At 44.0% G+C, this 72,089-nt stretch overlaps 2 protein-coding genes and 2 long non-coding RNA genes across 14 annotated transcripts; 2 read left to right on the top strand and 2 right to left on the bottom strand.

The window, feature by feature from the left end:
• Positions 1-14,018: 14,018 nt before the first annotated feature.
• On the top strand, positions 14,019-16,275 carry LOC127312343 (cytochrome P450 704C1). Its single transcript, XM_051342880.2, has 4 exons — positions 14,019-14,849; positions 14,998-15,333; positions 15,427-15,630; positions 15,741-16,275. The coding sequence occupies exons 1-4, from the start codon at positions 14,055-14,057 to the stop codon at positions 15,957-15,959; spliced, it is 1,554 nt and encodes a 517-aa protein (XP_051198840.1). The 5' UTR covers positions 14,019-14,054; the 3' UTR covers positions 15,960-16,275.
• Positions 16,276-34,804: 18,529 nt separating this feature from the next.
• On the bottom strand, positions 34,805-36,980 carry LOC139833487 (uncharacterized). Of its 4 annotated transcripts, none has more exons than XR_011749327.1 (5): positions 36,768-36,980; positions 36,531-36,667; positions 35,632-35,734; positions 35,426-35,516; positions 34,805-35,164 (listed from the first exon to the last, which is right to left on the bottom strand). It is a non-coding gene; the product is annotated as an uncharacterized lncRNA (long non-coding RNA). The 4 variants fall into 4 exon arrangements; XR_011749326.1 differs by having other exon boundaries at positions 34,805-35,167; positions 35,439-35,516; XR_011749325.1 differs by having other exon boundaries at positions 35,439-35,516.
• A 50-nt stretch (positions 36,981-37,030) lies between these two features.
• LOC127314358 (uncharacterized) lies at positions 37,031-43,107 on the bottom strand. 8 transcript variants are annotated; one of them, XR_011748926.1, is made up of 11 exons: positions 42,825-43,107; positions 42,549-42,707; positions 42,412-42,476; positions 42,126-42,287; positions 41,887-41,990; positions 41,303-41,409; positions 39,865-40,884; positions 39,696-39,786; positions 39,284-39,374; positions 38,578-38,632; positions 37,923-38,377 (listed from the first exon to the last, which is right to left on the bottom strand). It is a non-coding gene; the product is annotated as an uncharacterized lncRNA (long non-coding RNA). The 8 variants fall into 8 exon arrangements; XR_011748919.1 differs by lacking the exons at positions 37,923-38,377; positions 38,578-38,632; positions 39,284-39,374; positions 39,696-39,786 and adding exons at positions 37,031-37,298; positions 37,368-37,618 and having other exon boundaries at positions 40,812-40,884; positions 42,825-43,100; XR_011748921.1 differs by lacking the exons at positions 37,923-38,377; positions 38,578-38,632; positions 39,284-39,374; positions 39,696-39,786 and adding exons at positions 37,031-37,298; positions 37,368-37,618 and having other exon boundaries at positions 40,812-40,884; positions 41,324-41,409; positions 42,825-43,100.
• A 6,380-nt stretch (positions 43,108-49,487) lies between these two features.
• LOC127312344 (UDP-glycosyltransferase 73C4) lies at positions 49,488-51,158 on the top strand. The gene has a single exon (XM_051342881.2). It carries the CDS (start codon positions 49,510-49,512, stop codon positions 50,968-50,970), a length of 1,461 nt encoding a protein of 486 aa, XP_051198841.1. The 5' UTR covers positions 49,488-49,509; the 3' UTR covers positions 50,971-51,158.
• Positions 51,159-72,089: the final 20,931 nt, after the last annotated feature.

Below are 72,089 nucleotides of genomic sequence, written 5' to 3'. Positions count from 1 at the left end.
TTGGCCATTTTTGTGTTTCTTTGATTTCTCTCAATTGAGATGGTATGATCATGGGTTAGGGTTTAAGAGCAAGTGATCCACACATAAACACTCATCATGGAAATTGCACACAAGAATATACACACTATGCATAAAACTATATGTGGCACTGTATGCATAATAAAAGTTTTTGTTTGTTGCAAATTTTGAGTATTTGAATTTCTCCTCTCTTTATTTCTTTATTGTTGAAAACTTGGGATGTTACAAATCCTTCCCCCTTACAAAAGATCTCGTCCCGAGATCTTAAAGAAAACTAGGTACTAAAGAGATTTGGGTACTCAGTCTTCATGAAGTCTTCTCTCTCCCAAGTGGCTTCTTCTTCGGTGTGGTTACTCCATTGAATCTTCAGAAACTTGATACTCCTAGTGCGGGTGGTTCTGAAAGCTTCTTCTAGGATGCGAATTGGCACTTCGCGATAGGTCAAGTCTGAGTTGATGTCCACAGATCTGTGATCGATGTTCTTGAACACCTCGGTCTTCTCCGGCACTTCCAAGCATTTGCGAAGTAGTGAGATGTGAAACACATTGTGCACAACTGACATTTCTTCCGGTAATTCCAGTTTATAAGACACTTCTCCTCGGCGACTCAGGACTTTGAAGGGTCCGACATATCGGGGTGCAAGCTTTCCCCTAAGCTGGAATCTCTGCATTCCTTTAAGGGGGGATACTTTGAGATACACAAAGTCTCCGATCTCGAAGGTCATCTCTCAGCGTCTCTTGTCAGTGTAGCTCTTCTGTCTTGATTGGGCAGTCTTGAGGTACTCGCGAATCTTGTGCACCTTCTCTTCGGCTTCTCGGAGAATATCTGGTCCAAACACTTGGCTCTCTCCGACTTCTGACCAATTCAGAGGGGTACGGCACTTCCTTCCGTACAATGCTTCAAAGGGGGCCATTTGCAAGCTGGCTTGATAACTGTTGTTGTACGAAAATTCTGCGTACGGTAGACAGTCTTCCCATTTGGATCCATACTCTAGCACACAGGCTCTCAACATATCTTCAAGTATCTGATTGACTCTTTCAGCCTGTCCATCCGTCTGCGGGTGATAGGCGGTGCTTAAATTCAGACGGGTTCCTAGTCCTTCATGTACTTTCTGCCAGAATCTTGAGGTGAATTGAGATCCTCTATCAGACACGATCGACTTCGGGGTTCCGTGCAGGCTGACTATCCGTGAGATATACAACTCAGCTAGCTTTGGCCCTTGGTAGGTGGTCTTGACGGGGATGAAATGAGCGACCTTGGTCAATCTATCGACCACTACCCAGATAGAATCATTTCCTTTACTAGATTTGGGCAATCCGGTGATGAAGTCCATTCCTACCGAATCCCACTTCCATTCGGGAATCTGCAGGGGCTGTAGCAGTCCTGCGGGTCGTTGATGCTCGGCCTTGACTCTTTGACAGATATCACACTTGGCGATGTAGCTTCCGATTTCTCTCTTCATTCCATGCCACCAAAACTGTTCCTTCAAGTCTTGGTACATCTTGGTACCTCCGGGGTGAATGGAATAAAGGGTGTCATGGGCTTCCTTCAGAATAACTTGCTTCAACTCTGAATCTGACGGTACACATAGGCGTTCGTTGTACCAAAGCACTCCTTCTTCATCTTCAGTGAATCCTGGTGCCTTTCCTGCAGCTATTTGGCTCTTGATTCTGTCAATACTAGCATTTCCCTTCTGGGCTTCTTCGATCTGACTAATCAAGGTAGGTTGGAGTTCAATGCTGGCGAGAAATCCTTCGCTAACTAGCTCCATTCTAAACTGCTCAAATTCTTGATGCAAACTAGGTTGCTCTTCTGCGATCATGGAGTTCAACTGACACGGCAGTCTACTCAAAGCATCGGCTACCACATTGGCCTTGCCGGGGTGATAGTGAATTTCCATATCATAATCCTTGATTAACTCTAACCATCTTCTTTGCCTCATACTCAACTCCTTCTGGGTGAAGATATACTTCAAGCTCTTCTGATCCGAATAGATCTCGCATCGATTACCCATGAGGTAATGACGCCAAACTTTCAAAGCTAACACCACTGCTGCAAGTTCTAAGTCATGGGTCAGATAATTCTGCTCATGCTGCTTCAGTTGCCTAGACAGATATGAGATCACTTTGCCTTCTTGCATCAGCACACATCCAAGACCAATCTTGGAGGCGTCACAGTACACGTCAAAAGGCTTGGCGATGTCCGGCATGATCAATATTGGGGCTGTGGTTAACTTGGTATTGAGCTTCTGGAAGCTCTCTTCACATTTGTCAGTCCATTCAAACTTCTTGTCCTTCTTCAACAGTTGAGTCATTGGTCTTGCTATGCTTGAGAATCCCTCAACAAATCTGCGGTAGTATCCGGCTAATCCGAGAAAAGCACGTACTTCAGTCTGAGTGGTTGGGGCTGTCCATTCTGCAACAGTCTTGATCTTGGCGGGATCAACGGCAATTCCTCCTGCTGACAAGATGTGTCCCAGGAATCCTACTTCCTTTAACCAAAACTCACACTTGCTGAACTTGGCATACAACTTGTGCTGTCGAAGGGTTTCTAGGATGATCTCCAGGTGTTGCTCATGTTCCTCCTCGGACTTGGAGTAGATTAGGATGTCATCGATGAAAACAACGACAAACTTGTCCAGGAAGTTCATGAAGATCTTATTCATGAGGTTCATGAAGTAAGTGGGGGCATTGGTCAATCCAAATGACATGACGTTGTACTCATACAACCCATATCTGGTGGTGAATGCAGTCTTCGGGATATCCGTTGCACGGATCTTCAGCTGATGATAACCTGTCCTAAGATCAATCTTAGAGAACACGGTGGCACCGGTCAACTGGTCAAACAGGTCTTCTATCTTTGGCAAAGGATATTTGTTCTTGATGGTGACATCATTCAGTTTGCGGTAATCCGTACATAAACGGTTGGCACAATCCTTCTTGTCCACAAACAAAACTGGCGATCTCCAGGGTGATGCACTTGGTTGAATCAAACCTTTGGCTAGCATATCATCCAGTTGCTTCTTCAGTTTCACTAACTCTGCCGGGTTCATGATGTAAGCTCTCTGGGCTATGGGTCCTGTTCCAGGGATTAACTCAATGATAAACTCGATATCCCGATCTGGGGGCATACCGGGTAGATCATCAGGAAACATATCAGGGTATCTACAGACGACCCTGATCTGATCCAAGGTGGGCTTGGCTAAACTCTGATTGCAGGTAAACTTTCTGGGCAGTCGTTCAGATATGTGTTCTACTAACACTCCGGTGCTACTAGTCATGGTGATGGCCTTCTTGGCACAATCAATCAGTCCATGATGTTTGGACATCCAGTCCATACCCAGTACTACTTCCAAACCTTTGGCTCCCAGAACAATCAAATTTGCATAAAACTCTATTTCATGAATTCTGATGGGTACATCTTTGCAAATTTTTCTAGCTTTTGTAGTTGAACCAGGTATTTGAACTATCATGACATGCTTCAAACTGATGGGTTGAATCTTACTAGTGCATGCAAAATCTTCCGTAACAAACGAATGCGATGCTCCAGAATCAAACAACACTCTTGCAGGTACTGAATTAACATAGAACATACCCAGCACGACATCGGGCGCTTCCTGGGCTTCTTCCGCACTCATGTGAAAGAGGCGGCCGCTGCGGTTGTTGGGGTTGTTGAGGGTGAACTTCTTGCCGTTGGTGACACGGCGTTGCTGCTGAGCAGGTGCAGCGGTGTTGGCGGAGATCTTGGCAAGTCTCTTGGGGCACTCATTGGAATAGTGTCCCACTATGCCACACTCATAGCAAGTGATGGTGGCCTTGTCCTTGGTAGCGACAGGAACGGCGTTGCTCCCAGTCCTCGGAGCAGTGTTGGTGTTGTTGTTGTTGGCGGGGGCTCTCATCGGAGCGCGGTTGAAGTGGTTGGTGTTTGCATGGTGGGGGTTGTTGTTGTTGTGGTGGCCTCCTGGCCTCGGGTGTCCTCCACTCCGGTTCTGAAAACCCGGACGTGACATCTGCATCTGGGGCTTGTTGCTTCTTGGGGCAAACCCTCCGCTTGAGCTGGGACGATACCTCGGGGTATTGCTGGGCCCACTTTGGTGCATCATGCGGCGCTTGCGGTTTTTGTTGGCCTGGTTCAGCTTGCCCTCCATCTGGATGGCGGAGTCAACAAGGGCTTCGAGGTCAGCAAAAGGGATGTTGACCAACACGGTCTGCATCTCATCGTGTAGTCCGTTCAAGAACCTCTCCTTCCTCTTCTCGGTGGTATCAGTCTCATCAGGGGCGTACCTTGACAAGGTAAGGAACTTGTCGCGGTACTCCACCACAGTCATTCTGCCATGTTTGAGTTCACGGAACTCGTCCCTCATCTTCTTGATTAGACCCGGGGGCACGTGGTACTTGCTGAACTTGAGCTTGAAGTCTGCCCAAGTCATCATTTGCCCCGCATTCCATGCGCGGGCACTAGTCCACCAGGCACGTGCAGGTCCTGCCAAGTAGTGCGTGGCAAACAGCACCTTGTCATTATCTTCCACTCCAGCAACTTCAAGATTGTTCTCCATTGTCTGGAGCCAATCGTCCGCATCAAGGGGTTCCTCCGTCTTGCTAAACACCGGTGGGTTGGTGTTCTGGAAGTTCTTCAGCTTGGAGCCCGGATGATCATGGTTTCCGTGGCCTTGGTTGTTCTGAGCAAGCTGTTGCAGAGCAACGATGTTGGCTTGCCTTTCAGCGCGTTCAGCCTCTCTGTCTTCCATCATAATCTGCAGCATTTGCATCAGTGCATCCTGATTGGTGCTGCGAGTTGGAGGGGCCATCTGAACATGGAGATAGATCATGAGATGAGAGGGAAATTTCTATGGCTTGTTTTGGGTGAAGTTCAAAGTTTAAAACTTGAGTTCTTGACATGTTGAAATTAAACACACTTTTATTTCATTCATGATGCAAACAGTACAAGCTAACACATCGGAGGGTTTGAAGAACCCTTTCACCAAGCTACGATACATTGGGACCGATACAACTCACACCTACGCAAGGTGCACAAGTGACTACTCTCCATCAACATTTATCGGGGCGGTGTCATCCTCATTGGGGTAGAAGGCCAGATCATCATCCTCCTCCTCATAGTCGTTGTCGTTGCTCACGTAGGAGTAGCCATCCCCTTGGATGTCTTCCCCTTCTCCTTCTCCCTCGAGGGCCTGGAGCTGGTCCTCCTGGGTCTTGATGGTCTCCTTCAGAGTGGCGATCTTTTCGCGGAGGCGAGAGAGGGTGTAGTCCTTCTTCGCGTTTTCACGGCGAAGAGTCCTGCGCTCCTTGGCGATGACTTTGATGGTCTCATCCTTCTGGGCCATCTGGAGGTAGGCGAAGTTGGCGAGGGCGCGGGAGTTGTCGAGCTGGATGTAGGCCTCACACAGCATGTAGTCGGTGTGATCCACATGGTGCTTCAACTCAGGGTGAAGCGCCAGATCCATCGGTGCCCCCATGGAGTCATGCCTTGCCATGTGGAAGTAGCGGGTTCCTCGGATTCGGGGCAGCTCCAGCCCACACAGACGGGCCAGTGCTTCCTTCATGGCACGAGCGAGTCCATCCGCCCAGTTGTTCTCCCGGAGGGAGAACTGGATCCTGCCAGTCATGGGTGGCTCAAGCTTCCCGCGTAGGTCAGCGATGATGACCCACTGCATCTGTCCTCCGGGCTGGTCGGCGACCTCACCCCCGAAGAACTCCGGGAAAGGGCGCCCGAGGAACATGGATAGCTCCGTCAGGTCCTGCTCGAACACTAGGCCTCCCCCATTGCCTAGCTGGTAAAACTCCGTCTGAGTGAACTGCTCCATCTGTAGAGACATGGATGAGTAAGTTAGAAGTGCAAGTGTTCAAATTTTAAATTTACTTGTAACAAAGAACATGAACTCATTATTTTGCAAAAGATCCTCAAAGGTAAGAATATGAATATGTTTTCATAATTATTTCTTTTATTAGTTTTGAATCTAAGTGTTTCAAACGTCCATTCTAAACTAGGGGCTTCTAAGGTCAAACAATGGCTCTGATACCAACTTGTCAACACCCGGATTTTTAAGTCCAGATGCCTATTATGTCGTATATCGCAATCCCAGGAAGATTGTTGTTGCGAGACATAACAGTTGAATACCATAGAGTCATCATTTATTACAACACATAAATGTCTTACATCCATAGATCACATGATCCAATATTACACAAATAGTTGATCTAATGATCAACGAACATAAAGCGGAAGCGAAGTAGTAGGCGGAACTATCTATTCCACAGGCCAACGCTTGACGTTAGAAGCATCCTAGTTCTGGTAGATGTCATGCTAACCGTCATCCTCATAGTGTTGCTCCTCTTCATAGTCTGTCATTGGAATAGCCAGGGACACAGCCATGAGTACTTAAGTACTCGCAAACTAATACTAATGTAAGTACTTATCAATTTTAAGGGTTGCTAAGCTCTAGGTTTATTTGCATAAAGCCAAGTTTAGTTCATAAACATTTAGTAAAGATGCTTGAATTGCTAGACTAACTCAAGTGGGAGCATTAGTGTCATTCCCACAACATCAGTTGTGTTTTCAAAATTCAAGTCACCATTCAATTCACCATTCCTTTTTAAGACAAGTTCTGACAACGGAACAGTATGGCCTTTCCAATCGTCCGTAACCGTGGACACGGCTATTCGAATAGGTTTAACACTCTGCAGAGGTTGTACTCTTGTGCCACAACTTTTGATTACATCCGTCGGGGATAACCCCGAATCATCGTAACTCAGTACGCAGACCATCAACCATAACCTTTCACTTATATAACCTAGTATAGGCACCTCTCCCCATGAGCTTGGCCTCCCGGTGAAAACCAACTGTCAACCCGGGAACTGCACAGGGCTTGGGTCGTACATTCACCTCATATTCACATCATTTCACCTTTACGGAGGCAGCCTCGGCATAACCCCTATGATGCTTGTTAGAGGGAACCCATACTAAACTACACAAGTTTCTAGTTAAGCCCTACCCATAATCAGGTATTGTGGGGGTACTTGTATAATTGGAAGGGTATCGCATCCGAACCCAATCATCAGTTTTCATCAAAATTCACCAAGTCAATTCATGTCATATTCACCTTCAAAATCTTTCAACATCATTTCATTTCATATGTTCCCATCTAGAGTAGTCAATTTTATTCATTTAGCAATAGCAACTAATCATGAGGGGTGCTATCTAGCTTTGTTTGCTCTAGGCTAAATTTGATGCTCTTGTTCTATTCTAGCCCAAGTGAATCATGAATCAAAAATTAAGCTTTGAAATATAATGCCAAAATAAATTGCAAGATAAAAGCATAGGATAGGTTCATGAAACATAAGTAATATGTAGTGGTGCCTTTCTCTTGTGGAGCTTTGCATTAGGGTGGCTTGCAAGAGTGTTAGTTTGCCTTGAGCAGGGTAGTTGTCAAAGTTTTCCTCTTCCTCCTGTGAGTAGCCCTCCTCCTCTTGATATTCCTCGTTACTAGCGTCTATACACGAATACGAGGTATACGATCACCACACAAACTTAAGTGCTAAGCTAAACACACCAAAGATTCACACAAGCCTATGCTAGCATCACATCTTATTAGCATGATGATTTACTTTGTTTTATTGTAAAGAAAAATAATTTCCTCTCATTATAATTATTTATTAGTATAGCTCTTTAATGCTTTGGAGGAAATAATTTCCTCTCATTGAATCTTATTAAGATTTAATCTCTTCAAATAATAATAAGGTATGAATATTGGTTGACCAAGGTCAACACTTCATATCTATTATTTGAGAGTAGAATTTAAATGAGGTGCTACACCTCATGCATTTTAATACTAGCATGATAATGATTTAATATCTCTAAGTAACAAAGCATGAGGCTTATTAGACCAAGGTCATTACCTCTCTTTGAGTTTACTTAGGATCACAATTTAAATGAGAGAGTAGCTCTCATACTATTTAACTAATTAATTTGGGGTGATTTAAATGCACTAGAAATGGCCACATAGCCATTATATTGCTCTATTCCATGATCATACAAAACAACTATGTTATATTTTTGCAGAAACAATTAGAGTATACCAAATGTGATTTATGAGAGTTGGAATCAACTCAAAATCATTTGTAGATAATTTTTAATATTTATTTGAAGTTAGAAAAGGCCCTGCCTTGTCATTTTTATCATTTGAATTTAATTACGAATTTGGAAATGAGACCAGTGGCATTGTTCAGATAATTTCATGGGCTTTGAAAATATATAAAATTTATCAAATTTGGTTCAATGGATTTTGTTTTATTTATATTTGAAAAAGCATCAGTAAGTGAATTTGAATTAAACAGAAAAATGGAATTTCAAATCAATGGGCTTGGCGGGAAGGATAAGTGGGCTACACAGACAAAAACGAGATGGGCCGGCCCAGCAGTGTGACTCGCACACGCGGGCCGCCTGACAGGGTGGGCTCCACCCGTCAGTGGCGTTTAAACGCTGAATCGGTATGACTAACGTGGGGCGTCAGATCAGATGGGAGATCGACGGCTCACAGCTGTCGTCTTCTCCGGCGAGAAGGCGAGGTTCTGGCGGCGAGCCTATGGGGTCAGAGGGCTTACCGGCGTTCCCGCGGGTCAATGCGAGGTGCGCGGCGACGTTGGCGAGGGTGTTGAAGCTCCTGGTAGCAGTGGCGAGGCTTGGGGAGGCGTGAATCGACGGCGGCAAGCTCCGGGTACTGGCGGAGATGATCTTGCAATTGCGGCGACTCCGGCGATGATCGGACGAGCTACTGGTGCGAGGAGGAGCGGTGAAGGGAGTGGAGTGAGGTGGTGTGAATGGTTGGGTGCGGGAGGTGCTCTATTTATAGAGCCATGGTGATGTCGTGGTTGCTGTGAGAGGTCGTCGACGTCGTGGCATCTCCGGTGCTTGAAGGGGCAAGGAGCGTACAGCAATCGAGTGGCGACGGCATGGCGATGCTCTAGGAGTAGCTGGCGCAGCGAGAGGACGATGGGATCACTCGTGCGCATGCTCATCATGCCACGGTACCCGCGGCGTTTCTCCGACGAGGACGACGGCGACAAGGCGGCCGCAGGCTATCGAGCGTGTCTACGCGGTAGAGGCGAGGGTAGTGGTGCTCGACGCAGGCGTAGGGATGCAGGGGGAGGACGAGGGCGACGGGTCGCGTGGAGCTTTGGCGCGCCCAGTGCATGCTCACCGCGTGCCTGGCGTGCACTGGCATCGTGCTGGGCGTGCCTCGCCTGGCCAATGCCGTGCATGCTCGCGCTCTAGCCGTGCATGGTTGTGATCATCACGCGCATGGGCATCTCCAGGACATGATCAGCACGAGAGGGGAGGGCCAGAGAGGATTGGTGCGTGTGTGTGTGCATGGGCACGGCATGGAGCTGGTTCTGTCATTTTCTCACTTTAAACGACGATGGCAAGGACGGGGCTTGATGCAGGGGATGCAGAAGAACCTCATCATCACAAGTTAAAGTTGGTTTAGGCTAAAATCCAGTGTGTAATTGAGTGTAACACAATTCTGGAATCATGCCTGCCAGGTGTTCGGTAGAATGGCCGCATGAACATTTTCTTCGAATTTTGGAATTCTTTTTGGTGGATCTTGATCATATAATTAAAGAGACAGAATGGTGGTGTTGGTGGTCAATTTGATGACAGTTTGCAAAATTTCAAAATGGGGATCATCTTCTCTTTGTTTCAATGTCACATCTTGTCAACTCTGTTCTGGTCAATCTGGTCAAAGTCAGCATTGGTGGTCAACAGAAAAGTTGTTCACTTTTACATGGTCTTGGATGAGGTGGCAAGTGTTGACCAAGTTTGGTTTAAGAAAAGTCAAAACCAGGGGTGCAAAGTGGTGAAGATATTATAAAGTGGTCATATGACCATTATCATATGTAAGTTGGCATATGCAAATTTCATTGATTTGGTTCTGGTTTCTTTGATGCATTTATGTTTGTTTTTGATATATAAGTGTTTTACAAACAATAGATCAAGCAATGGTGGCCTTTGTTGATGTTTTGAGTAATTGGCCTTATGTGTATGTGAGGGTATTTGGCCATTTTTGTGTTTCTTTGATTTCTCTCAATTGAGATGGTATGATCATGGGTTAGGGTTTAAGAGCAAGTGATCCACACGTAAACACTCATCATGGCAATTGCACACAAGAATATACACACTATGCATAAAACTATATGTGGCACTATATGCATAATAAAAGTTTTTGTTTGTTGCAAATTTTGAGTATTTGAATTTCTCCTCTCTTTATTTCTTTATTGTTGAAAACTTGGGATGTTACAAAGCCGCAGCCCGTCCCCAACGCCGCGCCGCCCTGCGTCCAAGCCGCCACCCATCCCAACGTCGCCCCTCCCATCCCCAGCTCCCCGTCGCCCGTCCCCATCGCTGCCCGTTCTCAATGTCAACGCGCCCATGTCCGTCGCCGCCCGTCCCAAACGTCGCCGCCGTGCCCCCATGCCGCCTCCCCCTCTCCGCGCTGCAGCCCGTCCGCCATACAGGTTTGCCCGTACGGGTTGGGGTATTCAGCTGACAGAAAATGAAAGGAAGTGCCATCAACAAAGATTCGTGAAAAAAGAATGGGGGCAAGCCTCCATAATTAAATAATCTGATCCTCTCTCATAGTAGTATCAACTATCAAGTGTCATTTTCAAGAAACCAGGTCTTGTGCTTATCTTAGTGCTCCTTCTGGCTATTCTAGCCCATCTCGGTCTAGAGTTACATACAAGTTTTAACATAGTCATTGTGATTTCCTAACGGGATTTATAGCAAGAGAAGTATATGTTCTTCCTTGCATGGTCTGCATTTTTAGAACTTCTATTGTTTATGTCTTTTTTTAACTTGTTAGTGCATGGGCTGGATTAAAACTCATGCATGCTGCACAAGTGCCGAATAGCTACTTACAGTTGATTGCAACACAATCTAATGCTTGACTGGTTTTCTAGCTTTCTTCCCCAAAATTGCATGCTGTCTAATCAAGTATGTCTTTTGTTCAATTGGTAGCGACTTCATCAGTTTGTGTGCTTTTGTTAGAGACCAAGCCCAATGTGTATGCTACAACCATTGCAATAAGGGCATGGTGCTGCTTCCGTGTGTATGATATGATTTTTTACTGTTATATTTGATTTTCTTTCAGTCTAGACTCATTTTTATGCTTTAGGTCTTCGGACTTCACCTGAAAAGAGCCGCAAGAAATCAACTCAGAATTAGGTGTTTGGCTTAGTAGATGGTAAAAGAGAGTAACAATGTAGCAGGCATATTAAAAGTATTAGCAAGCATATTTGACCGATATTGTTGATAAAACTTTGCTGAAACCATGCTATTCCAGCTACATTATTTCTATAACAAAGGACGATTCTTATTTTTTTGTACAATGTCCAATGGAGAGGATCAGTGGTAAGAGTCAGTTACCTATGTTCAAGAACTCAAGCATCTAGGATGATCTGAACGTTGTACAATGGAGGGGATCAGTGGTAAGAGTCAGTTACATATGTATCTTAAGTCTGCATAACACATAGTCCTCCATTTCTTTCCGTTTCGGTAGGTACGATTGGTTGGTCTTGTTAGTGTGATTTTGTCAGATAAGCTGCAATTTAGTTAAGAGTATTTCTCTATTATTTTCCACTCAGTATATCACATAGAATGCATACACTTGCCAATGCATTTGATTATAATCATTCTGGTATTTTACAGGTCAAGTGATGCCAGAGGAGATGATTCCAGTCAAAATAATAAAAGATGATGCCCCATTTCCTTTAGCATGGTTTGAAGTTTGAACTTCCTCACTAGATTGCGTGTTATGATTTGTTTATTTTGCAACATCTGTTGTTACACTGATAGAATTATTATCCAGTACAAGCCGCATGGAACATCAGAGTGGGTTTGGATCTAATTTTCGGATATCAATGTCCAACTATATTGAAGATATGCTACCATGGTTAACCCACTTTTCTTCTATGTTTATTAAAATGCAATGTAGTCAACCTGAAGCTGTTATACTATGTATAAGCCGCTTAGCATTTACTTCTATGTGTAATCTCTTCATAACTTCTACGCTAATTCGCTTCAGAAGATATCTTCTATCAGCTGCAAGCACTCGAAGAGTAGTTTTTCCTTTGCACTATTTAACTTTTGTACTCCAAGAGTAGAAGTCGATGATTGTTGTTTTTCATATGTTTTAGCCCATGTGTGGAATCAAATGACTTAACCCCGGTCACTGGTGCAAAAGATATAACATTGCGGTGTTCTTATTACCAATGTACCAGGCATATTAAAAGTATTAGCAGGCATATTTGACCGATATTGTTGATGAAACTTTGCTCAAACCATGCTATTCCAGCTATATTATTTCTATAACAAAGGAAGATTCTTCTTTTTTTTTGTACAATGTCCAATGGATGGGATCAGTGGTAAGAGTCAGTTACCTATGTTGAAGAACTCAAGCATCGACGATGATATGAACGTTGTACAATGGAGGGTTCAGTGGTAAGAGCCAGTTACATATGGAGGGGGTCACTTGGCAAGACGCAGTACGATCTGCTCCCCAAACTGATCACCAACCTCTAGGTTGCTCAAATGTGATCAACTATGATGTTGTTTATACTTGATAGATCAGAAGTGGAGCATGCATCTGGTAATGATTATTATATCCCATTATAGTTGATTCATGTCATTTCCAGTTATTGATGTTATTTTCAGAAAAAAAAATCTGACAACTTGAAAATCAATCGTGGTGGTTTCTTTCATGAGGAGAGTTGCATTTTATGCAGATCCTTATTTAATTATTTATTAATAACAATGCCACTGAATGAAAATTGAAAATGTGTAGTTATCTTTGTTGATTGTCTTAGGAGTTGCTAGCATTTATAGTGATTATTGAGCAAGTTTCTTGCCCGGTGACACGGTTGTTTGAGAGAAGACACAGTTTGGCTTATGCATTAACATGTTCTGAAATTATTGTTGTAATGAGAAGACTATTCATATGAGATTATGAAACTATCATTGCAACGAACATTCTATTCATGTGAGTTTACGTGTTGCCATTCTGAAAGGTTTAAACATAGTTCTGAATATAAACACCCTGTTGCCATGCATAGGTTGGGTGTTCTTTGATAGTTTGATTTTTCGCATTCTGGTTTGTGTCTAGAGCGTGCGTTGCACGTGCATACTTACTAGTTAGTTCTGGGGGCCGGGCCCAAGGTGCGAAAGACATGACATATAAAGGCAAGGCTTAATAGTAGAGATTTTGCATCTACAAGTACTACTTCTGAGGGCCTAAATGCAAAAGACGTGATACGACAGATCCAAAGTTAATATTGCATCCGTCTCAAGGTTTATCAAAATTACACGTATCTGGACACTAAATAGTAATAGATATATCTAAATTTTAATAAAATCTTTAACATATTTATGGGACGGATGGATGAGGGTCCAAAGTAAAACAAAATCAACGTATGATGTACGGATCTTAGTTATGCAGAAGTTAGGTGTAATGCTTAAAACTTTTAAGTAATAAAGTGTTCTTTATCGAAAAAATGACGTACGGATCCAGCCTTAACAGTAAAGATTTTGCATCTACACATAATATTATTTCCGAGGGAATAAAGTGTAAAAGATACAACGTACGGCCGATCCAAGCTTAGAGCATCTCTAGCATCCCCTCCATCTCCGCGTTCAATTTTGGCTGGATTCCGGCGATTCCAGCGAATTTTGGCTGACTCCATCCCCTCCATCTACACGTAATATTATTTTCGAGGGAATAAAGTGCAAAAGATACAACGTACGGCCGATCTAAGCTTAACAGTAAAGAACATTAATAAAGCTGCATTCCCTTAAGAAACAGACAAAGGTCAAGTGTTCGTTAAAGAATGCAACTATGCAAGGTGCTTTCCTCAAATCAAATGCGCCACGTTAACATCCGATTCTATTCTTCACCGTTCTCAATCCCACACGGCCCACCCCGCCTCGTCGCATCGAGACACCGGCCGGTTCTGTTCACGGTCACGGCCATGCATTCATCGCTGAGCGAGCCCAGGCTGCTCGCGCTGCCGCTCCTCCTCCTAGCTCTCTACCTCGCCCGCCGCGCCGTGTTCGGTAAGAGGCGGAAGTACCCGCCCGTGGCCGGCACCATGATCCACCAGCTGCTCAACTTGGAGCGCCTGGTGGACTACCAGACGGAGCTCTCCCACAGGTACCGTACCTTCCGCATGCTCACCCCGAGCCGCAACAAAGTCTACACCGTGGACCCGGCGAACGTCGAGTACATCCTCCGCACCAACTTCTCCAACTACGGCAAGGGCACGATGCACCACGACGTGCTGGAGGACCTCCTCGGCGACGGGATCTTCAACGTGGATGGCGACATGTGGCGTCACCAGCGCAAGGTGGCCAGCTTCGAGTTCTCCACCCGGGTGCTCCGCGAGTACAGCACCGGCGTGTTCCGCGACACGGCCGCGGAGCTCGCGGGCATCGTGGCCGCCGCCGGCGCCGCCGGGGAGAGGGCGGTGGACATGCAGGATCTGTTCATGCGGTCGACGCTGGACTCGATCTTCAAGATCGGGTTCGGGGTCAGCCTGGGCGGGCTGTCCGGGTCCAGCCAGGAGGGCGCGGCGTTCGCCAGGGCCTTCGACGACGCCAGCGAGCAGGTGCTGTACCGGTTCTTCGACCTGCTCTGGAAGGTCAAGCGGCTCCTCAACGTCTCCTCGGAGGCGGCCATGAAGCGGTCGGTGCGCACCATCAACGACTTCGTGTACGCGGTCATCGACAAGAAGATGGAGCACATGGGTAGAGATCAACACGAATTCGTAAGATTTCCGTCTTGCAACGCATTTGGTAGCTAGCAAGGAACAGGAACCACACGGGCACTTGGCAGTACGGTAACACCGAATCTGTTCCGCCAAGTGTGACATTTCTCAATTGGAAAGCACCATGACTAGCTTGTTGATTTGGCAGGCCAAGAAGGAGGACATCCTGTCAAGATTCCTGCTGGAGAGGGAGAAGGACCCGGGCTGCTTCGACAACAAGTACCTGAGGGACATCATACTGAACTTCGTCATCGCCGGCCGCGACACGTCGGCTGGGACGCTGTCGTGGTTCCTCTACGTGATGTGCAGCAACCAGCACATCCAGGAGAAGATCGCCCGAGAGGTGCGCGAGGCCACCACCGGCGACAGGGACGTGGGCGTCCAAGAGTTCACGGTGTGCCTCACCGAGGGCGCCATTAACGGCATGCACTACCTACACGCCGCACTGACAGAGATCCTCCGGCTCTACCCTGCGGTGCCTATAGTGAGTTGATCGGATCAGTCAGTTCGGAGCATTTCCCTTGGCACCGTACGTCAAGATCAAGGAAATGATTCCTTCTTGGTGGTTTTGCTGCAGGATGTCAAGTACTGCTTCTCGGACGACACGTTGCCGGACGGGTACGCGGTGAAGAAAGGTGACATGGTGAGCTACCAGCCGTACCCGATGGGCAGGATGAAGTTCCTGTGGGGCGACGACGCCGAGGAGTTCAGGCCGGAAAGGTGGCTCGACCACGATGGCGTCTTCGTCCCTGAGAGTCCATTCAAGTTCACGGCTTTCCAGGTGTGAAATCCCTACTCCATTGTATCACCAATCTGAACAACATCGAAAGGCCCTCCCATATCACGTACCTGACGTATATTTTTGGCCTCTTGTTCGATATGTATATATAGGCGGGTCCTCGAATGTGCCTGGGAAAGGAGTTTGCCTACAGGCAGATGAAGATATTTGCAGCCGTTCTTCTCTATCGGTTCAGGTTTGAGATGTGGGAGCGCCACTCCACCGTGAGGTACAGGCCCATGCTCACGCTCAAAATAGATGGCCCGCTCTATGTCCGTGCACTTCCACGGCGTGCTCTGATGTCGAGAAATTCAGAAAATTCAACTTTGTGAGGTGTAGCTATTAGCTATTTGTTTCAGTTTCCCCAGTTAACAATTTCTTTAATTAGTGAAACAAGCCTGTGGCTTGGGCTCAGTGTGTTAGTGTAGTCAGTTGTTTTTGATCTGATCATGGGATGGCACAATGCTCAAACGATCATGGCGACGAAGTAGGGTAGCAGGCGAGGAACATTGGGATGGCAGCGTTCACGTCTCGGCCACGGCCTGAATTTTCGGTTTCAGTTGAGATTTCTCCATGTACATGTATTACCTTTTAATTCTTTTTCTTGCCTTTAAGTCCTTGGGCTTCTTTCTTGAAGCATTTTCTCCTTTTCCCTGTTTTGTTTATTCTCTCTTTCTGCTTTCCTTTTTTTTTCTGATGGTTATATTTGAAGTTGCCTTTTTTCCATGATTTCTGGATGTGTTACACATGCGCTAAGTTCTTCATCTATAGTTGTGACATGTTACATGGGTAAAAGTTTGTGTCAGTTTTTTTTCTATTTTTTTGTTCTCCTAGAATTTGTGGTTTGTTTCTCACGTGTTTAGACATTTTTCCATATGGTCTAAAATGGTGTTCCTCTTGTACTTGAGGGCTGCTCCGGTGCTCCCCCCTAAAGGAGTTGAAGGATCATAGTTAGGCTTTTTTTCATGTGTTGGGTCCACCGAAACCCATTTCCCGCCCATGTATACACGCTCGTATTGATACAATATGTATATGTCACGTAAGAAAAAAAAGATCACGCGAGCAAGATCTTTATAGGACCTTTCTATTCGGCACACGCACATGACCGTATATACGTACAAAAACGAGATACAACAGACGCGGGCCATACGGGCCAATACAGGGTTGTACGGACGGTGGATCTGCATTTAAATTGCGATCGTACCCGACTTATGAACAGGTATGAAAAGATCTCCACCGTTATTCTGTTTGACGCGCTCAGAATTTTTCCAGGGGAGGAGCACCGGAGCAGAAGTGCTTGTACTTGCTACTTGTTCCATGTAGTTTATCTTGTTGTTCAAATTTTGTTTGACTAACAACAAGAGTCTGTTGCGTTGAATTTGGTTTGATTAATTCTAAATTTACTATTCCACCTATAGTGGTGTTTTGTTCCACATGCACGTAAGTCATATTTCGCTATTAGTCGTGATTTGTTCAGCTCATGTGTTGAAACTTTGTTCTCATATTGATGTGGGCATTACCCTTCGAGTACCCGACATTGCTATACGATTATGAAGATGGACCAGCACAAGGACTCGACAAGCTGGACCTACACGTAATATCAACTTGGATTACAAGAAAGAAGATTCCAATGCGTATTCTACTAGAAACCCTAGCCTGATTGGATATATAAAGCCAGGTAGGGGCACCCCTTAGATCATATTCAGAAACAGAAAACACACACGTGATACGCCTAGACATCGCGACCCGCAGATTAGAACTAGACTAGATACAACAAATGCGCCAACGGTGGCCCCCTGTACACATATATTCATATAGTGGATTGCTAGCAGGACGTAGCGATCCTCCACCGCGGGGACGTGAACCTGGGTACGTCGTGCCTAATCTCTCTCCCGGAATCTCTATCGTTACCTTCCATCAACCATAAGCCCCTCATGGTAGGCATTGTCGAGGAGCCGCCTCGTCAATTGGCGTCGTCTGTGGGAAGCGCGACGACTGGATTTCGTGATCCGGGCGAGATTCATCATCAACAACAACTGATCGACTGCATGGTCACCAACAACGGCCGTCGTTTCATGGACGCCCCAGCCAACATTGTCGGTCCATGGCAGCGCGACACATCTATATCTTGAGAACCTGCGTCGGCTTCGTCGGCATCCCGGGATTCCCAACAGGCTTCTTCAAGATCAGGCGCTATATATCCATGTACATCGATGATGTTGTGCGCGGAACACGACAAGAGAATCACGCGCGGGCATCACCGCGCAACCAGATGCCACGAAGCAGCACACTCGACTATCAACTGATGAGAGCCATGTTCCCGAGACACAACTCAACAATTGCAGCACGGTTGAAGAGATGATTGTGACCAAGACTGCCGAAGCGTCGTGCAGCATGAGCACCACCGTGAGCATGCACGTAGCCACATCAACACGTGTATGCGCTAAGAATACATGGACTGGAAGACAAAAACCAATATCGCAAGCACTGATATGATATGTGAAGAACCGGATCAACTTTCTGCAGGAGCGATGCCTCAGATGAAAAAATATGTCCGTCGTCAACAATTCATTACCTACAAGATCAGACTGCATACTGGTGGTTCGGAGGCATTACGTGTGGATACTTCTCGACCATCCGTCCACACCGGACAATGATCGTCCGCCGCATCGATCTAGTCCACAGCGCAGCTCCTACTGGCCCAACGCAGCTCGACTCCATCAAGAACCTTGCGACATTCATGGTCGTTTTCGTCAAAACCGAGTCACTAGATCGGTTCATCTAAGATGTGCGTGCGGCTATCGACAGTTTGGTTCCATGTGTGTCGTGGCAACGAAAGATTGCATCTCGACAAGTCTAGCAGATGGATCAGTAGGCGATACCTAATATGTCTATTTTCATAATCAACTGGAGTACGTAGTATCTAATTGCCTGTAGACAGTAATATTTTGTGCATTGATGCTTTTGCGAGGAACCCAAAATTTAAGTCATAGTTAAATCAATCCTACAAGGAAGGACGAAGACCAAAGTACTACGGAATCAAATTGCCTGCATATACGTGCTAATGCAACCTCGCGCCAAGCGGTTTGAAGGACCAGGTCATGCTATTAGAGCATATGTTGCGGTTGCTCATTCTTGCCGCCACACTCGATGCCGCTGGCGATGGCGACAGACACACTCAGCGACGCACCACGACTCAGTCCAAAGGTTTAATCGACTGCGCCATGGCTAATTATTCCGACCTTCAACCGACAACACGACATCTTCATCCGACACTAGAACCATCATCAGCTCCAACTACTCTGTCTGGTTGACCGCACCCGCAGTCGCGCACTCATCGCACTGGGGGCTCGCCTGTCGCGGACACGACATCGCGGACTCGATATACTCGATTGCTCACCAGTCGCGGATCCGCCATATCAACTACATCTTCTTCATCGGTCACGCTGGCCAGGCGCCGCGCGGCTACATCAACTATTTCTGGCCGTGCGACTACTTCAACTGCGCCCGCCACATCAACTATTTCTAGCCGTGCAACTACTTCTACTGCGTCCTCTTCATCGACTACTTCCGGCCAGGCGTTGCACAACTACATCGACTATGTCCGATGTACGACCCGCTTTCACGTCAGCTCCGCCGCAGACGATAAAAAAAAGCTAAGTGTTCCTCTTGCAAGAGTCAATTATTATTTATTTTCGCCACACCCGACACTCGGGGAGGCGTCATTACATCATTATCTCAAAATACACTCGATTACTCGGTGGATTTATCTTTTTCGGCTTTAGATATCTCTTCCCCGGCTCAGCGGATTTATTTTTCTTCGACTTAATAGACTTATCTTCTTCGTGTTATCATTGGTTTCATCTAATATAATACTACCCGATGCACTCTCGGGTCAATGGCTTCATCATCTATGGTTATCAATAGATTTATCTTCTATAACTATATAAATATTGACTCGATGCACTCCCGGATCACTGGCTTCATCATCTATGGCTATCAATGGATTTATCTTCTATGGGTATATAAATATTGACCCGATGCACTTCTGGGAGCACTGGAATTACTTAGGAGCTTCTGGAAGATTTTTGACTATTACGTTTACTCCCTTCAGGAGCGCTGGAATTTAAGAAAACATGAAGACTCCTTATACTATCAATGATTTCATCATAGCCTCAGGGAACATGCGAGTGCTGCAATCGATGATAATCAAAGGACCCTTGAAAAATACGACAAAGTACAAATCGTTTTCGTCAAAGCCTCAGGGAACATGTGATGCGTGCAGTTGACACGTCCGTTGGGAACCCCAAGAGGAAGGTGTGATGCGCACAGCGGCAAGTTTCCCTCAGTAAGAAACCAAGGTTTAATCGAACCAGTAGGAGTCAAGAAGCACGTTGAAGGTTGATGGCGGCGGGATGTAGTGCGGCGCAACACCAGAGATTCCGGCGCCAACGTGGAACCTGCACAACACAACCAAACTACTTTGCCCCAACGAAACAGTGAGGTTGTCAATCTCACCGGCTTGCTGTAACAAAGGATTAGATGTATAGTGTGGATGATGATTGTTTGCAGAAAACAGTAGAACAGTATTGCAGTAGATTGTATTTCAGTATAGAGAATTGGACCGGGGTCCACAGTTCACTAGAGGTGTCTCTCCCATAAGATAAACAGCATGTTGGGTGAACAAATTACAGTTGGGCAATTGACAAATAAAGAGGGCATGACCATGCACATACATATTATGATGAGTATTGTGAGATTTAATTAGGCATTACGACAAAGTACATAGACCGCTATCCAGCATGCATCTATGCCTAAAAAGTCCACCTTCAGGTTATCATCCGAACCCCCTCCAGTATTAAGTTGCTAACAACAGATAATTGCATTAAGTATTGCGCGTAATGTAATCAGTAACTATATCCTTGAACATAGCACTAATGTTTTATCCCTAGTGGCAACAACACATCCATAATCTTAGAGATTTCTGTCACTTCCCCAGATTCACGGAGACATGAACCCACTATCGAGCATAAATACTCCCTCTTGGAGTTACAAGCATCTACTTGGCCAGAGCATCTACTAGTAACAGAGAGCATGCAAGATCATAAACAACACATAGACATAACTTTGATAATCAACATAACAAGTATTCTCTATTCATCGGATCCCAACAAACGCAACATATAGAATTACAGATAGATGATCTTGATCATGTTATGCAGCTCACAAGATCCGACAATGAAGCACAATGGGGAGAAGACAACCATCTAGCTACTGCTATGGACCCATAGTCCAGGGGTAGACTACTCACACATCACTCCGGAGGCGACCATGGCGGCGTAGAGTCCTCCGGGAGATGAATCCCCTCTCCGGCAGGGTGCCGGAGGCGATCTCCTGAATCCCCCGAGATGGGATTGGCGGCGGCGGCGTCTCAGTAAGGTTTTCCGTATCGTGGCTCTCGGTACTGGGGGTTTCGCGACAGAGGCTTTCAGTAGGCGGAAGGGCAGGTCAGGAGGTGGCACGAGGGGCCCACACCATAGGGCCGCGCGGCCAGGGCAGGGGCCGCGCCGCCCTAGGGTTTGGCTGCCTCGTGGCCCCACTTCGTCTCCTCTTCGGTCTTCTGGAAGCTTCATGGCAAAATAGGACCCTGGGCGTTGATTTCGTCCAATTCCGAGAATATTTCGTTACTAGGATTTCTGAAACCAAAAACAGCAGACAAAGAAGCGGCACTTCGGCATCTTGTTAATAGGTTAGTTCCAGAAAATGCACGAATATGACATAAAGTGTACATAAAACATGTAGATAACATCAATAATGTGGCATGGAACATAAGAAATTATCGATACGTCGGAGATGTATCAGCATCCCCAAGCTTAGTTCTGCTCGTCCCGAGCAGGTAAAACGATAACAAAGATAATTTCTGGAGTGACATGCCATCATAACCTTGATCATACTATTTGTAAAGCATATGTAGTGAATGCAGCGATCAAAACAATGTATATGACATGAGTAAACAAGTGAATCATATAGCAAAGACTTTTCATGAATGGTACTTCAAGACAAGCATCAATAAGTCTTGCATAAGAGTTAACTCATAAAGCAATAATTCATAGTAAAAGCATTGAAGCAACACAAAGGAAGATTAAGTTTCAGCGGTTGCTTTCAACTTGTAACATGTATATCTCATGGATATTGTCAACATAGAGTAATATAATAAGTGCAATATGCAAGTATGTAGGAATCAATGCACAGTTCACACAAGTGTTTGCTTCTTGAGGTGGAGAGAAATAGGTGAACTGACTCAACAATGAAAGTAAAAGAATGGTCCTCCATAGAGGAAAAGCATAGATTGCTATATTTGTGCTAGAGCTTTGATTTTGAAAACATGAAACAATTTTGTCAACGGTAGTAATAAAGCATATGTATCATGTAAATTATATCTTACAAGTTGCAAGCCTCATGCATAGTATACTAATAGTGCCCGCACCTTGTCCTAATTAGCTTGGACTACCGGATCATCGCAATGCACATGTTTTAACCAAGTGTCACAAAGGGGTACCTCTATGCCGCCTGTACAAAGGTCTAAGGAGAAAGCTCACATTGGATTTCTCGCTATTGATTATTCTCAAGTTAGACATCCATACCGGGACAACATAGACAACAGATAATGGACTCCTCTTTTATGCATAAGCATGTAACAACAATTAATAATTTTCTCATATGAGATTGAGGATATATGTCCAAAACTGAAACTTCCACCATGGATCATGGCTTTAGTTAGCGGCCCAATGTTCTTCTCTAACAATATGCATGCTTAACCATAAGGTGGTAGATCTCTCTTACTTCAGACAAGACGAACATGCATAGCAACTCACATGAAATTCAACAAAGAATAGTTGATGGCGTCCCCAGTGAACATGGTTATCGCACAGCAAGCAACTTAATAAGAGATAAAGTGCATAAGTACATATTCAATACCACAATAGTTTTTAAGGCTATTTTGTCCCATGAGCTATATATTGCAAAGGCGAATGATGGAAATTTAAAGGTAGCACTCAAGCAATTTACTTTGGAATGGCGGAGAAATACCATGTAATAGGTAGGTATGGTGGACACAAATGGCATAGTGGTTGGCTCAAGGATTTTGGATGCATGAGAAGTATTCCCTCTCGATACAAGGTTTAGGCTAGCAAGGTTATTTGAAACAAACACAAGGATGAACGGCGCAACAAAACTCACATAAAAGACATATTGTAAACATTATAAGACTCTACACCGTCTTCCTTGTTGTTCAAGCTCAATACTAGAAATTATCTAGACCTTAGAGAGACCAAATATGCAAACCAAATTTTAGCATGCTCTATGTATTTCTTCATTAATGGGTGCAAAGTATATGATGCAAGAGCTTAAACATGAGCACAACAATTGCCAAGTATCACATTATCCAAGACATTATAGCAATTACTACATGTATCATTTTCCAATTCCAACCATATAACAATTTAACGAAGAAGAAACTTCGCCATGAATACTATGAGTAGAAACTAAGGACATACTTGTCCATATGCTACAGCGGAGCGTGTCTCTCTCCCATACAGTGAATGCTAGGATCCATTTTATTCAAACAAAAAACAAAAACAAACCGACGCTCCAAGAAAAGCACATAAGATGTGATGGAATAAAAATATAGTTTCAGGGGAGGAACCTGATAATGTTGTCGATGAAGAAGGGGATGCCTTGGGCATCCCCAAGCTTAGACGCTTGAGTCTTCTTAGAATATGCAGGGGTGAACCACCGGGGCATCCCCAAGCTTAGAGCTTTCACTCTCCTTGATCATATTGCATCATACTCCTCTCTTGATCCTTGAAAACTTCCTCCACACCAAACTTAGAACAACTCATTAGAGGGTTAGTGCACAATAAAAATTAACATGTTCAGAGGTGACATAATCATTCTTAACACTTCTGGACATTGCATAAAGCTACTGGACATTAATGGATCAAAAAAATTCATCCAACATAGCAAAAGAGGCAATGCGAAATAAAAGGCAGAATCTGTCAAAACAGAACAGTTCGTATTGACGAATTTTAAAATGGCACCAGACTTGCTCAAATGAAAATGCTCAAATTGAATGAAAGTTGCGTACATATCTGAGGATCACTCACGTAAATTAGAATAATTTTCTGAGTTACCTACAGAGAATTTTGCCCAGATTCGTGACAGCAAAGAAATCTGTTTCTGCGCAGTAATCCAAATCTAGTATGAACTTTACTATCAACGACTTTACTTGGCACAACAAAACACTAAACTAAGATAAGGAGAGGTTGCTACAGTAGTAAACAACTTCCAAGACACAAAATAAAAACCAAGTACTGTAGTAAAAACCATGGTTTGTCTCCCATAAGCGCTTTTCTTTAACGCCTTTCAGCTAGGCGCAGAAAGTGTGTATCAAGTGTTATCAAAGGGTGGTACTTCTACAGCGGGGTGTGGATTTTTCTCAACCAAGCATAGTATATTGGATACATAAGTTTTAGCGTCTCCCTTTTCATTAGTCTTGGGCTTGCTACTCTCATCAAACAAATTTTCGGGAACAAGCCAAGCATAGTTATTTTCTAGTGCATCATTCATAGCTAGGAGTTTACATGGTATTGGTGCTTTGATCTCCCCTCCATCATCAATGTTATTAGTGTATCTTATTCTATCCATGTCCATCTTTTCAAGGAGACTAACAAAATTAGTATGAGAACCAAGCATATTAAATTTAGCAAAGACCTTTCTAGCTTCTCTTGCTAGACCACCAAATTCTCTAAGAAGGGTTTCTAAAACAAAATCTTTCTTTTCCCCCTCTTCCATATCACCAAGTGTAAGGAACATGTGTTGGATTATAGGATTGAGATTAACAAATTTAGTTTCCAACAGGCGAACTAAATGCGCAGCAGCAATTTCATAAGTAGGAGCAAGGTCTGCCAAGTGTCTATCTTCAAAATCTTCAATGGTACTAACATGATTGAAAAATTCTTCTATATTATTTCTCCCAACTATAGACCCACGTCCTACCGGTATGTCTTTTGTGGTAAAATTAAAAGGAAACATGATGAATCAAGTAAAGTAAATGCAAGTAACTTAATTTTTTTTTGTGTTTTTGATATAGCAAACGAGATAGCAAATAAAGTAAAACTAGCAACTAATTTTTTTGTATTTTGATTTAGTGCAGCAAACAAAGTAGTAAATAAAATTAAGCAAGACAAAAACAAAGTAAAGAGATTGGGATGTGGAGACTCCCCTTGCAGCGTGTCTTGATCTCCTCGGCAACGGCGCCAGAAATTTGCTTGATGCGTGCAGTTGACACGTCCGTTGGGAACCCCAAGAGGAAGGTGTGATGCGCACAGCGGCAAGTTTCCCTCAGTAAGAAACCAAGGTTTAATCGAACCAGTAGGAGTCAAGAAGCACGTTGAAGGTTGATGGCGGCGGGATGTAGTGCGGCGCAACACCAGAGATTCCGGCGCCAACGTGGAACCTGCACAACACAACCAAAGTACTTTGCCCCAACGAAACAGTGAGGTTGTCAATCTCACCGGCTTGCTGTAACAAAGGATTAGATGTATAGTGTGGATGATGATTGTTTGCAGAAAACAGTAGAACAGTATTGCAGTAGATTGTATTTCAGTATAGAGAATTGGACCGGGGTCCACAGTTCACTAGAGGTGTCTCTCCCATAAGATAAACAGCATGTTGGGTGAACAAATTACAGTTGGGCAATTGACAAATAAAGAGGGCATGACCATGCACATACATATTATGATGAGTATTGTGAGATTTAATTGGGCATTACGACAAAGTACATAGACCGCTATCCAGCATGCATCTATGCCTAAAAAGTCCACCTTCAGGTTATCATCCGAACCCCCTCCAGTATTAAGTTGCTAACAACAGACAATTGCATTAAGTATTGCGCGTAATGTAATCAGTAACTATATCCTTGAACATAGCACTAATGTTTTATCCCTAGTGGCAACAGCTCATCCATAATCTTAGAGATTTCTGTCACTTCCCAGTTCACGGAGACATGAACCCACTATCGAGCATAAATACTCCCTCTTGGAGTTACAAGCATCTACTTGGCCAGAGCATCTACTAGTAACGGAGAGCATGCAAGATCATAAACAACACATAGACATAGCTTTGATAATCAACATAACAAGTATTCTCTATTCATCGGATCCCAACAAACGCAACATATAGAATTACAGATAGATGATCTTGATCATGTTATGCAGCTCACAAGATCCGACAATGAAGCACAATGGGGAGAAGACAACCATCTAGCTACTGCTATGGACCCATAGTCCAGGGGTAGACTACTCACACATCACTCCGGAGGCGACCATGGCGGCGTAGAGTCCTCCGGGAGATGAATCCCCTCTCCGGCAGGGTGCCGGAGGCGATCTCCTGAATCCCCCGAGATGGGATTGGCGGCGGCGGCGTCTCAGTAAGGTTTTCCGTATCGTGGCTCTCGATGCGGGGGTTTCGCGACGGAGGCTTTAAGTAGGCGGAAGGGCAGGTCAGGGGAGGCGGCACGAGGGGCCCACACCATAGGGCCGCGCGGCCGGGCAGGGGGCCGCGCCGCCCTAGGGTTTGGCTGCCTCGTGGCCCCACTTCGTCTCCTCTTCGGTCTTCTGGAAGCTTCGTGGCAAAATAGGACCCTGGGCGTTGATTTCGTCCAATTCCGAGAATATTTCGTTACTAGGATTTCTGAAACCAAAAACAGCAGAAAACAGCAACTGGCACTTCGGCATCTTGTTAATAGGTTAGTTCCAGAAAATGCACGAATATGACATAAAGTGTACATAAAACATGTAGATAACATCAATAATGTGGCATGGAACATAAGAAATTATCGATACGTCGGAGACGTATCAGCATCCCCAAGCTTAGTTCGCTCGTCCCGAGCGTGTAAAACGATAACAAAGATAATTTCTGGAGTGACATGCCATCATAACCTTGATCATACTATTTGTAAAGCATATGTAGTGAATGCAGCGATCAAAACAATGTATATGACATGAGTAAACAAGTGAATCATATAGCAAAGACTTTTCATGAATGGTACTTCAAGACAAGCATCAATAAGTCTTGCATAAGAGTTAACTCATAAAGCAATAATTCATAGTAAAAGCATTGAAGCAACACAAAGGAAGATTAAGTTTCAGCGGTTGCTTTCAACTTGTAACATGTATATCTCATGGATATTGTCAACATAGAGTAATATAATAAGTGCAATATGCAAGTATGTAGGAATCAATGCACAGTTCACACAAGTGTTTGCTTCTTGAGGTGGAGAGAAATAGGTGAACTGACTCAACAATGAAAGTAAAAGAATGGTCCTCCATAGAGGAAAAGCATCGATTGCTATATTTGTGCTAGAGCTTTGATTTTGAAAACATGAAATAATTTTGTCAACGGTAGTAATAAAGCATATGTATCATGTAAATTATATCTTACAAGTTGCAAGCCTCATGCATAGTATACTAATAGTGCCCGCACCTTGTCCTAATTAGCTTGGACTACCGGATCATCGCAATGCACATGTTTTAACCAAGTGTCACAAAGGGGTACCTCTATGCCGCCTGTACAAAGGTCTAAGGAGAAAGCTCGCATTGGATTTCTCGCTATTGATTATTCTCAACTTAGACATCCATACCGGGACAACATAGACAACAGATAATGGACTCCTCTTTTATGCATAAGCATGTAACAACAATTAATAATTTTCTCATATGAGATTGAGGATATATGTCCAAAACTGAAACTTCCACCATGGATCATGGCTTTCGTTAGCGGCCCAATGTTCTTCTCTAACAATATGCATGCTTAACCATAAGGTGGTAGATCTCTCTTAATTCAGACAAGACGAACATGCATAGCAACTCACATGAAATTCAACAAAGAATAGTTGATGGCGTCCCCAGTGAACATGGTTATCGCACAGCAAGCAACTTAATAAGAGATAAAGTGCATAAGTACATATTCAATACCACAATAGTTTTTAAGGCTATTTTGTCCCATGAGCTATATATTGCAAAGGCGAATGATGGAAATTTAAAGGTAGCACTCAAGCAATTTACTTTGGAATGGCGGAGAAATACCATGTAGTAGGTAGGTATGGTGGACACAAATGGCATAGTGGTTGGCTCAAGGATTTTGGATGCATGAGAAGTATTCCCTCTCGATACAAGGTTTAGGCTAGCAAGGTTATTTGAAACAAACACAAGGATGAACGGCGCAACAAAACTCACATAAAAGACATATTGTAAACATTATAAGACTCTACACCGTCTTCCTTGTTGTTCAAACTCAATACTAGAAATTATCTAGACCTTAGAGAGACCAAATATGCAAACCAAATTTTAGCATGCTCTATGTATTTCTTCATTAATGGGTGCAAAGTATATGATGCAAGAGCTTAAACATGAGCACAACAATTGCCAAGTATCACATTATCCAAGACATTATAGCAATTACTACATGTATCATTTTCCAATTCCAACCATATAACAATTTAACGAAGAAGAAACTTCGCCATGAATACTATGAGTAGAAACTAAGGACATACTTGTCCATATGCTACAGCGGAGCGTGTCTCTCTCCCATACAGTGAATGCTAGGATCCATTTTATTCAAACAAAAAACAAAAACAAACCGACGCTCCAAGAAAAGCACATAAGATGTGATGGAATAAAAATATAGTTTCAGGGGAGGAACCTGATAATGCTGTCGATGAAGAAGGGGATGCCTTGGGCATCCCCAAGCTTAGACGCTTGAGTCTTCTTAGAATATGCAGGGGTGAACCACCGGGGCATCCCCAAGCTTAGAGCTTTCACTCTCCTTGATCATATTGCATCATACTCCTCTCTTGATCCTTGAAAACTTCCTCCACACCAAACTTAGAACAACTCATTAGAGGGTTAGTGCACAATAAAAATTAACATGTTCAGAGGTGACATAATCATTCTTAACACTTCTGGACATTTCATAAAGCTACTGGACATTAATGGATCAAAGAAATTCATCCAACATAGCAAAAGAGGCAATGCGAAATAAAAGGCAGAATCTGTCAAAACAGAATAGTTCGTATTGACGAATTTTAAAATGGCACCAGACTTGCTCAAATGAAAATTCTCAAATTGAATGAAAGTTGCGTACATATCTGAGGATCACTCACGTAAATTGGCATAATTTTCTGAGTTACCTACAGAGAATTTTGCCCAGATTCGTGACAGCAAAGAAATCTGTTTCTGTGCAGTAATCCAAATCTAGTATGAACTTTACTATCAACGACTTTACTTGGCACAACAAAACACTAAACTAAGATAAGGAGAGGTTGCTACAGTAGTAAACAACTTCCAAGACACAAAATAAAAACCAAGTACTGTAGTAAAAACCATGGGTTGTCTCCCATAAGCGCTTTTCTTTAACGCCTTTCAGCTAGGCGCAGAAAGTGTGTATCAAGTGTTATCAAAGGGTGGTACTTCTACAGCGGGGTGTGGATTTTTCTCAACCAAGCATAGTATATTGGATACATAAGTTTTAGCATCTCCCTTTTCATTAGTCTTGGGCTTGCTACTCTCATCAAACAAATTTTTGGGAACAAGCCAAGCATAGTTATTTTCTAGTGCATCATTCATAGCTAGGAGTTTACATGGTATTGGTGCTTTGATCTCCCCTCCATCATCAATGTTATTAGTGTATCTTATTCTATCCATGTCCATCTTTTCAAAGAGACTAATAAAATTAGTATGAGAACCAAGCATATTAAATTTAGCAAAGACCTTTCTAGCTTCTCTTGCTAGACCACCAAATTCTCTAAGAAGGGTTTCTAAAACAAAATCTTTCTTTTCCCCCTCTTCCATATCACCAAGTGTAAGGAACATGTGTTGGATTATAGGATTGAGATTAACAAATTTAGTTTCCAACAGGCGAACTAAATGCGCAGCAGCAATTTCATAAGTAGGAGCAAGGTCTACCAAGTGTCTATCTTCAAAATCTTCAATGGTACTAACATGATTGAAAAATTCTTCTATATTATTTCTCCCAACTATAGACCCACGTCCTACCGGTATGTCTTTTGTGGTAAAATTAAAAGGAAACATGATGAATCAAGTAAAGTAAATGCAAGTAACTTAAATCTTTTTTTTGTGTTTTTGATATAGCAAACGAGATAGCAAATAAAGTAAAACTAGCAACTAATTTTTTTGTATTTTGATTTAGTGCAGCAAACAAAGTAGTAAATAAAACTAAGCAAGACAAAAACAAAGTAAAGAGATTGGGATGTGGAGACTCCCCTTGCAGCGTGTCTTGATCTCCCCGGCAACGGCGCCAGAAATTTGCTTGATGCGTGCAGTTGACACGTCCGTTGGGAACCCCAAGAGGAAGGTGTGATGCGCACAGCGGCAAGTTTCCCTCAGTAAGAAACCAAGGTTTAATCGAACCAGTAGGAGTCAAGAAGCACGTTGAAGGTTGATGGCGGCGGGATGTAGTGCGGCGCAACACCAGAGATTCCGGCGCCAACGTGGAACCTGCACAACACAACCAAAGTACTTTGCCCCAACGAAACAGTGAGGTTGTCAATCTCACCGGCTTGCTGTAACAAAGGATTAGATGTATAGTGTGGATGATGATTGTTTGCAGAAAACAGTAGAACAGTATTGCAGTAGATTGTATTTCAGTATAGAGAATTGGACCGGGGTCCACAGTTCACTAGAGGTGTCTCTCCCATAAGATAAACAGCATGTTGGGTGAACAAATTACAGTTGGGCAATTGACAAATAAAGAGGGCATGACCATGCACATACATATTATGATGAGTATTGTGAGATTTAATTGGGCATTACGACAAAGTACATAGACCGCTATCCAGCATGCATCTATGCCTAAAAAGTCCACCTTCAGGTTATCATCCGAACCCCCTCCAGTATTAAGTTGCTAACAACAGACAATTGCATTAAGTATTGCGCGTAATGTAATCAGTAACTATATCCTTGAACATAGCACTAATGTTTTATCCCTAGTGGCAACAGCACATCCGTAATCTTAGAGATTTCTGTCACTTCCCCAGATTCACGGAGACATGAACCCACTATCGAGCATAAATACTCCCTCTTGGAGTTACAAGCATCTACTTGGCCAGAGCATCTACTAGTAACGGAGAGCATGCAAGATCATAAACAACACATAGACATAGCTTTGATAATCAACATAACAAGTATTCTCTATTCATCGGATCCCAACAAACGCAACATATAGAATTACAGATAGATGATCTTGATCATGTTATGCAGCTCACAAGATCCGACAATGAAGCACAATGGGGAGAAGACAACCATCTAGCTACTGCTATGGACCCATAGTCCAGGGGTAGACTACTCACACATCACTCCGGAGGCGACCATGGCGGCGTAGAGTCCTCCGGGAGATGAATCCCCTCTCCGGCAGGGTGCCGGAGGCGATCTCCTGAATCCCCCGAGATGGGATTGGCGGCGGCGGCGTCTCAGTAAGGTTTTCCGTATCATGGCTCTCGGTACTGGGGGTTTCGCGATGGAGGCTTTAAGTAGGCGGAAGGGCAGGTCAGGAGGCGGCACGAGGGGCCCACACCATAGGGCCGCGCGGCCAGGGCAGGGGCCGCGCCGCCCCAGGGTTTGGCTGCCTCGTGGCCCCACTTCGTCTCCTCTTCGGTCTTCTGGAAGCTTCGTGGCAAAATAGGACCCTGGGCGTTGATTTAGTCCAATTCCGAGAATATTTCGTTACTAGGATTTCTGAAACCAAAAACAGCAGAAAACAGCAACTGGCACTTCGGTATCTTGTTAATAGGTTAGTTCCAGAAAATGCACGAATATGACATAAAGTGTACATAAAACATGTAGATAACATCAATAATGTGGCATGGAACATAAGAAATTATCGATACGTCGGAGACGTATCAACATTCGAGCTCTGCAGATGGCGAAAACGATACAAACCAAGAAAGGCCCACACCGGTAAATCAAACATAGAGTACCAAGAGCTACGAAGTCCATATTGCACTTGGTTCCCCCAATTCACTCGGGGGCTACTGCCGACGTAATTCAGAAATAAATACGGCTCAGTAAGATGCAATGAGTCCGTCGTGCACATGGTTCCCTCGTTGACTCGGGGGATGCTGCCAACATAATTGAAAACACATGCGTACGACTCAGCAAGATATGTTGCGATTACTACGGGTCCATCGGGCCTGCAACATGAACTGATCACTCACAACTTGTTGATGACCGCTATACAAACAAATACATGGCTCAGTAAGATGCAATGAATCCGTCGGTCCTGTAGTGCACCATATGTTCGGGTGTTTTCACCGCCAATTTACAAAAATACATGACTCAGTAAGATGCAATGAGTCCGTTGGGCCTGCAGCGCACCCTACGTTCGGGTAATGCCGCGGACCAATCATCGACTCCTCCATAATATCATCAAAATCATCGATTCCTCCGGGACATCATCAAAATCATCGACTCCTCCGAGACATCATCAAAATCATCAGCTCCTCTGTGACATCATAAAAATCATCAACTCCTCTGTGACATCATCAAAATCATCGACAACATCAAAAGCATCCAAATGCTCTCGGAACTCGAATAAATCTACGAGATTCAACTCAGCATTTTACACCCTATACATGACTACTGCATAGTCATCTAAAGGCTCGGAGGCTACTCCCATCGGGAGCGCTGGCCGCGCACCCGATAAAAAGATGGAAGCCTTGTCGATAAAAAAGAACGGACCCGAAGGTTCTAACAATTCAGCTTTTCAGCTTCTCTCCAAGCTTGCACCTTTTTGAAGACCCGATAAATTTAAAAGTATCGGATTATGGAATAATTCAAAGACGCCGACATCAACATCAAGCTCTTCGAGTAGTACAACTTACTGAGTCTACGCGCGGTTGCAAGCACCCGCCCATAGATTCGGGGGCTACTCCCATCGGGAGCGCTGGCCGCGCACCCGATAAAGAACAACTTCGACTCTACATCAAGCACAAGATTCAACAGATGATCAAGACATTCTGACGATGACAACTTTAGTCCCTACCCAAAGCTTCACTTCGGCCAGACACTCGGGGGCTAGTGATGTGGGCATTACCCTTCGGGTACCCGACATTGCAATACCCGGTGCAGATTATGAAGATGGACCAGCACAAGGACTCGATAAACTGGACCCACACGTAATATCAACTTGGATTACAAGAAAGAAGACTCCAATACGTTTTCTACTAGGACTCTTGTAAACCCTAGTCTGGTTGCATATATAAAGCCAGGCAGGGGCACCCCTTAGATCATATTCAGAAACAGAAAACACACACACGATACGCCTAGACATCGCCCGGTCGATTAGAACTAGACTAGATACAACAACGCCGCCAACAGCGGGCCCCTGTACACATATATTCATATAGTGGATTGCTAGCAGGACGTGGCGATCCTCCACCGCAGGGACGTGAACTTGGGTGCGTCATGCCTACTCTCGCTCCCGGAATCTCCATCGTCGTCTTCCGTCAACCCTAAGCCCCTCATGGTGTGCATTGCCGAGGAGCCGCCTCGTCACATGTACTAGATATTTGTTCCACGTGCTATTAAATTATGATCCGTATTTGTTCTATTTTCCAGATGTTAAATGTTCTTTGTGCACTATTTTTTAGCTCCAACTGGTCCAAAGTTTGTTCTTCTCAAAGTCACGATTTCCTCCGTATGCGCTAAAAAATTGTTTCACTTAGCATAAAAGTTAGTTCCTTTCTTAGCCATGATTTGTTCCGCATGTGCTGAACTTATGTTCTAATTATTATAATTTCTACTCCATTAGTACTGATATATTATCCCACGAGCACTAATATTTTGCACCATTTTACTTGCTATTTTGTTTCACCACGGTCAGTATTACTTGTATGAACACGTATATTTGATTCCATGCTTTTCCTAAGCTTATACTCGTACTTATTTTTTTAAGTCAATCTCTAGCTTCACTGTCGACTGGTCACACGAATGCCACACTCTCCATATGCAATATATGTTTCATGAAGTTTATATACATCTACAATAGATCTACGTATGCCAGTTAGTGTGCACCTTAATTATTTTAATGTGAGGATGGCTGGTAATAGCCGATCAATCAAAGAAAAAAAACATTTTTTTACCACACAGGGGCTGTACCAGCACAAAGGCAGTACACAACCTACTCAAAAAGAACCCCAACTTTTGCACTTCCTCTTTTCATATCGAACATCAGCATGGACATCCGTACACATCACTATCTGGAATAAGACACATATTGTTTCTTGACATTTTGGAATAGATTGTTGCCTCCTACGCTATAAGGAATAACTCTATGTTTCTGGTCATATAAGTGCACACTTTTTATCTATTTTCCTAGACACGGTACAATTTCATTGGTTGCAGCTTTGTAGAGAATTGTATACCCTGGGATGGACTTCATAATTCAGTAATGGTAGTGAATTGGTGCTTTGGCTACTATGTAACTCTCCTGAAGTGCTTATCCCTACTGCCACTTCGCTGCCGTTCATAAACCTGACCTAGAGAGTAGTTTTTTTTTTGCTTTAGATAGAGGTCATAGCCATCCGAGTGCAGTTTTATTTAGTTGTTTTAACAGAGATCAACATCGGTTTGTTACTATCAACCTTACCTGTTGCCATCCAGATAAGCACATGTCAACCTTTGTATGTTATGTTTCGCAAAAAAAACCCTTTGTATGTTATGGATGCTTGGTTCTCCTACTGATCTTTAATTAACACTAGATGACCCGGTGCGCCCCGGCGCACAGGCAAATGCAAGACACTACTGTAACCATATGTTTTATGCTATTCATTTTTGTTTAGTTGTCCAATAATTCAATAGGTCTTTGAGAGTCCTTAAGCCTATATAGGCAATCTTTTCTAAAGAAAATAAAAATATAAGTTTCAATTCTGTTTAGTTTTCCAACAATTCAGTATGTTTTTGAGAGCCCTTGAGCTTGTATAAGCAATTCTTTTAAAAGAAAATAAAAACTTCCAAGGAACTGTCTACAGATACCACATGTACATACCAGAAGCATCATTTGTTGCATTCAACCATTTGTTCATAGCAAAGAGAAATAAATGTGTATAAATATCATGTTACTTTTTATGTGCCATCAACACATACAGTAAGTACAATTAAAGTAGCATCATTTCTTTCAGTAAGAATACACCAGATCCTTAATAAGAAGTAAAGAACAAATGCGCGCAGGCTAGACCAAGTGGTCTGGATCATACTTGCATACTGTCTACTGGCTACAACATCTAATGTGGAGACGTTCAAAATAAGACATCTATATGGTGACAGTCATTGCAGAGCCTTGTACACACGCAATTGGGGAAAAGCCTTATACGCTCAATACTATGACGCTGCATCTACATACAAATATTCAGAAACTTTGACATGTTCAGAAAAGGCCGGACCCAGGGCAGAATTGAAGCCATCTGCTACAAATGAACAAAACCAAAGTTCATCATGAGATCCAAAGCAATAAAATATTCACATACGATGAGCTTATAGAAAATCATGGTAGAATCAGTAAGTGAATACATGTTGATAATCAGCAAACAATAAAACACAAAGGCACATATAGAAAAATAACTCATATATAGCAGAGGCTAATCAGTAAGTGAAATAGGTGATCAGGAAGTCAACAGTAGCAGTATTCATCATACAGACAAGAAGATAGAATCAAAAGCTAGCACCTTAGTTACATACATAAAGATATCACTCATTCTAGGCACGAGTGGTGCCCCATTCTATGTCAAGGAGCTCCTTTTGATCCATATTCGCAGCCTGTCCCAACGTAAAGGCGACCTTGTGGAAGTCAGAAGAGACCTTGTGGAAGTCAAAAGAGGAACTGCTACCGAAGCTACTGTAACTTCTTTCTCTTTTTTTCCTGCTTTTTTACCTCTTAGGCAGCCTGCTGCAGATAGGCAGCTCGATTCACTATCATGAATAACTTATTCACTCTCCAACCGCTGGAAGACTGGTCTCTTCTCTCATACCTGCATCTTTTGAGTTTATCAAAAATTAACCAGATACAAGAAAAAATGGAGAAAAGGAAATGTTAATTCCGTAGGATAGGAAACTTGACCTAAGTAGGCTCACGAACATTTTCTGTGAGCTATATAGCCAGTATGATTGTAAGCTACAGGAAGCCAGGAACAAAACTAAGCTACCTCATTCTCTCCTCTGTTGTGTTTCCTTGTTAGCTACGAACAAACATCATTCTTAGATTGTGAAGGCATCACACTATCTTAATGCAATTCGAATCGGTTTCCTTACGTGCATCAAGTTGCTGCAACCTGAGCATGCTCAGGCTTGTATGAAGAAACTAAACCATCAGTTAAATTGGAGTATTGGAAATGTGCAAGACTTGAGTGCTTTCTTATTCTTAAACATTACAGTAAAAGTAAATGCATACAAAAGCTAGAAAATTTGTTCCACTTGTTTTGTTCACGAGGGGATCGAGAACATGAACATAAACCAAGATGAACTCATAAATTTCTATAAGCACCAAGAGATCAAAAAGTCGTTCTTACACGAAGCAAACAAAATCCTGATACTGTGATTTACTTATTTAACAAGGCTTATAAATTTGATCACACATCTAGGAACCAAAACCAGCAGAAGGGCTGCAAGAATGAAGAGAAAAACCAGTTTCGTTTTATTTTTTCTTGGACGGAGCTAAAAGACATAAGAATCTATATCTCAGCAGCATTTAGCTATGAACTGTGCATTGTAATGCCACGCCAGCGAGAGCTCCTGTCTAACTCTGCTATTTCGCTGTGAGTTCATGTTGCTTACCTATGTGCATAGCACTCTCTTTCCCCAACACAGCAAATCAAATTACTCCAGACCTGAATAGCCCCATATCCTTCATGGTTTTGCTCCGCATCGACTGCGATAGCTGCTTGACCTCGTCCATTGTGGTCAAACCTGCACTGCAGGCTTCAAAAGAATTGGTTCTTTATGGGGAGAGGGGGGAAAGGAATGGGGGGAGAGAGAGACGAAGGGGAAAAGGAGATGCAATTGGCTGGTTACCTGTAAGTTGAGCTCCGTCGACATGCTGCCATCAGCTCGAGACTCCTAGCTGAAGTTGCCGCCCTAGATCTGAGTATGACGGCAAAGACCTTGACCTGCGAGAGAGCTCAGAGCCAGCACAGCCAACTACAAAAATCCCACATCAGCATGCAGGCCACTGTCATCGACTATCCATGCTCGCCGCCGGGGCAAATCCCATGGAGAAGACTGGAAGTTGCTAGGGGGAAAGGAATGGGGGAGAGAGAGACGAAGGGGAAAAGGAGATGCAATTGGCTGGTTACCTGTAAGTTGAGCTCCGTCGACATGCTGCCATCAGCTCGAGACTCCTAGCTGAAGTTGCCGCCCTAGATCTGAGTATGACGGCAAAGACCTTGACCTGCGAGAGAGCTCAGAGCCAGCACAGCCAACTACAAAAATCCCACATCAGCATGCAGGCCACTGTCGTCGACTATCCATGCTCGCCGCCGGGGCAAATCCCATGGAGAGGACTGGAAGTTGCTGCCTCTCGCAACAAAGCGAGATGGCCCCTAGCTGCAAAATAAAAAATAAATTAGAGGGAGGGCTAGGGACAAGGAAAAGAGAGAAGACGCAATTATGTACCTGCCTCGGGGTGCTGGCCGCCGGCGTCGCTCTGGGTCGGGAAGGCCGCTCCCACCATTTCTCTCCTTCTCCCGCATCCTCTCCTCCCAACTATAAAGAGCACGGGCCCCTTCTCTCCCCTCCTTCCACATCTGACTCAATGCTGCAGTAACCCACCATATCCATCAGAAGTTCAAAACACCACCAAAAAATATACTATCTGGCTTCATGAATGTTATACAAATTGGGCTTCCACCCAGACGAGGTGTCACCTGCATGGAAAAGATGAGACAAAACAGTAGATATCAAGTACATATGAAGTCTCTCACAATTGTAAAGCACAACCAGGAATAAAACATGAGTGTTGATCATGTATGCCCATATATCAAAAGCTCCACGGAGGTATTAATGATATATTCCTATATTCTCAAATCTGGCCAAGCGCGCACAACATGTAGCAGAGTTGAGAATGTATAATCTCAAGTTCTGTTGTAACATACTTGACATGAAAAGGATAGTCTTGCTGCTTAATTATAAAATTTATAATATCATATAATTGCTAAATTGCCCATAAAGTAACTGCATGAGAGTTCTGTGGTCAGCCTGGATCCCAACTGTTTGGATGGGCGAAAACACAGAAAAAGCTTGCGAAATTCTATCATATAGACCTGCACCCTTAACGACTTGAATAAATATACCACGATGAGAGTCACAGGAAATATACCTCAATTCGAAAACATTTGATCATTTGTACTCAATAAACCACGACGAGTCACATGAAAGTGATAAATAGAACCACGAACATAAAGGGGTAGGATGAATACCTACAGAAGGACACCACGAACACCAACGGTTGCCGCCGGTGCTGAAACTAACGTCGACGCAACCTCTTTTGGGACAAACACCATTTGGTTCCTGCACGAGGCCAAGGCACCAAGGGAGGCAGCAGCAACCCCTGCACGAGGCTGAGGCACAAGGCCAACACAGCGAGGCAGCAACAACCTCGTTTAGGACAAACACCATTGGGTTTCCTGCAAGCAATTCATCAAGCACTCCATGAGCAGAAAATACTCTTTGACAGAGAATCAAGCACTATACGAGCTGCAAACGGAGTACAACAGAAAAGAGAGGAAAAGAGTGGTATGGAGAGGATAGAGGGTAAAATGGAGCATAATATGTCAATGAAGAAACAATATCATTGCCAAAAAGGAACACAAACAATAATACTTACGGAGGAAGCAAGCAAACCATGACCCTACATCCAAATAGAAGAATTTCAAGCACACCTGAAACAATAGCGAGACAAAGCTTAGCCTGGGATAAATTTCATATCACAACTTTTTCTCAAATGAAGACACGACTGAGGCCAAAAAACAATATATGAGCATATTGTAAACGATTCATGAGCAAGACAATTTCATTTCGTGCACCTAGTGAGCTGTAGTGTTACTATCGTCAATAACATATCAGCTGAAATCATTTGAAGGAATATTGGTTTGAAAGTACTTCATAGTTCAAACCTGATGAGCCCAATCAAGAATTGATGGAAGAGAGATGACGGCCAGAAATTCATAATTATAGAATTGCCTTGCTATTTTAGGCAATCTGTAAATCTATATGCCACCTATTGCTGAGTTGCCAGAATCAGTATTCATTCAAATACCAGAATGAAAGGCGAAAGGAAAATACCATGTCAAGTAGGTATACATTTAGAATGTGCAAAAAAAAGGTTCCAAAGATAAGAAAACCTTCTCATGAAAAGACTCAGCAAGAACATATCCAGTGGAGCTAATATAACTAATGTTCTCTACTCAATTGCTATGAAAACAAGCTCTGGAGCACAGTGATAACGCGAGAACTTGATAACTGACAAACTGATGCATGAATATTAGAAATGCACATACTCAAAATTCGTGAATAAAACTCTAACAACTTACATAAACTAATCCATCGTGAAAAGAGAAGAATCGGAAAGGTAATCCACAACAGTATGTGCATGATCAAGAAACACATTTACTGCAGTTTGGCCTACATTTAAACAAAAGTACGAATATCACAAAAATATACTTTCCACACCCAAATTAGCTAGAGTAAGCTGTAGGTGTAAAGACCACTACAACATCAATTCCATGAAAAAAATAATTAATAAATTCTATCAGGTGACTGGAGGAGATTGCAATTAACCACATGTGCCATCCTTATTTTCAGTCAATATGCAAAGTGATTTTTTAGAGGCCATATACAACACTGGCATGCAGAGGTGGCCATGTGTAAACACCTGACCTTTTCATTTCTACGAAAAGAGATATGTAGCGGTGCGTCATAACCAAAATTAAAATTAGATTGAACCTGACATTCTTGCCTCTAAATATGAAATACTGCAAAACGATGTTAACCCCTCCTTTTTTCTTGGATTATTGTTCTTTGGCATGTTCTGCAGCTGTAAAACAAAATCTACCATCAGCATGTCACAAAGTTATCTATTTTGTACTAATTTCTTTTAGCTTGCAATGCATACATCGAACCTGGAAGGGTCAAACACTGTCAAGAAACATGAACCATGTCCACGTCAAGAAGGAGGAATCTAGATGCTCCAGCGGTCATGAGAATCACATTTCGAATAGCTTCTCAAACTACAGTAAAGCTATAAGTATATTACAATCTCAATCATGCTGAAGCTAAATCGAGTGGGGACCTCAACTTGAAGTGTTGCTCTGATGGTTTTGCTCTGGAAACTTACTATCTGCTAACTAACGAATGAGCGATTATTGGAAGAAATTGACAGGGAAGCAAATCAGTTTCTTGTTGTTTACTGAACATTTTGACAAAATCTGAATAATCAAATCTTGCAGACCAGCTAGCTAAATCACATGATCATTTTGAACGCTCTCAGAAGGTAGAATAAGCTGTAGAGGCAAACATGGTAATATGCATTCCTTACCGTAAATAATAGATTATACCGGAAGAAAAAGTGTTGTATGGAAGAAAATATAAGAAATGCAAAGCTTATGAGATAGGTTTTGTTACTACCAAAACCCCATCTGAAACACACACATAAGAACAATTGTTACGACATTCAATTATGTGTATGAAAGATCTCTGCAAACAAAGATAACAAAGAAGTAGACCGAGGCAATTTCTTTTGGCCACAAACACAAACGTGAAGACAAATTCATATACATAATTGAATGTATTTACCAATTAACCTTACCCATACCACCATATTAGCATCATACAAAAATAATCGAACACCTTGGTAGTTACTTTCATCTAGGAAGCAACATTAAAACAGAAGTAACATCATAATATCGCTAATGCCACCCAGTCCTCTCTCTCTCTCTCCCTCTCTGGAATAATACTTGGCAAAAGTATACCAAGAAACATCCACATGAACATGCCATACTAAAAACAACAACACTCAAAACTTATCAAGCATTCAGTACAAAAGATGAATTGCACTATAACCTTATGTAGAACTTATGCAGCTGCCCTTAAGCAGTACCAAAGATGCTTAATGGCTTCCAACAAGGCAACTTATCTGAAACATGAAACACTTTTTAGATGGTATTCTTTCTAGCTAAGCAACCTAGGCTATATCATCAAATCAAGTACACATTCCACAAGAGTTATCACCACATCTTAAAATGCGTCTCTTCTTTCTTTCTTAGAAATGCACCATATTGAAAATAATTATTCTGCTAGCTATAAAATTTTCCTAATTTCAATCGGAACAACAAGTTGAACGAAGGAAAAGAGTAGCGACAACTATTAACCAACCAAAAGGGGATTGAAGGCCTCAAATCAGAGCAAAAAAGAGAGACTGGAAATGCAACCAAAAATATATTGAAGGGCAGGAAAACTTTAACGAAAATAGGGCTGCTCTTTTAACTGCCCACTAAAACTGGATGACATAATCTCTAGTTAGACCTGAGGCAAAAATGAGGTTGTTTTCTTACCTGCCCCTGTCAGGCACATACCATATTGCAAAGCAGTGACCTCCATATTGCAAAGCTGACCGAAGGCATGGGAATCCTTAACGAATCAATCGACATATAAGGCGAATCTTGTAACCACATGCAAGAAGAAGCAACAAACATATTATTAAGCATTAACAAAAAATGAAAATGAACAGTTAGTTCAATCAATCGAGAAATCAGCCGACAAAATGAAATCTTAATCATAGAAATCATGGGTGCATATAATAAATAGATTACAACTATATCAGTCTAAAGCATAAAACATCCGCTTAAAATTTCAGAAGACTGAAAAAATCGTAGGACATTATGGGAAGATGGGGTGGGCATAAGAAGACAACTACATGGAGAAGTTTTGAGTGAATTCTACATGAAGACAATTGCAGTTCCTTTAAATTTGTGAGATCTGCGGAAAGATACGTGTAACTCAGATTTGCAGGGAGATGATATGTGGTATGGGTTCTTTACATTTTGGTCATTTAAAATTCCTTTTTACTCAGAGATTGGGTATAAGCTTGACAAGCACCATACAATATACGAAAGCAGAGAATAAACGAATTGATTACCTTCTCTACCTGTCGAAGCTGTTGAAATCTGGGCGACCACCGTGAGCTCAAGCCCTCTGATCTTCACCATTGTCTACTCCCTCACCCTGCAAGGCTCCACCATACTGACAGCATTGAAGCCACAATGTAGCATGAGGGAGGAGGGCGGAGATCAATAAATGGTAGCCAAGTAAACATAATGGGGAAAAGGATTCCATAATGAAATAAATAATCTACTTTCGGAGGAGGGATAATTGTACCTGTGGTAATATTTTGTGAGCAAAACAGTCACTTTCTTTCCTGCAACTCAGCATCAGTAGTAATATTTTCAAAATCACATTCACTGTCTATATTTACAGATACTCCACCCTCTGCAACTAAAACAACATCTTCCAATGTCTTCCGTTTCCATTAATTATGCACTTGATATTCTGAATGCAAAATTAACATAGTTAGTTAATTTCCCCGCGGGAATTTTTATCAACTATAGCACAATTAATTATTGCATTATCAAGGGTTAACAAATAAGACAGATGGACTACATACATGTGCATAATGTCTCGAAGCAATGTAGACAAATCCCAAATTCTCCGTAGTTTCTACGAAAGCCCCTGCAGAAAATAAAGTAGTGAGCACTTGATAGAAGTTTAATAATTATACTGATGTACATTCAAATATCATACCACATGTTTTTCCAGCGATAGCCGCCTTCCTTATCCTCATCCTCCAAATGACACCCCTCTTCCCCGCTAGCAACCGCCAACAAAATCTGGATATCCAGTGCAGGCCAGCTTCCGCAGTCCTATCCGCAGTAACCTTAGGTCGACACTGCTCTTTTACTCCTACAAATAATATGGTTCGTCAATGGTTGTCACTCTGAAATATAAAAAACACTGAAGAACACAAACGTACGTACACAAAGTAGATCATCCAAAGCTTCAGAGTTTGTCGAAGTAAACCTTTAGTGATAGGTGGACCAAAATTTGACCGTTGCACTTCAAGGCAAGTGCATAAATCCGCAGGTGTGAGGCTCTCAAATATTAAAAAATTGGATTCACTTTCCCTCGTCGCTTTCTGCAAGTGCATATAATCCACTTTCTGCAAGTGCATATAGCCTAATGAAACTTCCAACAACAAAAGCCCACATCTAAAATTAGACAAAAAGAAAAGGAAAGCTTGATTGCAATTTCACACTAAATTAGTAAAAGCACTCTGCAAGTGAATAAGGCAAAGAGATGTTGGGAGAAATTGGGAGAGGAACCAGGAGGAGAAGAAAATCTAAGGACTTACCATCCCTGCGACGCGAGATGCGGCCCCCACCCCAATCCGCCCTGGCCTGGCCGCCGCCGCCAGCTGCTGCTACGGCGCCCTGGCCTGGTCGCCGAATCGTGGCCCCGACCCCGACGGCCCGGCCGCGCTCCTGCGGCGCCTCCTCTCGCACGCCGTCGTGGCCGTCCCCTACGGCTCCGCCTGCTCGCCGCTCGGCTGCGTGCGACGCGAGATGCGGCCCCCACCCCAATCCGCCCTGGCCTGGCCTCCCCTTCCCTGAGCCGGAGCACGCTGCGGCCGCTCACAGCCGCCCCCGCTCGATCTGGAGCTCGCTCGCGCCATGACGGAGAGATTCAGGAGGCGGCTCCTGCCCAGAACCGCCGTCGTCGCGCCTCCCGGCACTGCGCCGGTCTGGTCGCCGCGCCGCTCCGTCCCGAGCGTCCGGTGTCGCCGCGCGGGGGAGAAGGAGATCGCCATTGGGGAGGAGATAGGGGCGGGGAGGATTGGGGAATGAATTGGGCTGCCCACGCGATCTAGGTTTTCACCGCTCACGGATGGAGATTGAAGGCGACGAGAACGAGAGCATGTGGCTGCCTCCGACCAGTGGACCCAGCACGGAACCGGTCCCAGGAGTCATGGACTCAACAAGAGGCTGCGGATGTGTCACAAAAATTCACAGATCCAATGGTCAAGGTGAAAAGTGGGGGTGGGTTTTTACTGTAGCTCGGCCAATGGACGATCAAGATTGTTTTGCCCCCTTGGAGTGGCCTGGTTAGCCGGGTACTCTAGCATCATTTATAGGAGAAATTCTGCTACATGATATGGAAGACATAGATAAACAGAGAATGAAGAAATGGCGGTGACCAAGTTTATGATGCATGGAGCTAAGAAATAATGAAGTAAAAAAAAAGAAATAGGAAGAAAAAATAAAAGGTGTTTTGCCTGATGGGCGTAAATCTCAACTCCTGTACAATCTGAATCACGACCCCTATTCTCTCAAGCACCATTCCGTTGGTAATGGTTGCATGGTCGCTACATCAAAGCTCGAGAAACTAGTTAATATAGGTTACTATCCATATATCACTGTGAAAAAGGAGGATTCTTTTTTTAGTGGATTGAGAGAAGTTTGTTTTTAGAATAACTATATAACTTAAATTAAAATCTTATTTTTATGATATACATCTTCTATGCCAGTCGTATTTTATGTCTATTCACATGTGTTCTTCATTTTCAGGGACTGGATCAAAATTTAACCATTCAAGGTCTATGTACATACAAATGGGTTTAACAAGCCCCGAAGTTGTCAGAACACAAGAATTATGTTCATTTCATGGAAATTCTGTTTATAGACATTCTCGCCACAAGAGTTTTGATTTTGATAAAGATATACATAGCACATTCAGAAATATGTAAGTAGACATTCCCAGTTTGCTACCGAGAGTCTGATTATGAAATGTGCTGAATTGTTATTTAGACCTTCTCCTATTCAATAAGCAAATTTGCCTTGCGATGACCGTGAGATCTGAATGTGATGCATATTGAGAAATATCTTGATGTTGCCATTTTGTGTTAGACTACCTACTCAATTAGTTGAATTTTATAAAATTTTGAATCTATGGACACACGTGCTCAAAATGAATAGGGGAATTCGTTGATACCAAATTCTACTTCATATTCAGATAATTTAGGCGAATCTTGCATTCAGGTTTGCATACCTAACTGTGCTATCATGTTGCGTGTTTAAGACTAAATTTTGCATGTATCATGTGTGCACGTATAAGACCGAAGCTTGCTATCAGGTTGCGGAAAATACATCCAAGTTGTGCATTACTTATGTCGATTTCCATATAATTCACCATTCACGTGCATGTTGACAAATACATTGAGATTGTGCATTATTTTTTGTGGATTTTCATGGCTTAACGTATGAAATATATATTTGCTATTTTTTTAGGGTTGGTGACTTATATCAATCTTGCATTATGTAAGTTTTGCTAGAGCTAGCTAATAACTAAGTTTTTTTGCCATTAGTGATGGATCTTCTTACTTAGACTTGGTTCTCCACGATGTTTTTAATCAATGTAGGGGAAATTTGCCAAAAAAATATATCTTCAATTTTTATTTTCCTCCACCAACAGCAGTATAACAATAATACTACACATTGATGATATTTGTCTTTTAAGATTACATGTGCATTGCACATGCACAATTACTAGTTTGTATAGATGTATCAACCTTATACTACATGTTACTATCTCCATAATGCATGATATCACATACTAATATCACAGTTTTCTTATATTAATTGATTTGTAGAATCTCAATGCAAATATATGTATACGATTTACTTGACATTAATTTTTCTAGTAGTAATATTTTCTAATAATATAATTTTTGCATTATATAATTTAAATGTGCATACAAATAGGAGTATGTGCTATGATACGGTATCTACCTATGATACTACTAGTACCCTCTCTCTCATCCTTAATTACACTATCACAATAGCGTTTTGCATGCATGAAATGCATGACACTACCGATGATACTCTCAGACTAGTCACAATGAGAAGTATCATACACTAGTATCATGCACATGATATTACCCCCACAATGCATAGTATCATAAGATAGTATCATAATATCATCATATTTAATATTTTGTAGAATCTCAGTGCAAATTTATGTACACGATGTGTTTACCATTAAGTTTTTTCTAGTTTTACGTGTTATGATACAGTATCATATTAGACTACCCACAATGGGAGTATCATAGGTAGTATCATGCATTTCATGCATGCAAAATGCTGATGTGGCAGTGCAATTAAGGATGAGAGAGAGAATACTAGTACTCATAGGTAGATACCGTATCATAACACATACTACTAGAAAAATTTAATGTCAAGTAAATCTTGTACATATATTTGCATTGAGATTCTACAAATCAATTAATATAAGAAGACTATGATACTAGTATATGATACCATGCATTATGGTGATAATAACATGTACTATGCATTGTGACTAGTCTTATGATACTATGCATTGTATCATACGCATGATATTTCTATATGATACTATGCATTGTGACTAGTCTTATGATACCACTCTCATCTTCCACCTTATTAATTGGTTAGCCACATCAGATTTTTGCCAACATAGCATACATAATACTACTTATGATACTCCCATATTGTGGCTAGTCTCATTGTGTATAGTCTTATATGCGATCTGCAGGTTGCAATATAATACTAAACTAGCTAAATACCCGTGCGTTGCTACGGATCAAAAGTGTCCTACTACCTCCGAGTACGTGTGTTCTCATGATTTCTAACAACGTGGTGAGAAACCTCGCCCAATTCAGATTAAATTAACTATGGGGCGTGCTGAGCGTCCCCCGGGGGATTAAAGCCCCCGATCCGCCGGGTCGCCAGCCGTCCGATGGACCGATCAAAACCGTTCGCACACAGTCAACGCCTCAACGGCAGCACAACACCGGAAAAAAAAAGCAAAAAAGCACACCCACGATCTGGCTGCCCAAAGACATGCCTCGCAGCCTCCCGCTTCCTCGCTTCCCCCACCCCGCTCCTCCCGTGAGCCATGACCGTTGCCGGAGAAGTTGTTGCTGGCGTTGCCGGAGAACCCCGCCGGAGAACCCGTCAAGGGCGGCGCCAGATAACTAATGCAGCATCTTCTCCCCGCGCCACACATCCCAGCGCCGGCCATGGCGGACTGGCGGTCGTCCGAGAAACACCTCGCCGTTGAAGTAGCTTCGCCGTCCACCGAAACAGCAATGTCGTCAGCCCCCTGTAGCACCACCGCACCCCTCCTGTAGCACCGTCTCCCTCCTCTTGTAGCACCGCCGCCACGCCAAGGTAGCAGCGCCGGCCACCCCTTGCAGCAAAAGCAGCCGCGCCATGGTAGCACGGTTGGTCGATCCTTGTAGCAAGGACGGTCTACCTTTGTAGCAATGTCAGCAGCCATTTGTAGCAGCGCCGTCGTGCCATGGTAGCGAAACCACCGTGCCATGGTAGCAACACGGGCGGCTACTGGGTAGCAATGCCACCGCCGCGCAATGGTAGCATCGCAGGCCGCCTCTTGTAGCAACGCCTGTTGCCCCATGTAGCAAGTCTGGCCGCCCATGGTAGCAAGATCGCTCGGCCGTCGCTCGCAGCATCCCCTCCCCGCTGCTCGCAGCAACGCCAAATTCTGCAGCCCACCGTCCACTTCTACATCAGACTTCATGGCGCGACGACCTCTTCGAGCTGCGCGCGGGACCTGGTGATCCCGGAGATGGGTCACACGACCGTGGAGGTGGAGAAGGCAGCATCAACCTGGTCCTTCTCGCCGGTCTAGCTCGGCGACCACACCATCTTGGAGAGGCGCAGGGTCGAGGTGGGCGAGCTCTGGGTAGTGCGCAGGGCGGCGAGCTCCGGGAGGCGAGCAGGTGGGCGAGCTCCGGGAGGCGAGCAGGCGGGAGAGTTCTGGGAGGGGGAGGTAGGGGCGGCGCTTGGGGTCAGCCCATGGATGAGGCTCTGTAGGCGCAGTGGAGGTGGAAAAATCTGGGGAGGAAGAAGAGAGGCTTGGGCGGTGGGTGGGGTCCACGGCGACACGTGTTGAGAGGAGGAGCCGGGGGACGCGAGACACGCGATCCCCCGGGTGATGTACAGCGTTTTCCATTAACTATGTAAAATTGAACTAAATAGATAACTGTACCATGTAAAATTCAGTTGATGTAGAATTGTCTCCTATAAGGCCGAGATCAAGCTTTCAGGTCAGATATAATAGTCAACAAAAAAGAGTCCAGAACCAAATTTGAAGATAAACGATACCAGTGGCATGTCTGCTTTAGAATTGCATAAAAATTAGGATTAATCTGAAACTAACTCTGTAAAAAAATAATCCTGAACTAAGCAGGTGAATTACTTTTGAGGAATGCAAGATATGCAGGGAACTACTGTATCAGCACGGAAACAACATTAATGAAATCTGCATAACACACAGTCACACAGGGCTCGAAGCCTCGAACTCTATCCATGGAGATTCCCTGAGAAAATACGGTAGCTTCAAACATGACCTCGTCGGGAACTTCCTGGTCTGAAAATATGAATTGCGCTCCTACACAGCGGAAGGACGAGCACAACTTTCACCACTGCATCACCTGTTTGAATGCATCCGTCCCTTATCGACGCTGCCGGAAAGCGAGACATCCAGGGCACCTCTCCATCGGAGAAACTAAGGGCCTCCGCTGGCTCTCCCCTCTCCCCACCGACTTGTTCTGAAGGAGCAGCAGCAGCGCGCTGTGCACGCCTACCACTCCCGGCCCCTCTGCTTCCCCTGTCTCGACGGGAATCACCCTTGTCGCCCTCGACGACCCCAGGGACGCGCTGGCTTCCCACCTTGCGTGCGTGGCGAACCTGAAGCCCCTCGAGCGGCTCCGCCATGATTCCCCCGTGTCACGTGCTTGAACACCACCCCCGCTGACCCCGGCTCCATCCCTGCGGCGTGCGGCGGCGCTGCTGAATCGTAGATGACAACGGCGCCCTGTCTCGCGATAGGACTTTGTCGGGGACTGTGGGCGGCCCGAAAGAACGCCCTTCTGAGCGATGATCTTCTACAAGGTGGCCTCAAAGTATGCTGCAGGCGGCAGCCGCGACTAAATATATGCCCGAGCTTGCTTGGATTTCCACAGGTTGTGGCGGTGGAGTATGCTTGGACGGCGATGAGGTTAGGCGGGCGGCTGGCGAACCCAATGGCGTCGGTCGCAGGGAGAGGAACCGGCGAGCGTGGGTCTGGGCTCCTCCGCAAGGAGGCGAAGCCCAATCCGGCCCCACCCCATCTTCCCCTTCGCGTGCGGCTGTCACCCGGAGCTCCACTCACCGCAGCGCCTCTACGAGGTTCTCTTCAGGCAACTCCGTTCGCACGAGGTAGTACAGTTGTATGGCGGCCGCGCGCGAGGCGCAGTTGGAGTTGCAGGCGGAGGCCAGAGCTGCACGCTACGCGCAACCGAGGAAAACGACGGTCTTTTTTCACGGAAGACACGGTTTTTTCTCCGATCTTTTTGACGTACGACGGTTTTTACACGAACGGACACCACCGATCCGCGTTTAATAGTAAAGATAATGAATTAGATAATAAATAAGGCTGCATCAATTGATGGAGAGGTCAGGTGTTACCCTTAAAAAAAAGCAAAAGTGGTACATCACGTGGGGATCTTGACAGCGCGTGCCCCAACGTGCCACACACAAACGGCCGCTTTGTAGTACATCACCAACGGCCGTATTGCTCATTTGCGAGTATTATACTCATATATATCACTCGGTTGTTCTTGCTGCACGGGGAGACGTCTACAATTGCGCCCACGGAGACGTCTACAATGGCGGCCACGGAGACGGAGAAATCCATTACTCTTACGTCAGCGCTGCCGCCACCACACTTTGTTCTCGTCCCGCTCATCGGGCAGGGCCACACCATCCCCATGGTGGATCTTGCCTGCCTCCTTGTGGAACGCGGTGCGATAGTGAGCCTCGTCACCACGCCCGTGAATGCCGCGCGCCTGCAAGGAGTCGCCGACAAGGCTCGCCGCGCCAAGCTGCCCCTAGAAATAGTCGAGCTCCCGTTCCCGCCGGCCGACGACGGGCTGCCCCCGGGCAGCGCGAATGTCGACAATTTCCTCCGGTTGTTCCTGGCCCTCTACAAGCTGGCGGGACCACTCGAGGCGTACGTGCGCGCGCTGCCGCGGCGCCCCAGCTGCATCATCTCCGACTCCTGCAACCCGTGGACGGCCGGGGTCGCTACGAGCGTCGGGGTCCCGCGGCTCTTCTTCCATGTAGCTTCCTGCTTCTACTCGCTCTGTAAGCTGAAGGTCGCAACGCATGGGCTTCTTCACGACGGCAACCACGACGCGCACGTCGTGCCAGGCATGCCGGTGCGCGTGGAGGTGACCAAGAACACATGGTCATCCTCCTATACCACGCCTGAGTGGGAGGCGTTCGTCGAGGATGCGAGAGAGGGCATGCGCACAGCCGACGGCGCCGTGCTGAACACGTTCCTGGACCTCGAGGAACAGTTCGTCGCGTGCTACCAGGCAGCTCTGGGCAAGCCGGTGTGGGCGCTCGGGCCGTTCTTCCTCAACAACCGGGACGAGGAGGCCGTGGCGGCGCGCGGGGACAAGGACAAACCCAGCGCCGTCGGCCAGGACGCGGTCACCGCTTGGCTCGACACGATGGGCCAGAGCGCCGTCACTTATGTCAGTTTTGGCAGCCTCGTGCGGATGCTTCCCAAGCAGCTCTACGAGGTCGGACATGGCCTCGAGGACTCCGGGAAGCCGTTCCTTTGGGTCGTGAAGGAGTCCGAGACGGCGTCGCCGGAAGCGCGAGAGTGGCTGCAAGCCCTCGAGGCACGCACGGCAGGGAAAGGGCGCGTAGTGCGTGGCTGGGTGTCTCAGCTCGCCATCCTGTCGCACCGCGCCATTGGTGGCTTCGTGACCCACTGCGGCTGGAACTCGCTGCTGGAATCCGTCGCGCATGGCGTGCCTGTCGTGACGTGGCCGCACTTCGGCGACCAGTTCCTCAATGAGCAGCTGGTTGTGGAAGTACTTGGGGTCGGTGTGCCCGTCCGCGGCCCGGCTGTGACCGTCGCGCCTGTATTGCGGGGACACATTGCGCGAGCGGTGTCGGAGCTGATGGGCGGTGGGACGGTGGCACAGGAGAGGAGGAGAAAATGCAAAGAGTACGGGGAGAGAGCTCACGGAGCCATAGCGAAAGGAGGTTCGACGCATCAAAACCTCACACAGCTTTTACAGAGCTTCATGCCGAGTGGCAGCACGGAGCAGTAGAGATTACCCAACGTCGGAATTGTTAGGCATTCTATGCACACTAGTTTTAATATTCTTCTCCCTCAAGCTCTTCCTCTCTTATTACTGTAGTACCTTTTTTCTCAAACGGATCATCTCTACTTAGACAAAATTATATGTAGATTCGTGTAAGTGTCGGGAAGTTATAAGTACAGTATTTTGCTAGGTAGCATTAGTGAGGGGACATGGTATTTTTTTTAATGGATGGAATATATTAATACTAAGATGATATTATCATTTACTCTTAGCATCAGCAACAATATTATAACTAGAGCAAATCTAGACACCAAGGATGCACCAAAACACAAAAGTAAAATAAAAAAAACTATATACCCCGCCAAAGCAAAGAGAGACTCACAACAGCAATAGCACCTCTAGTGGTGATGACACTTCGACTTGTCAGTTGTGAAGATACCTCGACTCCGAGAAATATTCTCTGAAATGACAAAATGTAACATTACAGAAACACTGTCATTGTCCGGTCTTACTAGCATGCCCAGATCCTGGATTTTCACCCCGAAGAAGGTTCAACTCTACACAATGCCTTCAATAAGGAAATAACTAGGGAGCCACCATTGCCAGGTTCTTCTATTAAAGGTCGGACATAGTGTTTTCACCCCAGACACTCAGACACTGAGCTAGCTTAAAGAACACCGCTAGGAATGAAGTCTAGCATTGTCACCCCCACTTGGAGAACTGTTACAAATGCTGCAAAGTGGTGATCGCCAGCCACACATACATCCTCACCCCATCACTTTTTTTATCCTTGCCACCGTCAGCACCTAGCAACCTCACTCAACATGAGTGTAGAGATACTCTAGGCTTTGAACGACCTTGATATACCCAGCTCCACCAAGACCATGGTAATCACGACTGATTGTCGTAATTGACATACCCTAACATGTTGGCAAAAGTGGATCTTGGTGTTGCCAATGGCCATCCGCCATCAGTGGCGGCGACAACGCCACTACGGGGCCCTTGGAGGATTCTGCACGACGACAACCAAATGCACTCGTCCTATGCTGAGCGACATATCCTGGGGCCAAGGCAATGCAGCCGCTCGAAGCATTGCCTACCATGGATCGCTCGTGTCCCATGGGCTTGTATGGACGTTGCCTTCTTGGAGCTCTTGGATAACCGTAGCAAGAGGGACAACGTGTTGCGCCGGGTGGTGTGGTCGTGCACCGCATGCCATGGGGAACGATGCCAACAGCGATATCTTAGCCAGAAACACCCTTACTAGCAGATGGATTAGATCATACATACTCCCGACTTTTGAACCACCTTATAAACCTAGGATTTTTAGATCTGACATTTGAACCACCTTATAAACTTAGGAAGCTCATCGATCCAATTACTAGAACTTTTCTCTGAAAAGCAAAACCTAGCTAGATCAGGAGCCACTTCAGATGCGTATTAGGATTAGATCATGCGTACTTCCTAGCTTTTTAGAGAAAATTTCTTGTAATTGGATCGATGAGCCTCCTAGGTTTATAAGGTGGTTCGAAGGTCAAAATATCTCTACGCTCAGAGTAGTCGGGTGTGTTCACCACATGCAGCCTGGGACATGATTCCTGCGCTGACACATGGGCCCCAATATCCTCCATGAATTTCTGGAGCGTGCGAATGGTGTCGTCTACTTGTGGCACCCTAGCACTAAGCCCTCTAAGTGTGTTGTCGATCTACTTGGGGTCTGTTTGGTAGTTCTGCGGACCTCTTTTTTGCATGGGCTGGGAAGCGAAACAAGCCGTTTGGTTGGCTGGGTTTCTCCACGTTGTTGCATAAACCAGGTTTTAAAGCACACTCAGGCCAGGCCCCGGAGAAACGCTCAAAATGGCTGTTTCTATTGGGCATGTCCTGTTGTCTTCACTTTTCCGCTCTATGAATGCAACCTCCACACGTGGACTCGGTTACACTCACTCTCCCTTAAACTACTCCACACACCATCTCTTCAAATCAACACAACCATACTCCGAATCAAAATAAGTTGTACATGAAAAAGATGCGTGTCGATGATATGAATCAATTCCGATAATCGGTTTCGAGTTTCATCAGCCGTAAATCGTCAATTTTGACTATGAAGTTTTGAGAAATTTTTGTCAAATTCATCGCACATGCTCAACCGTTTGAAATTTCCATTGAGTAGGTTCACCTCAACATTCCACATGACTTTCGTGTTGAAAGGTTTTTGTTTTGGTGGACATAGACGGATAGATAAATGACTCACTACTATACTGTAATTCGTATATTTTGGAGTATTTTTGCTCAACTGCTCACCATCTTCATGGACGGTGATGTGGTGATAATAGGTGACAAGTGAGAGGTGATAATCCATGGTGGTGGCGGCATGGTGATGTTCGTCTTCGTGATCGGCGATGTGGTGATGCTTGTTACCGGCGTGACCGGCGGTGTCATGGTGGTATTTAGCTTCGTGGTCAGCGACATGGTGATGCTATTGACAGGCGTGAACGGCGGTGTCATGGCGGTGTTTGTCTTCATGGTCGGGCTATGCTTGTGACTGGTGTGACCGGCGGTGTCATGGTGGTGTTCATCTTCGTGGTCGGCGACGTGGTGATGCTTGTGACCGATGGTGTCATGGAGGTATTCAGCTTCGTGGTCGGTGGCATGGTGATGCTTGTGAAAGGCGTGAACGATGGTGTCATTGTGGTGTTCGTCTTCATGGTCGACGACGTGGTGATGCTTGTGACCGGCGTGAATGGCGGTGCCATGGTGGTGGCTGGCGTCGTGGTTGGCGACGTGTTGATGCTTGTGATGGGTGAGGTAAGATCACCATGTTGCCATATATGTGAGGCTATGAAAAGCATGGGAGCAACCAAACAATGGGGGTTGTCTTCTCTCTCCGGTGCAGAAAATGGCTTTGCGGGCTACCAAACAACGTGGTTTTTCTAACCCATGGCCCGTGCAAAAATTCGGACCAGGCTACCAAACAGGCACTTGATGGTAACGAATTTCTCCGCCCCGTCTTCCTTAGATCCGTTAGGTCGGTATGTACCTTCTCCATAAAACATCGCTCACAGTTCGCCCACATGTTAGCTACGGATGTGAGAGCCTGCCAACGCCAACAAGGCACGCCTCCAATGACAAGCTACTTTGCTATCGGGATTTTACCAATTGGTGAGAGATCTAGAACCAACTGCTCGACCCCACCAAATCTTGCCGCTAGCAGTATACCGCCACCATACGCCATCGAGAAGTCGTTAGAATCGCTACTTCAGCACCTCCACTGCAAGGAGGAGACGAATTTGATGGGATTTTACAAGAGATCTCAACCACAATTGTCATGTCCCTTTTTAGGGAAGTACCGGGACTCTCCTCCGGATATTATTAATCACCAACATTAGTTACATCATTTATAAGTTTACTTAAAATAAACGTAGGTGGCTCATCGATCCAGTTAAAGAATTTTTCTTTGAAAAGCAAAACCTAGCTAGATCATGAGCCACTTCATTAGCGTCCTTGGGTAGTGCTTAAAAGAGACACTACCAATTAGTGTCACCAGATCAACACAATCAGCAAAGTTGCCGAAGGTGGAGAGTCATGTGACAAAGGAGGGGAGGAAACCGTAGGAGAAGATGGTGTCGGATCTGCAACAGTGGGATGAGAAGAAGCAGTAGGAATACAAGGTGTGGTGGGAGGTGTATCGAGAAACATGAGAAATGATATAACGTCTACTGAAAAGGTCGAAGAGGATGGTCTCAGATAGAATGGTCGAGACTCATCAGAAGTCACATCACGAGAGATACGCATCTGGCGACCGACAGGATCCCAACAACGATACTCCTTATGCTCATCACTAGGAATTACATATATGACCATAATCATGTTGTGTAACTCATACGGTACTATAACGTACTTGTGAAGAACAAGAGAGAGAGATCAAGCTACTGCCACAAACCCATAGTCCAGAGGTGGACTACTCCCTCTTCATCATGGTGATGATGGTGGAGATGTTGAAGAAGGTATAGATCCCTCCAGCGGCGGCTCCGGCGGAATTTCCCCCTCCAATCTTCGTTGGTTCTAGCTCTGTTTCCGCCACGCTCTCTTCGAGGAAGCCTCGGGAAGTCTTTTATATAGGGGTTTTTAGTCCAAACGACGTCCTCGGGCGAAAGAATCAAGCGAATCGGATGGCCGAGGAGGAAAAGAGAGGTGGTGGTGCGCCCTCCCTGCCTGGGCGCGCCACCAGGCCTCTTTTAGCCATGCTGGCCTAGCTATCTCGTGAGGTCCAAGCGGTCCAGATGCTTCTCTTGGTGTTAAAGTGCCCATACGGTAATGTCACATCTCGTCGTTCACTTTACCACACTTCAAATGGTAGTTCCCCCTCGAGACCATAATGCAAATATTACATGGTGCACAACACATAATATCATGAGAGAGAACTAACACATTAATACTTAAAAACATAAATCATCTTAGATTCATCTCATATTCATGCTAGGGTTTCTCCATCTCCCCAAGAACTAATAGGACTACTCACACATGGAAGAAATCAAGAACATCATCATGATCTTATGGAGGGGATTAAAGGAATAGAATTAATTTGAATATAAATCCACAATAGCAATCAAGATTACAACTATGGTTGGAGGTGGATGATGATGATGATGATGATGCTGATGGTGCAACGGTTGATGATGATGAAGGGGATGATGCCTTGTCCTTCGAGGATCCACGTAGTAGCCCGAATGTTGTCTTCTCCCAAGTTCCTCCTCGAGATCTGATCCGGGGCGGTGTTTCTCTGTTTTGCCGAGCTGTGTGTCTCGGATCTTTGTGCTGTCTGCGCCTGGTGAAAGTATTTGATGAGGCGGTGCTTCTGGCGGGCCCGCCCGTACTAATGACCGTTAAAGTTACTGGAAGTTTTCCTTGCATTGTCCTTTCTCCCAAGTGCAGAATTAAGTGCTAAAATGATTTCTACCACGTCAAAATGCCAGAAAATGACAGTTGTCATTGATATTTCATCATCGACTTATTATTTGAAGATCCCTGCGTAGACAAGCATAAAAGGGCGCGGTAGCGCGGTTGATGTCTACGCACGCTTCTTGTAGATAGTGTTGGGCCTCCAAGTACAGAGGTTTGTAGAACAACATCAAGTTTCCCTTAAGTTGATCACCCAAGGTTTATCGAACTCAGGGAGGTAGAGGTCAAAAATATCCCTCTCAAGCAACCCTGCAATTACGATACAAGAAGTCTCTTGTGTCCCCAACACACCCAATACACTTGTCAGGTGTATAGGTGCACTAGTTTGGCGAAGTCATAGTAAAATACAAGTAATATGGATGATAATGAGTGCTAATTGCAATCTGAAATAAAAATGGCAGCAAGCAAACATTTAGCAGAACTGGTTGTAAACGGTGTTTTAATGCTTGGAAACAAGGCCTATGGATCATACTTTCACTAGTGGACACTCTCAACAATGATATCATAATTGAATACATAAATATCATCTCTTCACTATGCTACTCTGAACCACTCTCCGGTTGGATAACAAACACAAATTCACCTTGTAGGGCTATAAAAGCACCCCTGAAAGCTCGCGTTCCCAATCGATGGACGCCCCGCGTTGTCACTTTGAGCATACAAAGATAGTACTAACAAGACACCACAATTCATAAGTATTTCTATAAAATTAAGTGATACGTCTCAAACGTATTAATAATTTTTGATGCTCCATGCTGGTTTTACACCAATTTATATATGTTTTTCTTACACTTTGTTGCTGATACGTCTCAAACGTATCTATAATTTCTTATGTTCCATGCTAGTTTTATGACAATACTCACATGTTTTATATACACTTTACATCATTTTGATGCATTTTCCGGTACTAACCTATTAACAAGATGCCGAAGCGCCAGTTCCTGTTTTCTGCTGTTTTTGGTTTCAGAAATCTTACACAGGAAATATTCTCGTAATTGGACGAAACAAAAGCCCACGGTCTTATTTTCCACGGAGCCTTCCAGAACACCGAAGAGGAGACGAAGAGGGGCCACGAGGCGGCCACACCATAGGGGGGGCGCGGCCCCACCCCTGGCCGCGCCGCCATATGGGTGGGCCCCTAGGGCGTCCCCCGACTCTGCCCCTTCGCCTATATAATCCTTCCGTCGCGAAAACCCTAGTACCGAGAGCCACGATACGAGAAAAGTTACTGAGACGCCGCCGTCGTCAACCCTACCTCGGGGGGTTCTGAAGATCGCCTCCGGCACCCTGCCGGAGAGGGGAATCATCACCGGAGGGCTCTACATCACCATGCCCGCCTCTGGACTGATGCGTGAGTAGTTCGTCCTTGGACTATGGGTCCATAGCAGTAGCTAGATGGTTGTCTTCTCCTCTTGTGCTATCATGTTTAGATCTTGTGAGCTGCCTATCATGATCAAGATCATCTATTTGTAATGCTACATGTTGTGTTTGTTGGGATCCGATGAATATGGAATACTATGTCAAGTTGATTATTGATCTATCATATATGTTATTTATGTTCTTGCATGCTCTCCGTTGCTAGTAGAGGCTCTGGCCAAGTTGATACTTGTTACTCCAAGAGGGAGTATTTATGCTCGATAGTGGGTTCATGCCTCCATTGAATCTGGGACAGTGACAGAAAGTTCTAAGGTTGTGGATGTGCTGTTGCCACTAGGGATAAAACATCAATGCTTTGTCTAAGAATATTTGTATTGTTTACATTACACACAGTACTTAATGCAATTGTCTGTTGTTTGCAACTTAATACTGGAAGGGGTGCGGATGCTAACCCGAAGGTGGACTTTTTAGGCATAGATGCATGCTGGATAGCGGTCTATGTTCTTTGTCGTAATGCCCTAAGTAAATCTCATAGTAGTCATCATGATATGTATATGCTTCTCTATTTGTCAATTGCCCAACTGTAATTTGTTCACCCAACATGCTATTTATCTTATTGGAGAGACACCACTAGTGAACTGTGGACCCCGGTCCATTCTTTTACATATGAAATACAACCTACTGCAATCATTGTTCTCTGTTGTTCTTTGCAAACAAACATCATTCTCCACACCATACGTTTAATCATTTGTTTACAGCAAGCCGGTGAGATTGACAACCTCACTGTTAAGTTGGGGCAAAGTATTTTGATTGTGTTGTGCAGGTTCCACGTTGGCGCCGGAATCCCTGGTGTTGCGCCGCACTACACTCCTTCACCAACAACCTTCACGTGGCCTTCATCTCCTACTGGTTCGATAACCTTGGTTTCTTAATGATGGAAAACTTGCTGCTGTACGCATCACACCTTCCTCTTGGGGTTTGATGACCCACAAGTATAGGGGATCGCAACAGTCTTCGAGGGAAGTAAAACCCAATTTATTGATTCGACACAAGGGGAGACAAAGAATACTTGAAAGCCTTAACAGCGGAGTTGTCAATTCAGCTGCACCTAGAAACAGACTTGCTCGCAAGAGTTTATCAGTAGCAACAGTTTTATAGCAGTAGCAGTAGTGAAATATCAGCAGCAGTGTAACAAAGATAGCAGTAGTGATTATAGTAAAAAGCAGGATTAAAATACTGTAGGCACAGGGATGGATGAACGGGCGTTGCATGGATGAGAGAAACTCGAGTAACAATCAAGATAGAGCATTTGCAGATAGTAATAAAACGGTATCCAAGTACTAATCAATCAATAGGCATGTGTTCCATATTTAGTCGTACGTGCTCGAAATGAGAAACTTGCACAACATCTTTTGTCCTACCAGCCGGTGGCAGCCGGGCCTCTAGGGAATCTACTGGAAATTAAGGTACTCCTTTTAATAGAGCACCGGAGCAAAGCATTAACACTCCGTGAACACATGTGATCCTCACATCACCGCCTTCCCCTCCGGTTGTTGATACGTCTCCAACGTATCGATAATTTCTTATGTTCCATGCCACATTATTGATGTTATCTACATGTTTTATGCACACTTTATGTCATATTCGTGCATTTTCTGGAACTAACCTATTAACAAGATGCCGAAGTGCCAGTTGCTGTTTTCTGCTGTTTTTGGTTTCAGAAATCCTAGTAACGAAATATTCTCGGAATTGGACGAAATCAACGCCCAGGGTCCTATTTTGCCACGAAGCTTCCAGAAGACCGAAGAGGAGACGAAGTGGGGCCACGAGGCGCCCAAACCCTAGGGCGGCGCGGCCCAGGCCTTGGCCGCGCCGACCTGTGGTGTGGGGCCCTCGTGCCCCATCCTGACCTGCCCTTTCGCCTACTTAAAGCCTCCGTCGCGAAACCCCCAGTACCGAGAGCCACGATACGGAAAACCTTACTGAGACGCCGCCGCCGCCAATCCCATCTCGGGGGATTCAGGAGATCACCTCCGGCACCCTGCCGGAGAGGGGATTCATCTCCCGGAGGACTCTTCACCGCCATGGTCGCCTCCGGAGTGATGAGTGAGTAGTCTACCCCTGGACTATGTGGTCCATAGCAGTAGCTAGATGGTTGTCTTCTCCCCATTGTGCTTAATTGTCGGGTCTTGTGAGCTGCTGAACATGATCAAGATCATCTATCTGTAATTCTATATGTTGCGTTTGTTGGGATCCGATGAATAGAGAATACTTGTTATGTTGATTATCAAAGTTATGTCTATGTGTTGTTTATGATCTTGCATGCTCTCCGTTACTAGTAGATGCTCTGGCCAAGTAGATGCTTGTAACTCCAAGAGGGAGTATTTATGCTCGATAGTGGGTTCATGTCTCCGTGAATCTGGGGAAGTGACAGAAATCTCTAAGATTATGGATGTGCTGTTGCCACTAGGGATAAAACATTAGTGCTATGTTCGAGGACGTAGTTACTGATTACATTACGCGCAATACTTAATGCAATTGTCTGTTGTTAGCAACTTAATACTGGAGGGGGTTCGGATGATAACCTGAAGGTGGACTTTTTAGGCATAGATGCATGCTGGATAGCGGTCTATGTACTTTGTCGTAATGCCCAATTAAATCTCACTATACTCATCATAATATGTATGTGCATGGTCATGCCCTCTTTATTTGTCAATTGCCCAACTGTAATTTGTTCACCCAACATGCTGTTTATCTTATGGGAGAGACACCTCTAGTGAACTGTGGACCCCGGTCCAATTCTCTATACTGAAATACAATCTACTGCAATACTGTTCTACTGTTTTCTGCAAACAATCATCATCCACACAATACGGTTAATCCTTTGTTACAGCAAGCCGGTGAGATTGACAACCTCACTATTTCGTTGGGGCAAAGTACTTTGGTTGTGTTGTGCAGGTTCCACGTTGGCGCCGGAATCTCTGGTGTTGCGCCGCACTACATCCCGCCGCCATCAACCTTCAACGTGCTTCTTGGCTCCTACTGGTTCGATAAACCTTGGTTTCATACTGAGGGAAAACTTGCCGCTGTACGCATCACACCTTCCTCTTGGGGTTCCCAACGGACGCGTGTTGTACGCGTATCAAGCTCTTTTTCTGGCGCCGTTGCCGGGGAGATCAAGACACGCTGCAAGGGGAGTCTCCACATCCCAATCCCTTTACTTTGTTTTTGTCTTGCTTAGTTTTATTTACTACTTTGTTTGCTGCACTAAATCAAAATACAAAAAAAGTAGTTGCTAGTTTTACTTTATTTGCTATCTTGTTTGCTATATCAAAAACACACAAAAAATAGTTACTTGCATTTACTTTATCTAGTTTGCTTTATTTACTGTTGCTAAAATGGGTACTCCTGAAAATACTAAGTTGTGTGACTTCACAACCACAAATAATAATGATTTCTTATGCACACCTATTGCTCCACCTGCTACTACAGCAGAATTCTTTGAAATTAAACCTGCTTTACTGAATCTTGTTATGCGAGAGCAATTTTCTGGTGTTAGTTCTGATGATGCTGCTGCCCATCTTAATAATTTTGTTGAACTATGTGAAATGCAAAAATATAAAGATGTAGATGGTGACATTATAAAATTAAAATTGTTCCCTTTCTCATTAAGAGGAAAAGCTAAAGATTGGTTGCTATCTCTGCCTAAGAATAGTATTGATTCATGGACTAAATGCAAGGATGCTTTTATTGGTAGATATTATCCCCCTGCTAAAATTATATCTTTGAGGAGTAGCATAATGAATTTTAAACAATTAGATACTGAGCATGTCGCACAAGCATGGGAAAGAATGAAATCGCTGGTTAAAAATTGCCCAACCCATGGACTGACTACTTGGATGATCATCCAAACCTTCTATGCAGGACTGAATTTTTCTTCGCGGAACCTATTGGATTCAGCTGCTGGAGGTACCTTTATGTCCATCAGTCTTGGTGAAGCAACAAAGCTTCTTGATAATATGATGATCAATTACTCTGAATGGCACACGGAAAGAGCTCCACAAGGTAAGAAGGTAAATTCAGTCGAAGAAACCTCTTCCTTGAGTGATAAGATTGATGCTATTATGTCTATGCTTGTGAATGATAGGACTAATGTTGATCCTAATAATGTTCCGTTAGCTTCATTGGTTTCCCAAGAAGAACATGTTGATGTAAACTTCATTAAAAATAATAATTTCAACAACAATGCTTACCGGAACAATTCTAGTAACAACTATAGGCCATATCCTTATAATCATGGCAACGGCTATGGTAATTCTTATGGGAATTCTTACAATAATAATAGGAACACACCCCCTGGACTTGAAGCCATGCTTAAAGAATTTATTAGTACACAAACTGCTTTTAACAAATCTGTTGAAGAAAAGCTTGGGAAAATTGATATTCTCGCTTCTAAGGTTGATAGTCTTGCTTCTGATGTTGATCTTTTGAAATCGAAAGTTATGCCTAATAGGGATATTGAAAATAAAATTGTTACTACAGCAAATGCCATCCAAGTTAGAATTAATGAGAATATAAGATTAATGGCTGAACTGCGTGCTAGGTGGGATAGAGAAGAAAATGAAAAACTAGCTAAAGAGAAGAATGTAGCTAAAGTTTGGACTATTACCACCACTAGTAATGCTAATGCTACACATGTTGCTGCACCTCCTACTATTAATAATAAAAAGAATTGGTGTTAGCAATGTTTCCACTTCTAATGCAAAGCGAGAAACCGCCTGAAATCGCTAAAGCTGAAACCGCTCGTGATAAAACTGCTGAATTTTTTTCCAACATTGGGGATGATGATCCCATTGATTTAGATTATAATGGTTTGAATTTTGATGATTGCCACATCTCTGAAGTTATAAAGTTCTTGCAAAAACTTGCTAAAAGTCCTAATGCTAGTGCTATAAATTTGGCTTTCACGCAACATATTACAAATGCTCTCATAAAAGCTAGAGAAGAGAAACTAGAGCGCGAAGCCTCTATTCCTAGAAAGCTAGAGGATGGTTGGGAGCCCATCATTAAGATGAAGGTTAAAGATTTTGATTGTAATGCCTTATGTGATCTTGGTGCAAGTATTTCCGTTATGCCTAAGAAAATTTATAATATGCTTGACTTGCCACCGCTGAAAAATTGTTATTTGGATGTTAATTTTGCTGATCATTCTACAAAGAAACCTTTGGGGAAAGTTGATAATGTTCGCATTACCGTTAACAATAACCTTGTCCCCGTTGATTTTGTTGTCTTGGATATTGAATGCAATGCATCTTGTCCCATTATATTGGGAAGACCTTTTCTTCGAACTGTTGGTGCTATCATTGATATGAAGGAAGGTAATATAAAATATCAATTTCCTCTCAAGAAAGGTATGGAACACTTCCCTAGAAAGAGAATGAAGTTACCTTTTGATTCTATTATTAGAACAAATTATGATGTTGACACTTCGTCTCTTGATAATACTTGATACACACTTTCTGCGCCTAGCTGAAAGGCGTTAAAGAAAAACGCTTATGGGAGACAACCCATGGTTTTTACTACAGTACTTGGTTTTTATTTTGTGTCTTGGAAGTTGTTTACTACTGTAGCAACCTCTCCTTATCTTAGTTTTGTGTTTTGTTGTGCCAAGTAAAGTCTTTGATAGTAAAGTTCATACTAGATTTGGATTACTGCGCAGTTTCAGATTTCTTTGCTGTCACGAATTTCGACCTGCCTCCCTGTAGGTAGCTCAGAAAATTAAGCCAATTTACGTGCGTGATCCTCAGATATGTATGCAACTTTCATTCAATTTGAGCATTTTCATTTGAGCAAGTCTGGTGCCATTTTAAAATTCGTCAATACGAACTGTTCTGTTTTGACAGATTCTGCCTTTTATTTCGCATTGCCTCTTTTGCTATGTTGGATGAATTTCTTTGATCCATTAATGTCCAGTAGCTTTATGCAATGTCCAGAAGTGTTAAGAATGATTATGTCACCTCTGAACATGTTAATTTTTATTGTGCACTAACCCTCTAATGAGTTGTTCTAAGTTTGGTGTGGAGGAAGTTTTCAAGGATCAAGAGAGGGAGATGATACAACATGATCAAGGAGAGTGAAAGCTCTTAGCTTGGGGATGCCCCGGTGGTTCACCCCTGCATATTCTAAGAAGACTCAAGCGTCTAAGCTTGGGGATGTCCAAGGCATCCCCTTCTTCATCGACAACATTATCAGGTTCCTCCCCTGAAACTATATTTTTATTCCATCGCATCTTATGTGCTTTTCTTGGAGCGTCGGTTTGTTTTTGTTTTTTTTGTTTTGTTTGAATAAAAAGGATCCTAGCATTCTTTGTGTGGGAGAGAGACACGCTCCGCTGTAGCATATGGACAAGTATGTCCTTAGGCTCTACTCACAGTATTCATGGCGAAGTTTCTCCTTCGTTAAATTGTTATATGGTTGGAATTGGAAAATGATACATGTAGTAATTGCTATAATGTCTTGGATAATGTGATACTTGGCAATTGTTGTGCTCATGTTTAAGCTCTTGCATCATATACCTTGCACCCATTAATGAAGAAATACATAGAGCATGCTAAAATTTGGTTTGCATATTTGGTCTCTCTAAGGTCTAGATAATTTCTAGTATTGAGCTTGAACAACAAGGAAGACGGTGTAGAGTCTTATAATGTTTTCAATATGTCTTTTATGTGAGTTTTGTTGCACCGGTTCATCCTTGTGTTTGTTTCAAATAGCCTTGCTAGCCTAAACCTTGTATCGAGAGGGATTACTTCTCATGCATCCAAAATCCTTGAGCCAACCACTATGCCATTTGTGTCCACCATACCTACCTACTACATGGTATTTCTCCGCCATTCCAAAGTAAATTGCTTGAGTGCTACCTTTAAAATTCCATCATTCACCTTTGCAATATATAGCTCATGGGACAAATAGCTTAAAAACTATTGTGGTATTGAATATGTACTTATGCACTTTATCTCTTATTAAGTTGCTTGTTGTGCGATAACCATGTTCACTGGGGACGCCATCAACTACTCTTTGTTGAATTTCATGTGAGTTGCTATGCATGTTCGTCTTGTCTGAAGTAAGAGAGATCTACCACCTTATGGTTAAGCATGCATATTGTTAGAGAAGAACATTGGGCCGCTAACTAAAGCCATGATCCATGGTGGAAGTTTCAGTTTTGGACATATATCCTCAATCTCATATGAGAAAATTACTAATTGTTGTTACATGCTTATGCATAAAAGAGGAGTCCATTATCTGTTGTCTATGTTGTCCCGGTATGGATGTCTAAGTTGAGAATAATCAATAGCGAGAAATCCAATGCGAGCTTTCTCCTTAGACCTTTGTACAGGTGGCATAGAGGTACCCCATTGTGACACTTGGTTAAAACATGTGCATTGCGATGATCCGGTAGTCCAAGCTAATTAGGACAAGGTGCGGGCACTATTAGTATACTATGCATGAGGCTTGCAACTTGTAAGATATAATTTACATGATACATATGCTTTATTACTACCGTTGACAAAATTGTTTCATGTTTTCAAAATCAAAGCTCTAGCACAAATATAGCAATCGATGCTTTTCCTCTATGGAGGACCATTCTTTTACTTTCATTGTTGAGTCAGTTCACCTATTTCTCTCCACCTCAAGAAGCAAACACTTGTGTGAACTGTGCATTGATTCCTACATACTTGCATATTGCACTTATTATATTACTCTATGTTGACAATATCCATGAGATATACATGTTACAAGTTGAAAGCAACCGCTGAAACTTAATCTTCCTTTGTGTTGCTTCAGTGCCTTTACTTTGAATTATTGCTTTATGAGTTAACTCTTATGCAAGACTTATTGACGCTTGTCTTGAAGTACCATTCATGAAAAGTCTTTGCTTTAAGATTCACTTGTTTACTCATGTCATATACATTGTTTTGATCGCTGCATTCACTACATATGCTTTACAAATAGTATGATCAAGGTTATGATGGCATGTCACTCCAGAAATTATCTGTGTTATCGTTTTGCCTGCTTGGGACGAGCAGAACTAAGCTTGGGGATGCTGATACGTCTCCAACGTATCGATAATTTCTTATGTTCCATGCCACATTATTGATGTTATCTACATGTTTTATGCACACTTTATGTCATATTCGTGCATTTTCTGGAACTAACCTATTAACAAGATGCCGAAGTGCCAGTTGCTGTTTTCTGCTGTTTTTGGTTTCAGAAATCCTAGTAACGAAATATTCTCGAAATTGGACGAAATCAACGCCCAGGGTCCTATTTTGCCATGAAGCTTCCAGAAGACCGAAGAGGAGACGAAGTGGGGCCACGAGGCGCCCAAACCCTAGGGCGGCGCGGCCCAGGCCTTGGTCGCGCCGACCTGTGGTGTGGGGCCCTCGTGCCCCATCCTGACCTGCCCTTTCGCCTACTTAAAGCCTCCGTCGCGAAACCCCCAGTACCGAGAGCCACGATACGAAAAGCCTTACTGAGACGCCGCCGCCGCCAATCCCATCTCGGGGGATTCAGGAGATCGCCTCCGGCACCCTGCCGGGGAGGGGATTCATCTCCCGGAGGACTCTTCACCGCCATGGTCGCCTCCGGAGTGATGAGTGAGTAGTCTACCCCTGGACTATGGGTCCATAGCAGTAGCTAGATGGTTGTCTTCTCCCCATTGTGCTTAATTGTCGGGTCTTGTGAGCTGCTGAACATGATCAAGATCATCTATCTGTAATTCTATATGTTGCATTTGTTGGGATCCGATGAATAGAGAATACTTGTTATGTTGATTATCAAAGTTATGTCTATGTATTGTTTATGATCTTGCATGCTCTCCGTTACTAGTAGATGCTCTGGCCAAGTAGATGCTTGTAACTCCAAGAGGGAGTATATATGCTCGATAGTGGGTTCATGTCTCCGTGAATCTGGGGAAGTGACAGAAATCTCTAAGATTATGGATGTGCTGTTGCCACTAGGGATAAAACATTAGTGCTATGTTCGAGGACGTAGTTACTGATTACATTACGCGCAATACTTAATGCAATTGTCTCATTGTTAGCAACTTAATACTGGAGGGGTTCGGATGATAACTCGAAGGTGGACTTTTTAGGCATAGATGCATGCTGGATAGCGGTCTATGTACTTTGTCGTAATGCCCAATTAAATCTCACTATACTCATCATAATATGTATGTGCATGGTCATGCCCTCTTTATTTGTCAATTGCCCAACTGTAATTTGTTCACCCAACATGCTGTTTATCTTATGGGAGAGACACCTCTAGTGAACTATGGACCCCGGTCCAATTCTCTATACTGAAATACAATCTACTGCAATACTGTTCTACTGTTTTCTGCAAACAATCATCATCCACACAATACGGTTAATCCTTTGTTACAGCAAGCCGGTGAGATTGACAACCTCACTGTTTCGTTGGGGCAAAGTACTTTGGTTGTGTTGTGCAGGTTCCACGTTGGCGCCGGAATCTCTGGTGTTGCGCCGCACTACATCCCGCCGCCATCAACCTTCAACGTGCTTCTTGGCTCCTACTGGTTCGATAAACCTTGGTTTCATACTGAGGGAAAACTTGCCGCTGTACGCATCACACCTTCCTCTTGGGGTTCCCAACGGACGCGTGCTGTACGCGTATCAGTTGTCCCAATTTCTGTCACTTTGGGGCCTCGGGTTCCGGACAGCAACATGTGTATACAACTTGCAGGTAAGATCAATAAACAATGAATATCATCATGAAACAATAACATGTTCAGATCTGAGATCATGGCACTCGGGCCCTAGTGACAAGCATTAAGCATAACAAGTTGCAACAATATCATAAAAGCACCAACAACGGATACTAGACACTATGCCCTAACAATCTTATGACTATTACATGACCAATCTCATCCAATCCCTACCATCCCCTTCAGCCTACAGCGGGGGAATTACTCACACATGGATGGGGGAAACATGGATGGTTGATACGTCTCAAACGTATCTATAATTTCTTATGTTCCATGCTACTTTTATGATGATACTCACATGTTTTATACACATTATATGTCATTATTATGCATTTTCCGGCACTAACCTATTGACGAGATGCCGAAGAGGCAGTTGCTGTTTTCTGCTGTTTTTGGTTTCAGAAATCCTAGTAAGGAAATATTCTCGGAATTGGACGAAATCAACGCCCAGGGGCCTATTTTTGCACGAAGCTTCCAGAAGTCCGAAGAGGAAACAAAGTGGGGCCACGAGGCGGCGCCACACTAGGGCGGCGCGGCCCAAGCCCTGGCCGCGCCGGCCTATTGTGTGGGCCCCTCGTGACGCCCCCTAACCTACCCTTCCGTCTACATATAGTCTTCGTCGCGAAACCCCCAGTACCGAGAGCCACAATACGGAAAACCTTCCAGAGACGCAGCCGCCGCCAATCCCATCTCGGGGGATTCAGGAGATCGCCTCCGGCACCCTGCCGGAGAGGGGAATCATCTCCCGGAGGTCTCTTCATCGCCATGATCGCCTCCGGATCGATGTGTGAGTAGTTCACCCCTGGACTATGGGTCCATAGCAGTAGCTAGATGGTCGTCTTCTCCTAATTGTGCTATCATGTTAGATCTTGTGAGCTGCCTATCATGATCAAGATCGTCTATTTGTAATGCTACATGTTGTGTTTGTTGGGATCCGATGAATATTGAATACTATGTCAAGTTGATTATCAATCTATCATATATGTTGTTTATGTTCTTGCATGCTCTCCGTTGCTAGTAGAGGCTCTGGCCAAGTTGATACTTGTGACTCCAAGAGGGAGTATTTATGCTCGATAGTGGGTTCATGCCTCCATTAAATCTGGGACAGTGACAAAAAGTTCTAAGGTTGTGGATGTGCTGTTGCCACTAGGGATAAAACATTGATGCTTTGTCTAAGTATATTTGTGTTGATTACATTACGCACCATACTTAATGCAATTGTCTGTTGCTTGCAACTTAATACCGGAAGGGGTTAGGATGATAACCTGAAAGTGGACTTTTTAGGCATAGATGCATGCTGGATAGCGGTCTATGTACTTTGTCGTAATGCCCTGATTAAATCTCATAGTACTCATCATGATATATGTATGTGCATTGTTATGCCTTCTTTATTTGTCAATTGCCCAACTGTAATTCGTTCACCCAACATCTATTTATCTTATGGGAGAGACACTGATGTCTACGCCCCCTCCTTTTCCTGTAGACAGTGTTGGGCCTCCAAGAGCAGAGGTTTGTAGAACAGCAGCAAGTTTCCCTTAAGTGGATCACCCAAGGTTTATCGAACTCAGGGAGGAAGAGGTCAAAGATATCCCTCTCATGCAACCCTGCAACCACAAAGCAAGAAGTCTCTTGTGTCCCCAACACACCTAATAGGTGCACTAGTTCGGCGAAGAGATAGTGAAATACAGGTGGTATGAATAAATAGTAGCAACGGCACCAGAAAAGTGCTTTGCCCAGGACAGTAAACAAGCAGTAGTAACGCAGTAAAACAGTAAACAAGCAGCGATAGCAGTATTTAGGAACAAGGCCTAGGGATCATACTTTCACTAGTGGACACTCTCAACATGGATCACATAACAGAATAGATAAATGCATACTCTACACTCTTGTTGGATGATGAACACCATTGCGTAGGATTACACGAACCCTCAATGCCGGAGTTAACAAGCTCCACAATTCAATGTTCATATTTAAATAACCTTAGAGTGCATGAAAGATCAATACGACTAAACCAAGTACTAACATAGCATGCACACTGTCACCTTCACACTATGTAGGAGGAATAGATCACATCAATACCATCATAGCAATAATTAACTTCATAATCTACAAGAGATCATGATCATAGCCTACGCCAAGTACTAACACGGATGCACACACTGTCACCATTACACCGTGCAGGAGGAATAAAACTACTTTAATAACATCACTAGAGTAGCACATAGATAAATTGTGATACAAAACACATTGCAATCATAAAGAGATATAAATAAGCACTTCACTATGCCATTCATAACAGTGAATAAGTATTCTGTGAAATATAGCCTAAGAGACCCACACGGTGCACACACTGTCACCTTTACACACGTGGGACAAGGAGTCTCCGGAGATCACATAAGTAAAATTCACTTGACTAGCATAACGACATCTAGATTACAAGCATCATCATATGAATCTCAATCATGTAAGGCAGCTCATGAGATTATTGTATTGAAGTACATAGGAGAGAGATGAACCACATAGCTACCGGTACAGCTGATACGTCTCTGACGTATCGATAATTTCTTATGTTCCATGCCACATTATTGATGTTATCTACATGTTTTATGCACACTTTATGTCATATTCGTGCATTTTCTGGAACTAACCTATTAACAAGATGCCGAAGTGCCAGTTGCTGTTTTCTGCTGTTTTTGGTTTCAGAAATCCTAGTAACGAAATATTCTCGGAATTGGACGAAATCAACGCCCAGGGTCCTATTTTGCCATGAAGCTTCCAGAAGACCGAAGAGGAGACGAAGTGGGGCCACGAGGTGGCGACACCATAGGGCGGCGCGGCCCAAGCCCTGGCCGCGCCGACCTAGGGTGTGGGCCCCTCGTGCCCCATCCTGACCTGCCCTTCCGCCTACTTAAAGCGTCCGTCGCGAAACCCCCAGTACCGAGAGCCACGATACGGAAAACCTTACTGAGACGCCGCCGCCGCCAATCCCATCTCGGGGGATTCAGGAGATCGCCTCCGGCACCCTGCCGGAGAGGGGATTCATCTCCCGGAGGACTCCACGCCGCCATGGTCGCCTCCGGAGTGATGTGTGAGTAGTCTACCCCTAGACTATGGGTCCATAGCAGTAGCTAGATGGTTGTCTTCTCCCCATTGTGCTTCATTGTCGGATCTTGTGAGCTGCATAACATGATCAAGATCATCTATCTGTAATTCTATATGTTGCGTTTGTTGGGATCCGATGAATAGAGAATACTTGTTATGTTGATTATCAAAGTTATGTCTATGTGTTGTTTATGATCTTGCATGCTCTACGTTACTAGTAGATGCTCTGGCCAAGTAGATGCTTGTAACTCCAAGAGGGAGTATTTATGCTCGATAGTGGGTTCATGTCTCCGTGAATCTGGGGAAGTGACAGAAATCTCTAAGATTATGGATGTGCTGTTGCCACTAGGGATAAAACATTAGTGCTATGTTCAAGGATATAGTTACTGATTACATTACGCGCAATACTTAATGCAAATGTCTGTTGTTAGCAACTTAATACTGGAGGGGGTTCGGATGATAACCTGAAGGTGGACTTTTTAGGCATAGATGCATGCTGGATAGCGGTCTATGTACTTTGTCGTAATGCCCAATTAAATCTCACTATACTCATCATAATATGTATGTGCATGGTCATGCCCTCTTTATTTGTCAATTGCCCAACTGTAATTTGTTCACCCAACATGCTGTTTATCTTATGGGAGAGACACCTCTAGTGAACTGTGGACCCCTGTCCAATTCTCTATACTGAAATACAATCTACTGCAATACTGTTCTACTGTTTTCTGCAAACAATCATCATCCACATTATACATCTAATCCTTTGTTACAGCAAGCCGGTGAGATTGACAACCTCACTGTTTCGTTGGGGCAAAGTACTTTGATTGTGTTGTGCAGGTTCCACGTTGGCGCCAGAATCTCTGGTGTTGCGCCGCACTACATCCCGCCGCCATCAACCTTCAACGTGCTTCTTGACTCCTACTGGTTCGATTAAACCTTGGTTTCTTACTGAGGGAAACTTGCCGCTGTGCGCATCACACCTTCCTCTTGGGGTTCCCAACGGACGTGTCAACCACACGCATCAAGCAAATTTCTGGCGCCGTTGCCGGGGAACTGAAGAAAAGTTACACCACAAAGATTTCTAACTCCCACGTCAACTACACGCCAGCAGCAAATTTCTGGCGCCGTTGCCGGGGAGATCAAGACACGCTGCAAGGGGAGTCTCCACATCCCAATCTCTTTACTTTGTTTTTGTCTTGCTTAGTTTTATTTACTACTTTGTTTGCTGCACTAAACCAAAATACAAAAAAATTAGTTGCTAGTTTTACTTTATTTGCTATCTTGTTTGCTATATCAAAAACACAAAAAAATTATTTACTTGCATTTACTTTATCTAGTTTGCTTTATTTACTACTGCTAAAATGGCCACCCCTGAAAATACTAAGTTGTGTGACTTCACAACCACAAATAATAATGATTTCTTATGCACACCTATTGCTCCACCTGCTACTACAGCAGAATTCTTTGAAATTAAACCTGCTTTACTGAATCTTGTTATGCGAGAGCAATTTTCTGGTGTTAGTTCTGATGATGCTGCTGCCCATCTTAATAATTTTGTTGAACTATGTGAAATGCAAAAGTATAAGGATGTAGATGGTGACATTATAAAATTAAAATTGTTCCCTTTCTCATTAAGAGGAAGAGCTAAAGATTGGTTGCTATCTCTGCCTAAGAATAGTATTGATTCCTGGACTAAATGCAAGGATGCTTTTATTGGTAGATATTATCCCCCTGCTAAAATTATATCTTTGAGGAGTAGCATAATGAATTTTAAACAATTAGATACTGAACATGTTGCTCAAGCTTGGGAAAGAATGAAATCTTTGGTTAAGAATTGCCCAACACATGGACTGACTACTTGGATGATCATCCAAACCTTCTATGCAGGACTAAATTTTTCTTCGCG

Source organism: Lolium perenne, chromosome 7, assembly GCF_019359855.2.
Source record: "Lolium perenne isolate Kyuss_39 chromosome 7, Kyuss_2.0, whole genome shotgun sequence".
Lineage (NCBI taxonomy): Eukaryota > Viridiplantae > Streptophyta > Magnoliopsida > Poales > Poaceae > Lolium > Lolium perenne.
This window is presented reverse-complemented; position numbering and strand designations above follow the sequence as displayed.

What these genes read in the sequence shown, in the direction of transcription:
- LOC127312343 (XM_051342880.2), top strand. Translation starts at nt 14,055, where the DNA reads ATGCATTCATCGCTGAGCGAGCCCAGGCTGCTCGCGCTGCCGCTCCTC. An exon ending in GTAGAGATCAACACGAATTC is followed by an intron (nt 14,850 to 14,997) that starts GTAAGATTTCCG and finishes TTGATTTGGCAG; the next exon opens with GCCAAGAAGGAGGACATCCT. An exon ending in TCTACCCTGCGGTGCCTATA is followed by an intron (nt 15,334 to 15,426) that starts GTGAGTTGATCG and finishes GTTTTGCTGCAG; the next exon opens with GATGTCAAGTACTGCTTCTC.
- LOC127312344 (XM_051342881.2), top strand. Translation starts at nt 49,510, where the DNA reads ATGGCGGCCACGGAGACGGAGAAATCCATTACTCTTACGTCAGCGCTG.